The sequence below is a fragment of the Larimichthys crocea genome, chromosome XX, assembly GCF_000972845.2.
Source record: "Larimichthys crocea isolate SSNF chromosome XX, L_crocea_2.0, whole genome shotgun sequence".
In the NCBI taxonomy this organism is placed as follows: Eukaryota; Metazoa; Chordata; class Actinopteri; family Sciaenidae; genus Larimichthys; species Larimichthys crocea.
This window is the reverse complement of record NC_040030.1, coordinates 286,615-358,047: the sequence shown is the minus strand read 5'-3', so window position 1 is coordinate 358,047 and position 71,433 is coordinate 286,615. Positions and strand designations below refer to the sequence as shown.

The window sequence follows — 71,433 nt, the reverse complement described above, 5'->3', positions numbered from 1 at the left end:
TGCTGCAGTTAGCATTTAGCTCAAAGCAGAGCTGCTAGAATGGCTGTAGATTTTTGTCTTGTTGGTATGGATTGGTAATAGTGTTAAAATATATCAACTAATACTCTTAGGTATATTAAAACGTCTTAGGTTCCCTATATTATTAGGTTTCCTATGTATAGGGTCCTTGGTACTGCTAATTAGAGATTTACGTACATTCATGCTTTCCCACCTCCCTGTAGCCACCCTGAAATCCAGTAGGAGCCACTTGTGAAATAAATAAATATAAATAAAGGTTGTGATCCCTAACTGGCTTCCCACCAGATGTATCAGGTGGATGCATTTAAAGTTGAGGATGCGTTTAAACTTGAGGGGTTTTTTTGTTATTAAGAACTGGACACAAGTTTTCTTTTACTACACCCAAAGAATAACCCTGAAAGATGAATGCGTCACTCTTTTATGTTTTACTTTTGTAACCTCTGCCCACTTTCTTGACCTGTTTCCCATCTCTCTTCTGTGCGTGTCTGCATTTAGGCCACAGATGGGACACCTGGAGCCCTGTTGTCTACACTATTAGGGACAAGGGTGAGAAAACGAGAAAATTAAAGTAGATGGGGAGAGAGAGCTGATAAGCTAAGTGAAATTTTGTAGAGAAAAGCTAGAGACCAGATCACAGTGACACTGGATGGACAGAGAATATGAATAAAAAACAGAGATAAAGAGACAGCTGGAGATGGTCTGGACTGAAGCATGGTCTTTGGATTTGGGGTGCCAGGCTCCAGCAGCTGATTATACTTTCACTTACCGTCTCAAGCAGGAGGATGTGAGGCTTAAGTCTTTATAAAGGACTTTATTGTCTAGACACGGGCAGCAGGAGCTCCATGCAGGGGTTTAAAAAAGGCGACTCAAGAGGAAGAGGAGGAAATTATCCACGGGTACAAATGACCATATAAAAACATGTGAAATGTGAAAAAACGCTGCTAAAAGAAACATGTAACGTGTTTTACAACGCAACGTAAGTTTAAGTTTTACAAACTGTATTAAACTTGTATTGGATGGCATAGGGAATTGTTGGGTATTTAAATTACCTCACAGCACCTACTAATAGACAGACTACTACTGACTTTCATTCACATAAGTGTGCCAAATTTAGGTAAATGATCTTCACGGCTGGATCTTATTACAAACACCTAGCAGGATTAAAATGGGCCATATGGAAGCCATTTACCTAATAGCTATACATGCCACGTATCTAATCAACTAACGCACTGTCTTTAAATAGTGTCTGCTCTAATAAAGTAAACTCTTGACTGAACACTTGTAGAAGAAACTACTGGTTCCAGCACATGTGGTGCACATCAGTCAGGATTAGTGGTGTTGTTACAGGCCTGCAAAAGTCCTGTTGATGTTGTAAAAAAAAATGCAGAGTACACACCCAAAGACAGTGATGACTATGAAACTTTGCACCTGATTTATTATCCACAGTGTCAGTACATTCATGTATCACGAAGGACATTTTAGAGGATGTAGCGTGGGGTTGTAGTGGAAAGTACTTTCAAGGAAGGATATTTTCTTTTATCTCCAGCTGTGATGACAGTTATCTGTCTTCATAGTATTTTACTGTACACAGTGCTTGGAAGGGATGAGAGAAAGACTAGAAATTTCATTATATCAAATCTACAAAGAGTAAAACTTGAGGTTTTTTTAATATTTCTCCTTTGGCTTTCAGACTTTATTTTCTTGGAACATGTGAACCGATAATGAATAGCAGACTTTTTTCTGATGATGAAGGCACAATTTGGTCCAATTTAGTGGACATACTAAATAATTCAACACTATATGCACAATAGCTTGTTTTAGGGTTGCAGTTAAATCTCCAAATAACTTTTTGAGTGCACCAACACATCTAGGACAGCAGTATCATGTCTTATTCCTATCTGTTAATGTACTCTTACAAATTAAAACATGACTAAAGCCAAAAATAATAAAATACCATAGAAGGATTTCTTCAACCTCTTTACTCCTAAACTGAATGGTACCCTTTTGAGAGATGGTGCAGATTTTATTGTTTTATTTCCCTCTGGCAGTCCATGAAACATATGTTTCTCAGACCCCGACGAAAACTTTGGACGAAAGGTTGTAGAAAAATGAATTTTTTTAAATCACTTTTGACCAGATCTGGTGGGGGTGAGAGCCTGTCAAGCCAGCTATGCAGACTAAAATATATCTCAGTGAAAACACTACATTAGGACAATCCTCTCTTATGGAAACTTTATCTGTTTGCATTGAAGCTCCACAGGGAAGCTTTACTGAAAAAATAAAATAAAATACTTTGAAATCGTCATGGGATATTTGTGGTTTCTGTCTGAGACAGTTGGAAGGATAGATTTACACAGAAAATATCTTAAAGCTGTGGTTTTGAGCAAAACCCTGCAACCCCTGCATCCCTCCAGGACCAGCATTTTTTTTGCCTGACTCTGCAGTTACACTTAAACATAGAACAGAACAAAGATGACGGGTTCTCTATGTCATTACTGTAAATTAATGACCTGAGAGACACAAAGTGAAATCTGGGGAATAACAAGATAAATACCACAATGTATGTCTCCTTAAAAACAGTTGGGCTATGTATGTAAACAGTATATCTGAGACAACAGAAGGCAACAGGCATTGGAGAGGGCGAATAAATAAATGGATCTTCCATAAACTTTTTTTCCTAAATCACAGGAAGACATTATGACTTCATCCCAAAGATTTAGGCCAGAAAGGAAAATGGTTGCTGCCCCAAAAAAACCTGACACACTCGACAGAGTGCGTAATAATCTGCAACTCATCATGCCTTGTCGTAATGCTCAGGTGAAATCTGATACAACACATCTTAACTGCCAGATATACTGTATTGTCTCAGTGGACTAACAGTACAGTTCTTTTGCTTCATTAAAACCAGACTTTAAGAGAGAAGTTTCTAATGTTTATTATTTGTGTTTTGAACCATTATAGAGCGATATAATTCTCAGTATTCCAGGGTTGGAGATGCAGGGATTATCTGAGAGTACCCAATGTTGGTTACTTTATTTACACAATTGCTTATAGGTACTGGTACAGTTTTAAAATAAGGCATACTTTATAATGTGTAACTAATGGTTTTATAACACCGGCCAAATAAAAGTTGCCTCTATTTGGAGATAATTACAGATTTATAATGGCTTGATATAGAGATTTATGATTAATAAACCATTAGTTACAAATTATAAACCCTGTATAAAAGGATCGTGGTTTAAGAGTGGTACAGAAATCAACAGAAATATTTTATTTCAACTATATTTAACTTACATTTATGCTGAGTCAAATAAGATGGCTTTTTCAATTTGTTTCTGTACATGCTAGAAATTAATTACAGCAGACTTAAAAAGCGATATCATACAAATATGTTGGAAATATAGTTTATTCAACTGTGTTTGGTTTCCTCACAGTAAATCCAAGTTCAAATCCAGTTACTGAGTCAAAGGCCACAAGAGAAATCATGATGAAATGAAAAATTACCTAAACAAAATGGGATATTCTAATAACATGACTTCAATAAACGTGACACTGCTGCCAAGTTGACTTATTGGTAAGAAGCATTTATCAAACATGGTAAACAACAACGTAACAATGAAAGCACCTTAACTGCAAAAGCTGTAGTTTATTATCAAAGAATGGTACCATTGGTTGCATGCAAGTAATGCAAAATGTATACAAATCAGCAATGCGCATGACAGTGGACAGCTAGGAATTAGAATAAAGAAACAATTTGACTCGAGATTTCAAGAAAACGTCATACTATCATCTCAAAATTTAATTGAGCAAAGTAATAACAAGGATAATGCCAATGTCTTTTAATCAAGTTCCACTTTTTTTTTAACACCAAGTACTTCAAAAACACCTAAGTCCTACTTAAATTGGGCTTGAAGTTATTCCTTTAAGAAACTGGTATGTCATTTCCAAATGGACATGGTTTTTTCTTGTCAATCAGTGGGACTTGGCACAATCTGAATGTGCAGGCTTTCAAACCAGAGGCAGACATGAGTACATAACAATGGCATTTCCTTTGAAACACTTTGATTCATTCAAGATGTTGAAAATGTGACTGCTATTTTACATTTGTTCATCATTTCTCACATTAGGCATTATACACTGAAATCTGAGTCTGCAGTCCTTAGTAGCTGGTCCTTTGCACAGCAATGGATTAATTATTGTACCCACATCATATTATACATGCTAAACATTGGAACATACAAGACAGACAACAAAATGACGTTACAACTGAATTGAGACATTGGAGCCATTGTTTACTCCATTCTGTCTGTATTCAATGTAATCAAATGCAAGTTTGGAATGTTTAAAGTGTGTGTTTTACTACAAATTATTTTTTATTTGTAGAACTTTTGGTCACTTACTTTACACATTTTTTTTGGTTATTTTTTTATTTTTTATTTTTTGCCTTTATTATTTCAACAATAAGAATATCCATTCATATCCTGAGCCAAATGTGTGATGGCTGATGGCTGATGAATTTAATCTGATTGCACGTTTTGTTTTTAAAAAGATCTGCAAATTTTGATAGCTTGTCTTTCCATCTATTGTATCTAAAATTTGCCCAGTTCTTGATTTACTCAAGCTACATACTATTTAAATTGATAAAGAAGCCTTTACAGTACCCCAGGTTTGCATAGTACATATGTGCAAAGACATGTGAGTACTATAAAAGAAGGGATACTATAGCATTTAAATCCAGAAGGCTTTGGACTGAGCTGTGCCAGAGTAGTAGATAAGGGGGTCATGGAAAGGTCATAGATATGAGGAGGGCCCTTATTCAAACATGATATCTGAAGCTACGCGCAGGCAGTTTCTGTAGTCAGGGGGCATGTTGCTATACGTGACGTTGTTGGCATCGAGACGCAGATGCTTCAGGTGGGAATAGCTGACCGGTCCAATGAACTTGCAGAAACTTGCCAGATTGATCTCTGCAGAGAATGAAAAATTGAGAGAATGTTATGGAAGATGGTAGAAAAACAATAACAAAAGTTATTAGAAACCTTTCAACCCCCTAATACTAGGGGCCAAAGGTACCCTACTCGTTTTATAGTGTGCATGTGCATGGCAATGCATCTGCAAAGGCAGTGAAAAAAACATGGAGGCAAACAATGCATGATTTGAAACATTCAAAAGTAGGCTTTGTATGTGACTTTTGTTAGATCTAAAGAATATACACAATGGGCTTTGGTGAGACATACTAAACATAATTTAAAGTCCATAGGGTACCTTAAGGAAAACAGTCAAATTTAGAATTGAACAATGCTTTTAAAAGAGTATCCAGTAGTTGACACTCACTGTTGATCTCATTGGCCTGCAGGTAGAGTTGCTCCAGCTGCTCGTTGATCTCAGGGACGGACTGTAGTTTGTTGAAAGACAGGTCCAGCTCCACCAGTGATGTCACATTGAACACTCCAGCAGGGAGTCCAGAGTCTACCAGCTTGTTGTGGGAGATCCTCAGGTACTGCAGTGCGGGCAGCTTGTTCAGGTATCCTGCTCCGACACTGTCAATGTCGTTGTAGTCAGCATAGAGGATTTCCAGTGAACTGGGGACTCCAGCTGGCAGCTTCTTCAGCTTGTTGTGGCTCACATCCAAGGACAGCAGCTTCTTTGGCCCTTTGAATGCCCCTGCGATAGATTCGGAGGTTAGCTGATTGAACTGAAGGTTGACGGAGGTCAAATTCTCCTTGTCGTTCAAGAGTCCAGAGGGGAACTTGGACAATTTGTTGTGCATGATCTTCAGCTCATCAAGGGACTTTGAAGGAGGGATGACTGGCTCTGTCAGGTTGTTGTAGCTGAAGAATAGCTTCTCCAGGGCTGTGAGTTTGTCGATTGTGCCCTTTGCTATCTTACCACTGGTAATCTGGTTGTTGTCAAGTACCAGCCAGCGAAGTACATCAGTAACATTATCAAACACTCCTGCCTTGATCTCTTCTATCTGGTTGTTCTGGAGGTACAGGTACTTGATCCCTGATGGGACAACGGGAACAAACTTGAGGTTGCGGCTGTCACAATACATGGCGCTGGGGAAGTTGACTGGGCACTCGCATTCTTGATTACAGTGGGGCCCTGAGGGTCCTAGCGCATTAGAAGGCTGGTAGTCATAGTAATCATACTGGCACAGGGCTATGTTGATCAATACAGCCAACAGGGGTATACGGAGAGGAAACATGGCTTCTGGAGATCCAACAAATAGAAGGGAGGGGGATACAAGGTATAAAATAGAAAGGTTAGAGGGATACAAAGTAATAATCATAAACAGAAATGAGACATCAATTGATTTGTTTTAAGTTTGTGTCATAGTTAGAATGATTGGCAAAATTACATTTAGATCATTTCATCTCATATTCAGATCATTCATGCATCAGGGATTTATTATTGAAGTCAAGGAAATTGAATGACAAAAGTACTATAAAACAAAACTAGAACTCTTAAAGAATTATGCTAAAAAGATACCAATCTTGCACCCTTAAAACATACACTGTATCACCACACCCACTCCCCAGAGTGTTATGTAATCAGTCGGTGTTCATGTAAACCGTCCTAGATTCCTTGATTCAATTATCTTTGTCGAGCCACATCATTACAGCTGCAGCTTGAACCAAACTGCCTGGCTCTCAGCACCACTTCATTTATCAACCAGGATTCATTTCTATACAAATCAGTAGTAGGAGCAGTAATGCAACACAGATGTTCCAGTGGTACGCGATATATGTGCATACATAAATGTTCTTCAGCCTATGTTTTGTGAAACACTAAGAAAAGTGATTTTGATCCTAGGTGTTGCAAACTTATGCAAAGACAAGGAACTACAAGCAGACTAGTTTGGGATCATGCCTGTGCAAAATCAACCCTGCAGACAATGCAAAACCAGAATGATTCTTTCCAGACCCATGAAAAATGCGGACAGAAACTGGATCCAAGTGCAACAGACTGTGTCTAAAGTCAATGAAAGCTATGAAACAGTCTTAAAGGGAACACTGCAGAACTATATAAAAATGTATGATGTAGGCCCTTTCGCCGTTTCTCTAAAACAATTTGCAAATCTTAAAACTTCTATCACTTATTTTTTTGTTCCATGCACTGAATCTTAATTTCTCCCTTGCAGCACTAGCCACTGCCCAAAAGCCTAGCAGTGACAGCTGATAATCCCATCCGGAAAACAGAAATAAAATGGAATAATCAAACAGGAAATCACAAATCCATGCCTCCATATGCAAGCTTACCTGTGGTTCTCTCTCTTCGTGTGCGTGGGGTGGAGGGCCAGTAGGTAAGAACAGTGTGGTGTTCAAAAACTGGAAGTCTCTGGAGAAAAATACAGAGGGAAAGAAGGAGAGAGGGGGAGGAGAGAGAGAGAGAAGGGTAGATGGAGAAACAGAGAGAGAAAAAAGGAGCAGGGAGGGGGGGGAGGCTTCTTCAGCACACTGGAGTCAGGACGTCATATAAATTGAAGGTGTCACGTCTGGGGGAGCATCATCCAAAAATTGCTGTTAACTAACCAAAAGCAGGTGCAACGTGGAAGAGAAATATTACACCACAAAAAAAAGCTAAAAAAGTGTTTGTTGTAAATACTACCTCCACCTTTCCTACCATTTATAAGTTTTATCAAACCAACAACTTCTAGCGCATTAGCTTATGATTGTTCTCCAAACAACCACCCTAAAGTGTGTACAAGCAAAAACTCAAGTGGAAGTTGGGTAGGCTGTTCAGGCTAATCAAAAGAACAGAAGAAGTTAAGTATGGAAAAAAGTGAAAAGGATCTTTGGCAGCCCTTTAACCCAGACGCTGGTTTTGAAGAGGAATAAATTCAGCTGTACCTCTTGAAATGGAAAATCTGACAAAAAGGTTATGAGACGGCCAGAGAAGACTTGCGTAACACTTGACGCAAACTACTCTGTTTTTGACCAAAGGCATGGCTGTACACTGTATGTTAAATCAGATTCAGTTGTTCCCATATGTCTTTGCTATGAATTATTCTACATTGCATTCTTGTACCCCTCTCCACAAGCCCTTCAAGCCCTCTGTACAAATAGAGAGACAAATAAACAAAATGGAACAGGGGGGTGTTTTGGTTATCTGATAGGTGCAGTTGAAGAAGGGGGCTGGGGGGGAGATAAATGGCCAAATGTTTCTCCCATTTGTTGGTGGACATCCATTACAACATCACAGCATGCCGGGAATTGACGCCTGGATTTAATTGGTCGCCGTGCAGTCTGTTACTCTACTCAAGTATCATTCTTACAGACAATCTTGGATGCATTTCTCGTTTGTGGAAAACTAAATCTGATTTCCCAAGATATGTAAGAAAGTATGTGAGTCATCCAACTTCTTTTTTAGAATTGTTATCCCTTATGTGCAGCCCAGATTTATTTCTTTTGCTCTTGTGTAAGTTCAAAATGCTAGTTAATCTTGTTGTAGTGGGTGATATCCTAACACAGCACTGCAAGAGATTTTGTGAGTCATTTTATTTTCATGGCCTCCCATGTTTACTTTAATACATAGATAGAGTGTAGCCAAATGGGAGAGGAATGAGTCATTAAGTGAAGGTTAGGGTTGTCTTTAAGGTACACAAAGCACCTCAAAACCTCCATAATGAGAAAGCAAGAGGTAACAGTCAGACAGTCATCTAAGCAAACTTGTAGCATCTTAGATTTTTGTGATGAGAAGGCATTTCCTCCATCTGCAGCATTCAATGAAAGCCTGTTTTTAATTTATTCTACCTGAGTCATCTCTCTCTGTTTCTGAAGAATAGACTCCTCTAGAGCTGACCTCCTTTCCTTGCTCACTCGTGTGTCACAACTGACATTCAGTGATAGATGACTTTAGTGTCGGAGTAGATGTCCTAAAGGCCATGTGAGCAAGTCATCAGCATTGTTGGGTCAATAGTTTAGAGTGCCCTAAAGGTCAGTTAACACATGTACCAAAAAACTTGAAACCCACTTTGTACTGAGTTCACTCATTCTATCATATAACTAAATATGTCCTGGTGTAGTTTGAACAAAAACAAATTAAAGTGTATTGATATTGGATATATTTTAACCAGCATGCATAAATCATAGTCCTGAAAGTTTCTTCCAGTGGTGATCCTTGAGTACAATGGTCCTTCTGATTATCAGTTTGAGTTAGCCAGATTTTGCACAATCTGTGACAAAAATGTTAAGAATAGTAATAAGAGTAAGTTGCTTTATATAAGTCATTTAATAATTATAAGCGTATTTCTAAGTTGTTACTTCTGAGTAAGATCGATAAACAGTTCTCATGTCAAAATGTCATTCTATCCAAACGTCAGTTTGGTTTCGGAAAAAAACATAACACTACTACTGCGATATCATGAGCAGATTGGAGAAGAGTTGTGTAGCTCTATTTATTAACTTGTCCAAAACATTTGATACTGTTGACCATCTTAATCTAAAACAAAGGTTGACTAGTATTGGTATAAATGGCCAGGCAGTATGATGACACTTTACTGGTGTACCCCAAGGTTGTGTCTTAGGTCTGCTGTTATTTTATATCTATATTAATATAGTAGGTGGAAATTTCTATGCTGATGACACAGTGATATATTGTACTGGTCCCTCCATTATAGAGACTGTGGCCAAATCTCAGGCTGTTCTTAATATTACTCACTTATTGATTCAGCTTTCACAATTAAAGCTCGATATTTGGCTTGATGACTGCCTTTCTTTTAAACCCCAGGTTGATTATCGCCTTAAATAAGCAGAGACTGAACTTGGGGTTTTATTTCAGAAACAAGTCCTGTTTCATCTGTGAAGCCAGAAAAAGATCTCTACTATGTTTTAGTAATTCTTGATTACTGTGATCTGTTGTACATATACATGTACAATGCATCAGCACATTGTTTCCACATAATGCAAAACATAGTGTACTTTGTTACAAGTTGTGAAGCTCTCACCCATCATTGCATGTTTTACTCCAGGGCTAGTTGGTGATCTCTGACCTTTGTTGTTATCTGTAACCTTTTTGTTGCTAGACAGTCTGGACCCAAGACTGATGGTGTGTTTGAACAGAAGACCAAATGGTGGTGTTCATTACTTCTGTTATTTAAACTTGCAATGCATTTAGTCCAGCTCTAGATATGCTCTAGATGGCTACATTTTTGGAGATTCAAACCTTGAGTAATACGCAGTAATGCAGGGCCAAGTTAAATGTGTGGCTAGTTTTTCATCATAGTTAATGAGCCACACCTGGTGCTATGTAAGCTCATACAGCATATGTGGCTCATTAAGGTTCTTTGAAACAGTCTTTTCTCACTTCTCCAAGTTGGAAGTCCTCATGCTCATGTCCAAATCCTCATGCACTGCAGGACAGAGTAAATAAATCTCTGGAACATGGTACCTTTTGTGTACCATTCACCCTACATTTCACCCTGACCAACCAGTCAGAGTTAAAACTGCAGCAGCTCCAGTAAATTTAAGGCAACTAATTCCAAAATTGTGCACACAAATTGCTTATTTAAAACCTGCGTTCATAGATTATTTGGAACAGGGCAACAGATGTAAACACTATACTGCCGTTATCACCTTATAAAGTTGTTGTGGCACACAGTTGCCAGTTTACACATTCGGGAGACGCAGGGCGACATTAGTATGAATTTGGAGTTCTGGCCACATGGTAAATATTAACTCTCCTATCAAGCACTTTAACTGCTGAATGCTCCACAATGTTCACCAGCCAGTTACTAAACTCTGTTTGTTGTTTTGTGCTAGGCAGGTTTTTACTTATAAACCTTTTAACGACTGCTGGAAAAGGTTTATTAAAATGATCAGACTGAACCAAGATAGTAAAGCTGTGGGCTATAAAAACCAAAACAATGACATTAAAAGTGCTAAAATGTGCCATAGAGCTTATGGGAACTGCTGAATTGGGTGATAATTCATACATTACACATTTGCTATAAAACAAGTGATTAGTTTAATTTATGTGCACAAATGATAAAAGAATAACCCCTGATATACCAGAAGTCCCTGTACATTAAAAAGAGCAAATAATTAATAAACCATTCAGATACTAAATCAAAACATCTTTCCACTGTTCACGTTTGTGCCCTTCATCAGAAAACTGCCAAAAATATTTATTTCTTTGAGGTTGGTGAGGTTTTACCTCTGTTACTGGCAGTGTTTTTGTGTGAACCATAAGCTGTTCCAGACTGTTTGTAGAGTGGAGGCTGGAAAACAGACATTTTGTCATTGTGCTTAGTCACTCTGCTTCTTCTCCTTGAATTTGTTGATGTCTGCCTTATGCTCTCACATCCTTTCCATTAGGCCAGATGGCAGACTTTGGCTTTTAATACTGTTTTCCTAATACTGTGTTTGTACTCAACTGTAACTTGTTTAATTTCCATGTAGTTATGCCAAGTAATGAATTATAGTAGATGGATAATGGATATAATGGATAGTTCACACAATGTCTTTGGATTGCTTCGTTCTTATACGCAGTATATATAGAATGGACAGAAAACAGTATATAGAGCAACAAAGACAGATGACTGACCTACCATTTTCTTTCTTTTCTTTTTTGTTCAAAGGTCAATGTGAATGTAAATCAGTCTGCAGGCCCTCCTTCATTCTTTCTTTTGATTTTAGTGTGTTTATCCTCGCAAATAGTTGTTGCAGTAACATGTAAAAGAAGCCCTAAACCTCCAGAAGCAAGATTGTAATGTTACTGACCTGATTTAAAGCAACAAATTACTGTGAGTACGAAAAGGCCAGTGCTGCTGAGATTGAAAATCAACACTTCAGTCTGCAGCTCTGTGTGGCCTTTGACTGCTTTCTGTCTTGGTTTGCTGGTCTAACAAAACAATACAGTTCGTGGGGTGTCTTCCTGGTGGCCTAGAGTTTTAGATGCTGACCATGCAATTCAACAGTATCAGTTTATAAAAGATTTGCATGGTCACGAGCTAAAACACAAAACACAGACGGCTTTTCTCATGTGGTGTCCTGTTTTAAGGTTCAGTGACCTGTAGAGAGTTTTTATTACTTCCCCAGTATAAAAGGCCAACTCCTGACCATAATTTACATAAATCAGCACAGCAGGAAATGCATGAAAGTTATCAGTGGTGCTTTTACATCTCAAGTTTGAGTCTATTCATGTTTTAAGGATATTGTTTAATTTGAACTGAATTTAATACAAAAGGTGCAGTAACATATTTTCTTTCAAAGTCTGAGACTGTGGGCGTCAGACAATGCTTGGAAAAAGTCTCCCACTCACCATCAGTGTACTTCCTTAGTTTTGCTTAGTTCCTGGATGCCTGTAACCTGCCTGTGTCACATGACTGTTTAGGTGTTTGGGGAAGACGCCGTTTAGACGTCTGGGAAGACGTCACTGGAAACAGTAATTGGAAAGTTTTAAAAAGGTTCTGAACCATCTGTCCTGATCTATCTTGGATGAACTTCAACCAATCAGATCAAAGAACACATAACATAGTCAAACTCTTACCAAAGTCAGACGGAAGAAGCGCAAAAAAACATCTTTTCCATCAAAAACCCACACCTGCAGCTTAGGCTGTCTAGCCAGATGTTCCTCATAGGACACTGATTGGCTACGATTTTGTTATTTGTTCCCATGTACACTAGGGTTGGTCAATTGAATTAATATATTGGCTATAGCAGATTGGCTGAGTCCATCGTCCGTTGCTTTTTCTGCGTTTTTTTTTGTCATGTTATTTAGCGAGTTTAATGGCTAGCCTCCGAAGAACATGTGAGAGCTGCTGCGTAGTGACAGACAGTTCAGGACGGTGAGTGAGAGGAAAAATGGTGTAGATCCAGAATATTTTCCCATTTAACTCAGTGGATTATGGGTTTATTTTGACCAAAACAGAGCTGGTGATTGTTGGAACAGTGGAAAGACTAACCAAGAAGTTTTGCATCATTGTGTATTTTTATCAGAATGAGTTAACAAGGAAATTGGGCTAGACTTAGTTAATATAACAAAAAAAAGAAGTTTAATGATGAAAATATGGTAAAATTATGTTTTTAAATTATATTTTGTAATTTTAGCTTGTTTAGTCATTTAAATGTAGCAAACTTGCTGCTCGCAGAAGTCTCAGATTGGGGGGCAACACCTAGCACCAGATGTTGGCAACATATTGCCCAACACTAGTAACACTCAACAGTTGAACCAATGTATCCTTTGACATAACTTCAGACTAGACTTAATATACAATATTAAAGGTATGTCCTAAGAAATGTATTAGTTTCTGCCTTTTTGTAATATCCATCCAAATATCTTCTTAATGGTCCAGTGTGTATGATTTAGTGGAACCTAGTGGTGAAGTTGCAGATTTCAGCCAAATGAGTTCTTTCCCACACCTCACCCTGTCCTTCTAAGCATATAAGAAAAACTCACATTTAACGCAAAAGTCACTATCTAGATCAGGGTTTGGTTTGTCTGTTCTGGGCTACTGTAGAAAAATGGCGGTTCAACATGGTGGACTCTATGGAAGAGGACCCGCTCTTGCTGTAGATATAAAGGGAACATTTTAAGGCAACAAAAACACAACACTTCTTATTTTGAGGTGATTATACACTAATGAAAACGTACTAATGACTAATGATTAATGGATTCCATTCCTGCAAATAAATTCTCTTAACCCTGGACCTTTAAGTATATCACACACAGATTTGGGCTATTCTATGTGATCCCCTCTGCATGTCTAACTAATGATATTTTTTCACTTCTATCCACTAAACCTCTTCTGAAACTGTTCAGAAGCCTGCCTCCCATTTTGAAAACCACTGCCATAGACAAAACCCTCAGTTTAGAGAAAAGAGAGTCCTTTGCACTGGTTTACACACAATCCACATTGTACCCTTCATCTGCAACTTGCCCAGAATCTTTTGTTTTCATTGAGGGTTGGTTGTGGTCCTGGCAGTGTTTTTTGTAAACCAAAGCGGAGCTGTTCCAAACTGATCCTATTGTGGCGGCTGGGAAACACACATTTTGGCGTTTTGCTTAGTCAGCTTGCTTCCTCCCCTCAATTGTGTTTTCACTGTTTTTCTCACAATTTATTCGTCCTATCACAGTCATTTTGTTGAGGTCCTCGTAATAATTCCAAGTGATGGATGACATCCTCGAGTTAAAAAAAAGAGTCAAAGGTTTACGGTTAGAAACTGATTATTGTCATTCAGAGCTGCACAGATAAAGAATTATGTTCACAACAAAGCAATTTCGTTCCATGCCCCAATATATCTGTAACTGCAGATGTCTTTATACTCTTGTGTTGACATATGGTATCGATCTGTGCAAGGTCTACTACATCTTGAATATCTTTTCTAAAGATTGAAGCAATTAATTGTAATCAAAAAGTCAGACGTAATGTAAGTACTATAATGAGATAGCTGCAGTAAGCTATACCCCGTCCCCGAGCAACAGCTGACAACCAGTCTTAGCTTAGCAATAACAGCAAGAGCTGCCAGGTTGTTAAGCTTTAGATTTCCTCGTGCATGGACTCAAATGATACTGAAAGTGTCTTTTTTTTTATGCCTTCCCAAAGCCAGGATACTTGGCTGTAAGATTCTAGCACAACCACTGCGTGGGCTTACGTTAGCAGTTCTGTCTTGCTCTTTACTCTACAGCAACATCATACGGCCAGATAAAAGCTACCATTGACCGCTATCATTTGAGGCAACTATTATTGAGAGACCTGCTTTTGTCGTCTTCTGTCCTCATCAGTATTAGCCCATGGTATCTCATTAGGGCATGCAGGTTATCATAGATAGTTGTTAGAATTGTCCTTTATCTTCACACATTGTGATGATTTTAACTTGATGGTTTAATGTTTGCAGCATGCATGATTTGCAGGACTGGATACACACAGGTGAAACATACAAGATGAAAACTGGCACACGTGCAAGTGCAATGCAAACTATCTTCTTTGGATAGTTCTTCCATGTCAACACCGCAGACACAGTCACAGATATGTACATAAATAAAGAGCACGTGAGCAAATAAAAGAAATTTACAACTAAGACACACGCATGCACATGCTCCGACAGAGGTACACAGATGGAAATCCAAGTGAGCATATTAGCAAACAGGGATATTCTTGGACTTCTTGGCACAGACACACAGAGGCTTCTAATAAAATCTCAGACAGCATCCAGACACCACCTTCTGTTCCTACCATGTGGCCATGTGGTAAGCACTGCTTAAAACTGAGATGCATCCCCAGGCAGGGCCAAGTGATTCTCTCACCTTGTCTCTCATGGGCTTCACATGTGTGGCAAGAGTAGAAGATGCGCTCTGTTCCGATGTTTATCACCTACCTGTATCACACAAACTAGCTTTTCTTACAATCCCTTTAGGGAATTAAGGGATATAGAGTAATCTACACAAGCTAAAGAGTATTGTTTTCATATAAAGTGTGTCCGTAATTACACGTTACATTAACACATTGCTGTTGTGTTGATAGGAGGCTTTGAACGGGGAATTTAGTATTGCATAGTTTAGGTCTTCAGACGAGGCTACACTCGATTAAGTTTGGATTTGCAGATTGAGCTAACCTGCACAAATCTCTGACACATCTGCTTTTCAGCAGGATCTCACCAGTCTTTTGCTTTTCGACATGGTGAAGCAGCTCAGGTTACTTTGGTTGCATAAGCGCCACAAGGCAGGCACTTACACCTACATACACACTCGCGTGTGCATGTGAAAACACACCAAGGGATGAGTGTATGTGCAAATATGCTCTGAATTAAGTCAATGGAAACATTTGCAGATTCTCTCAAGGTTCTTGTCAAGGTTTTTACAAATGAACTGAAACCTTGCAGACACTCAAACATCGCAGTCCACATGCACGAACACATAAATACTGGCAACGGACCTAAAGCAATAAGTGCTTACGGTCTCGAGGATAGACGTCTGTTCAGGAGATTAAGTTGCACCGTGCTTATGCATGTGTGGAGAGGCAAATAATAGAATATGCTGTACTAATAACCGCCACATGGGGGCAACAGATTGAAGAACATTCATGTTGCTGTATTAAACTAACTCTGAGGTGCTGGGATGAGCGCCAGCTCTCAAACACTGATGCTTTTCAGTCTGTCCTTGTGAAGACCCAAGTCATATCAGAGGGGGAGGATTTTGAGGCAGTCATGACTCTTAAATGTTTTTTTAACAGCTTTTTTGGGGATGTAGGTAGTTTGCATTATTTGTAGTTTAACTCTAACAAAGTTATAATTAATGGAGCCCGAAAAGTTTATTCTGTCAGTAAAGTTTATAAAACAAATGACAAGTCACTTAGACTTTTTACAGTCCTGCACATCTGTCTTCCTCCTAATATTTCCACATTTAGTTGGTGGCAGTATTGCACTATGATGATGATTATGATACTTTTGCTGTGAGGAAAATTTTAAATGTTGCAAGGGAAATATGACAGAAATTATTGAGCATATGATAGGACCAAATAAAAGTTAAAAGAAGGAGTTTGCTTGAAGATGAATACAACTTAACTCTTTTGTATTCACTTATTGTGTTTAATCAGATATTATGTTATTGACATTTGTCATCTCTGAAATAGAATATAAAGAAAATATAATGAAAGGTGCACAACATGAGAAAAACTCACGATTCTTATGACTCATTATATCATTAGACATTGTACAACCTGCTTCCAGAGGCAGGAGCCTTAACCACCACATGTCTCAAGGGAGTTGCATTTATTTTTTTCTTTAACCTAAATATTCCCATTACAGTCTCTTAAATGACTGAGGGATTATAAATCAATGGTGGCTCACAGGCCAGAAATGGTCCTCGTGCAAATATTATTTTTAACCTCAGTATACAAAACACATCAATTAGAGGCTGCACAGGAAGCAAATTAATTTTAAATAGATTTGATTTTTCTTTCTTTACACCCTCTACTGGGACTTGATTGTGTTGGCACAACGGCTCAGTGATTCTCATTGTCTCCCCTCGTAGGAGAAAGTACATTATCAGATCTTTTTTGCATGTTGGTGTGATTTCCTCAGGGAGCTCTGGTTTCCTCCCACAAACCATAGACACGGTGGACTGGAGACTCGAAGCTGAATGCCTTGTCTGTCCATTTGTATATATAGATGCATATGTGTCCTGTAAATGTATACAGTACATCCCGTGATGGACTGGACCCTGACTCTTGGCCAGTACATGCTGGGAATGGCTCCAGCCCCCTAAACCCTTCACAGGATTAAGTAATACAGAAAATAAATGGGGAAACTGCACTTGGAGCAAGTGATGTATGTTACCCACTGCTAACATAATTCATTCCTTATGAAAAATTGTTCTCAAAGCCTCAATGGGACTGAATGAATTGTTAAAAAAGAAAAAGTTTTCAGTGTAGTTTGCAAAGCTTGGATCTTTTACAGGATGCTGTCATTGATTTATTTCACAATGTTGTTTTAATTAAAGCCAAAAAAGTAGCTGAGACACACCTATTCCTGCAAGACTGACACTTGTCGCTCCTTGAAATTTATATCCTGAATGATTGAGCTTGATTAATAGCCCCCAGGTTATAATCTTTTGGGTCACGTTGGATGTAGAAGAAGAATCCGACCCATATTTGCTCTTTGACAGGAACACGGTCTCGATTGAGTGTTGTAACATCTGTAATGTGACTTATTGTTACCAGATGACAAGAAACCAGCGCTTTGTTAAAAGAAACCAGAAAATGTGTCTGAGGTGTATATTATTGAGGCCTTTTGTCAATGCCCATGAGGCTGAGATATGCTTCAAATTTGAAGAGTGTAATTTTATTTCAAAAAGCAGTCATGAGCTGGGCAGACACCTTATGAAATACCTGTTGAAATGTGCAAATAAATGTCCTTATTATAACTAAATATTCATATGCATGAATATCCCATAAACAATTCTGAACATTTCAAATCTTTGAGGCAACCAAGGCAACCAATTTCAAGTCTTTGGGTGTGTCTGTTGTGTAAGTGTCTCACCTGTTTCTCAGTATACTTTACCTGTGCCTCCTCTTGACCTTGTTCGCCAGGAAGTCGCTGCCCTCTTTGTATTCTTGCTGTGGTTATTGCGGCGCCATCCGGTGACAAGGAGTACAAAAACTCCATGCACATTATTGATAATAATGCAAGTGCTGGTCATTACATCCATCAAAAACAGCTACTTTTTCCATTAGTATTTTTATTTTGTTCAGGACACCTTAGCTGGAGCCCCTGCTCCGGGAAAAAAAAGAGGAACACCTTTTGTAGCCGATATATTAAGTCTGAGCTATAAGTGCTTGTGCCTTTTAAGCAATGAGAGTTTTTTTTATACAGCATTTATATACAGCATCTATACATACACATTCACACCAACATGGTTGCAGTGGACGTAGCAGTCCACACACACACCGTCCAATTTTTCTTAACTCTTAAAAAAAAAGGAAATAAATGGCAGAGAAACATGGAGAGAAATACATACACGCATTAACAAGAGATTCCAGAAAGCACCAGGTTCAAGTTGAACGGAAAAAAAATAAGAGCATGCATATAAATCTTTGGGAATGGCTTCTGTTTAAAACATATATGGTTTATTCTACTTTCTTTTTTTTTTTTTAGAAGCTATTTTCACCTCACCTTTTTCTTTTTGTTTTTTTTGTTTTTTGCTTTGTTTTTTTAAATGGAACAACGGGAAGAGAGGAACAAGGGATGAAATGTGATGAAGAAAAAAAAAAAGTATAAAAAACACCCAGAACTAAAATCAACACTGAAGTAAGCACAAGAAATCACAATGTGATAGAAGTCACGGTTGCTTTTTATCTCTACTTGAATTGAGTACAATACAAATAGAAACTCGGAGTTCTTCCAAGGAGTGCAGCGTGGTAATATTACACTCTGAATGCTATTCCTAGTACACAGGTAATATCTAGTACATTCTAGTATACCAGTTGTTAAAGGTATTGTAAAACACAAGTTAACCCCTTGCTGCCTGCTCTACAGGCAAGCTCTCTTATAATTATACAATGGTTTGAGAAAGTTTGTCAAACTGGGACTTTGTAACATTTTCCACTGAGTGAGATTTCAAATATTTTTGGTTAGGGATAGCCTCTGAATTTCAATTTGTGCACTGAATGAATTGCACATATTGTGCACAATAATATGTTAATGCTTGTTTTTAACTGCTTCTGTGAATGATGTGCTGTGTTTTCCGTAAGCTGTGTATTCTACTGTTGCACCGACTTTTATAGCTAGGTAATGAATATGATATGTTGTGTTTGAGGTCCATGTCCACCAAAGCTTTGATTAATGGATGGATTAATGACATCATTTGTGGAGATGGGGAGGCAGTGTTGGTAGGGGGTCAGTGTTGTGGGGCTGTGGTCAAACACACACGCTTACAAAACTTTCACACACTCATTTACAAACACACACTTTCTCGCAGAGGCGCGCGGGACGCTCTACTTCTTCCTGTAGTTGCCGAGCTGGATGGCGGAGCGGTCGAAGACGCAGCGGAAGGTGACTGGCTGAACTTCCCAGTAAGGCACAGGGTTGCTGAACAGGCTGATGCCAGAGTACATGGCCTTCTTGCTGTTGAGGCCAGGAGGACAGAAGTCCCCTGTTCCCACAGCGGCAATCTTGTTGGCATGGAGGTAGACCACCTAGAGAAGGGATTTAAATAATGAGTGGGATATGCATGGCAACAATTTAGTTTTTCCAGAATAAAACAGATAAAGAAGATAATAATAAGTCACCAAATGAATAATAACAGCTTTTTCTCTCTCTTCCTCTATTTAATTAAAAACAGTGGGGAAATGACTTCCTGCGTGATCATACTCCAAAATAACAGAGTCGATGCTGCCCGATGCTTGAGAACAAGCTTCAGATAAAAACAGACGGCCATAAAAAGCATATAGAGCGGCTAAAAACAATCGCGCAGCTATACATGCATTGTGTATCGAGCAGAGGAGCTCTCGTCATGCAGCGCTGAGCGGGTTGAGAAGGATCCTAGAAATAAGAACAAAAGGATGGAAGTGCCACAGACTCACTGGGACAGACAATGTAATGCTAATTACAGATTCCAAAGCCAGTGGATCCAAAAACACCAAACTATACAAAGTCGCAATGAGTTATAATTGCCGTCACATACAATAGAACATGTCCAGGACAAAAAGAGATAAAAACTAAGCACTCTATTAAAATAGACACACAACTGAGCAGCTGCAGGGACACAGTGCAGGCTTGACTTTCTGCTACTATAATTGTAATGTTTTATTTAATTTCTGTTTTCATAAAACATCCCAAAGTTAAAAGCATTATCTTTTATATTCAAATATTCCCATATTCACATTTAAACCCAATATCTTTTGCTATATCCTGTTACAATCACTGCAGTGTTTCAGTCTGTGCTGATAAACCTCACAATTTTGTGCACAGCAACAGCTTGGAGCTATTTTTCCAACACTGGGTCATTTCTTCCCATACTCTGGTTTGTTATGTCTGCCGACAACAACGGCATTTAAAATGTGGGTGCCCACAAAATCACAGCACAAAAAAGATGGTTGACAGGTGTGCAGTGCTGCGGTTCATTAGGAGGGAATATATCATCCCAAACCAGCTATAGGAAACTATAGCAGCAGTTACTCAGGCGTGAGAAGCCTAATAAAAAGATGAATGAAACGGAATTTAAAAGGGCCTGGAGTCAAAAGGGTTTACACTCAACCCCCCTACTGCTAAAATCTGTAACATTATAGCATGACAGACTACCAACACTTTACTTAGTAAACAAACTAAATGAATCCATGTGACTTTTGTTATGGAAGCCGTGGTTGACTTATAATCGGGCAGAATGAACCTAAACAGACTAAATGCATGTAAACTTTTTCCAGTATGGTTTAGATCAGAGAAAATGAGCTGTGTGTGATCACACTGTAAGAAAACGAGAACCATGACTATAATGCCCAAGCAGAGGTAATTAGCTGGAACTAAATGGTTGCAAAAACAATCTTCCTGTGATCATGTTGTGTACTCGAACCTGGATTAATAAGACTGAGATGTATAAGTACTGTGATTACGATGTTAATCAAACCAGTATGTACCTGGATGTACTTGTGGTCGGACAGGCCGGGAGGGACACTGGTCAGAGCGTTGTTGTCGAGGTGCAGCTCTCGCAGGTGGGGGACGTTAGCCAGTGTGCCATTTTCCACAGAGCTGATCTCATTGAAGCTCAGACCAAGCCTGCAAGGAAAAAATCAAGCAAGTAAGATGAGACATGGAAATGTTCAAACGTGTAGACGAACAAGAAACACGAGCGTACAAATTGCACGAGTGGAGAAACCATGGGAGTGACACGTTTGTCTCGAGCTGCCAAATAATAAAGTACAAAAAAAGGAGGGGCTGAACCTACACCTGTCATAGAGGCCATAACTTTCCCAGTCAATTTCTTAATTATGAGCAAATGGAATGAACGGAAAATAAAAACCATCCCTTGCTCATATCCTCGCCGACATACTCCACTCATGCTGCATCAAAGCCTTCTTTGTTCTAGTCTGGTATGCCATCTTCGGCACAATCCGAGCAGTGATCTTATAAACACGGTGTATCCAAATTTTTTACGGGCAAAACAGTTATTTTGATTATCCAAAAACTACTGTTTAGGTCTGAGGTTTCGATACGCAGTAGTAAATCACTTAAACGGTAACATCAGAGCGTTAGCTAGTGTTCCGAGCTGAAGTTGATGAAAACAGCATGAGAACACAATGAGAAAGGCATGTACTCGTGTTTCCAGGAGAGTTTTAAAGTTGCACTCCCAAATAAAAAGCTGAATTCATTGGCAATAAAATGCAACTTGCTTAATTGGTCTAGTGTGACCAGACTTTGGATAGATACAGCTGAGTAAGTAACAATATTTAAGTTGAAACAACGCAAGTTCCCTCTTAGAAATGAAAAGATGAATTCACTAGCAGTAAGACGCAACTTGATAAATACTCTTGGGAAGTTCTCACACAAGTCTGGTAAGACTAGTAGCTTATGGTAGTCAGTGTTATCAAACTTTAGATACATATAGCTGTCTAACTGAAATGATTCAAGTTGAAATAACACAAATTTATGGAAGGGGTTCAGGATTTTTCAGGACTATACTTGGTCTGGAGCTTACGCTGGCTCCTGCTAGCTCATGTCAACAAACTTTCAGTCAATTGGGTGGCTGTATAACTCTCTACTAGTGTAGTCTGGTACAGATAAATGGTTAACAGAAGTAAAACAAGACGTAAACAAACTGCTGTAGAACCTTAGGAAATGAAGGGACATCCAATAAGCCTACATAATTACATTGTAATTGGCATTTTTGGCCACGGTGCCCGCTGTTCAGCCATAATTACACAGTCTTGTTGCTCTAAATGTAAATGAGGTAAAACAGAAATGATAAGGTTTAACATGAAGCATAATTCTTATTACTTGGCCAGGTTCTTCAGGCCCTCGAGGCTGCCAGCCGTCATCTTGGTGATCTTGTTTCCGTCCAGGTGGAGCTCAGAGAGAGAGGTGGGCAGACCTGACAACCCACAAGACGATGATTACCATCATGAACAAAGTGATGACTTAAGTCTACCTTTAGAAGCGTGTATGACATTATGGAACCACTCTTACTTAGAAACAGATAGTTAGTAGCATTCAATTTCAGCTCAAAAAAGTGCAGATCAATTATCAAGGAGTGGCTCTTTCTAAGTCAAGGATCCTTATTCCAAGTATCACTTTTCTAAATAGACCAGATATGTTCGAGCATTGAAATGGTATGCAGTCACAGTTTGTTTCCTCACATTGAGCAGACTGTTTTGCAGCAGACTTTATTCCAATCGAGCATTCTTTTGACACAGGATGGTTGTTTTTGGCCAAACTCGTTTAGATAAAACTTGGATTAAAATTGGATTCCAAATTCCTTTAGATTTAGCTTTGTGATAATAGATATTAGGGCTTTACCTTTGGGGATTTCTGTAATGTTGGTGTCTGCAATGCGAATGTAAGAGACCCGTTTCAGGTCAGCGAAAGCACCGCCATCGATTCCTGCGCTCTTTAGAGGGTTGGAGCCGAGCTCTGAAAAAAATAAAATAAATAAAGAATAAGAAAACACTCTAGAGCACAGAAAGAAAGAAAAGAAAGAGAGAACAGCAGTCATGGATCACATCTATGACGCTAATTCCATTCCTGGTGTGTTACGGGAACACAGAACTCAGTCATGAGTAAACAAAGTCTTTGGCAAGAGAGTATCTTGTGTTTGCAAAAAAGAAAAAAAACTCTCTCCGGCCAGATTCAGTGATTTGTCATGGATCATAATGCTCATGTCATTGCATTTTAAGTGAGTGAATCCACACTGAGCTTTAGTTGAGCAAGAACGAAGTGGACTTTTTTTTGTGCAACAGGAAGTTGTCAAAGTAACGAGTGGTACAAAAGGAAGGGAAGGAGGATGAATGACAAATAATCTGTGGTACTTTTGTGAAAACACAAAGCAAACAAATGTTGTGTAATCACGCATTAACAGGGAACCACAGTTTCATCACTTCCAGACTGTGACATGTAACGCTTGTCACAACATTAAAAAGCCATGAAGCAAACTTCCCTTCTGAAAATCTACCCATGCAAGCACGTATTTGAATGACAAACTGGATTAAATGTCTTGTTTATATCCTTCACAGCTTATTACAGCTGTTGAAGTGCATCGGTGTGAACCGAGGCTGGTTTATTTTTGCAAACACACCTCGAGAAATTCTGTAGCAATCTCCGTAGCAAGCTGATCTACATTGAACAAAGATGAATATGATCTCTGCATGTTAACCTGAGCACTGAGAAATGCCGCAAGTATTGTATATAGTCTCATCTGTTATACTTGCCTACAACAAAACATTTTAAGCTTCTTTTATCTGATTTCTAGCAGGAGGATGCATCTTCAGGTATGAAATTTTAGATTTTTAGAGTCATGACCGTGGAAATATTCATTTTAAACCCTGCAATACAACAGACACACCTCACAAAGATGTGACCTACTGCTGAAAAATATGTGCCACCCACTCCCATACCTCCAAATCAATATCTAAATGAATCAGAAAGTGTTTTTGCTTTCATACCCATGACGATGACATGGGACATGCCCTGGAAGGAAGCCTTTTTGATCTTGGTGATCTCGTTCTCGTGAATGCGCAGCTCCTGCAGGCTCTTGGGCATGTTGGCAGGAATTTCCTTGAGCATGTTCTTAGACAGGTAGAGACGCTGCAGCTTGGTCAGAGGGCTGAGAGCCTTGGCGTGGATGATAGTGATTTTGTTGTTCACAAGGATCAGAGCCTGTAAGGAAGGAGATGAGACGCTAGTGCTAAATATTTACTTTATTTCTTTCTGCATGGGGTATTGGAGTTTTTACCACTGTCCCCACAGCACTAAGAGGTGGTGAACACACTGGAGCAGTTTTGTCTGTTCTTGTTTGATTCACATCAGTGTTTAAAGTTCTATTGTTATGGAATTTGAACTTTATTTGAAACTTTACACCTTAGTGGCTTTCAGTGTTTTTTCTTTCACTCACTGCTACAAATTCATCCTGGGACAGTAAAAAAAAAAGTATATTTCCAGATGAAATCCTACAAAAACAAGACATCTTGAGCTCAGTTATCCCTGATTCATTTTCGGAGGAGTTTCACTCCCGCTGTTCCCCCCCACTCATGTAAGCAGACACAAGGCAATGTGAGGTATGTGGTCCATTCCCTTAAGAGGTCAGTTACATTACAGTGGAAAAACAGCTCTGGCCGTCAGACGGCGGTATTTATTGCAAAGGTTTGAAGGCGTGAAGGTGTAAGGCCTGCGGGCGAATAGTTTCCATGCACCTGGTGAATGGGGGAGTTGTGGTGCTGCAAAGTTGATGGAGATGGGAAGAAAAGAATGCTATGGGATGATTATAAGGAGGATGAAGAGAGTTTTGGGTTGGGAGGTGAACCGTTTACAGTAAGAATGGACAATTACTTTAAGGAACATGTGGGTAATATCAGCAATGATCTCATGATTAATGAATTATTTAAAAACAAGATATTCCCCAATGGGGATCGTCAAGGGTTCGTGTTGTGAAGGATTGGAGTTGGTGTTATGGTTACATAAAAATACATTGCATAACTTTAGGAATAACACACAGGCATGGAGCTCTACGGATAGAAGTAAACAGCCTCTTACATGTAGTCCTTTGAGGTTCTTGAAGTCATTCTCCTTGATCTCAGTGATCTTGTTGTTCTGCAGATCCAGCAGGGTGGTGTCATCTGGGATATCCTTAGGAACTGCCTTCAGACCTAAAGGGGAATTTTTTGTGACACAATGTTTAATTAGGTGCGGGGTACGTGGGTTAGAAACGTACAAATGTAATAAATCCGTCAGGATGATGGATGGTGGAAAACTGAGTTTGAGGTGAGGCGGCGACAGCTGAGGTTAACCACACTCTGACCTCAACAGGAAATGGATACGAAATGGGTACCTACTCGTCTATATGACCACGGTCGGAGTAGGTTTATGTTTAAATCCTTGGAAATACATTATGCCATTAAGTTATTTTGCTTTAAGCGATGAACAAAGATTTGATGATTTCACTTGAGAAATCACCAAAACTGTTGTTTTTGTCCTGTCATTGGTTTTAAAGCAGCCAGGCCTCACTTGGAAAAAGGTGATGTCACATATCTCCATTTGCCCAGAGTTGAGCAACATCTAGATAAAAATCTTTTGAAAGGTGTTTGTTTATGCTACAAGCACTGTCTGTGAAATACGATCAAACTACGCACACAGGCATGATTGAGCGGATTTACTCTGTTTTTGAGACTATTACCTAATAGTAACAAGGGATGTTTTTTTCCCTAACCCAACTCGAGAACTGTTATGACCTCCGCACACACGCACAAAGAGACAGTGAATTAAACCTGGATGAGCAGGAAAGAATAACAGACAATAGTGGTTCCAGTATAGAGACATGCTAAAATAACAAAGTCTGCTCTGTCAACGTAGCATGCAGTCTCAATGACAGGGAAAGGATGGGTTTATGGTGACATTCCAGAGGGACCAAATAACTATCTGATGTGCTCCGAGGCACATATGGTGGAAATCGACCTTAAAACAAATTTCCTTTGGAGTAAGTAAGCGACTGCATACCTGGACACTGAGCTCACGCTAAAATCGTTTTGCTTGGACTTTATCATGGCACGTCATGGCTGATGTGACACAGAAAGAAATTTCTAGTGAAAGACTGTTTGGTTGAGTGGGTTGTTTAAAAAAAAAAAAAAAAAAATAGAAAAATGAGTGAAGACAGCTGGGAGTTCATGCTCTTCTGCATCCGTGGTAACACAGAAAATATATTCAGAATTGGCAGTTTACACCTTAGAGGAAGAGGCATAGAATAAACTGTTTAACAAAGAAGCTTACACTCTGTATCTCCAGTCCACGTACATATGTCTGGACACATTTTGACCTAAAAGCTTGTGACAAACTCTGTTCAGCTCACCCAAACATTACCTCCAGCTAGGTTTGCTTTTCTCTTAGCTTTTCCAACTCGGCAGTAGAAACCATCACAGCTGTTTGTGGTCACCGCCATCATTACGGCACCACATTGTATATCTCTATACTTGCACACTCACTACTTTTTTTTTTTTTTAATTGTTCTTCTATCTCAGCCTTTGCTGCTTTAGTTTTGGATATTCTTTTAATCTGTATCGTGCAAAACTACATAGCTGGAATGCCTTTAAAAAATACATATTTTAACCATTGTAAACTGTTTGTTCTTTGTTTTACTGTGTGTAAAATGGGTCTGTTAGCATCACTGGAAAGCTAGAGATATGAAGGTGTCCTATATCAATATGTAAAGTAATTATTTTAGCATTTTTAATAGATTTCTGCAGAGTAACACTGTTTAAAGTAGCCCAAAAAACAAAAATTCAACCAGATTATGTCTTTGTGCATCCAATTTGTGTCATTTTAACAACAGTTTACAATAAAATAAGTTTTCTTGTGACAAACACAGCAAGAAAAAAATGCTTCTTGAAACCAAAAACATGCAGAAAAAATAATTATAATAATTATACACCCAAGCTGAAATAAAACCACCAGGTCACAGTAGCGATCTCTTGATGCATTCAGTGACAAATGTACTACAACATTAAAGCTTTTCAGACAAATGCTAGCTCGTATGGAACAGAACGGGGAATAAAAATCAGTGTGATGATGATAACAACATGAACTGACTATGGTGTAAATTACTCGAATGCCGTATCTCAATCAGCATCTCACTTTGCAGCTGATCAGTAGGACTTACTGTAAAGTATCACTCCTACTCTCACAGTCCGTATTAATCACTCCGTTTTAAGCCATAGTGATTGGGAAATGAAGCGTATGATTGCTTTGGACTGGACTGGACTCATGTTCAGCACTTCCAAGCATTGATGACAATGTTTATGTAAGGTCCTCTCTTTGTCTGGAGCTGTGGCCAGCTATGTTAAGTTGATCTGTCTGCATCAGTGAAGGCCTGATTGCCTCATGGGATTGAGCAAGTCTGGATTTTTTTTTGTTTTTTTTTTGTTTTCTGGTAAACTATTGGGAAGTGTGGATTTGTGCGATGTGCATGCTCGGCAACTACACACTTTACACAATCACTGCTTATAAAAACATAAATATTTAATAGAAGCTGCTGATTGTGCCATTAAATACATGTAACAAAGACAAAAAGGCTGTTGTGTCCCTGAATATTTTCCAACTCTGGTAGAAAGAGATTTTTCCCTTATCCATAATCACAACTCATCTGTACCTGAGGCTACATTTTCTCCCCTGAATGTTTTAGCTGTCATCCTTCCATCTTCAAACTCATCACATCAGCAAAAGCGAAAAGGGTGCCTTCGAATGGTGAGCACAAACTTCTGTCTTGCCCGGGCCTGTGTGTCCAAATATATACACATAACTTTTAATCCTGTGTGTGTCTGGATGTGTGAGTGTGTGTCCGCGCATGCCAACAAGTCTGGGGAACAGATGGAGGCTCGGAGCCAACAGTGCTGATGCAGGAGTTGAGAATCCAGCCATGGAGATGTGTCTCTGGGGGAAAGGGCTTCTGCAAAATGGGGCCCCGGTTGGAGGACTGATGTAATGGAACCGATCCTTTCCTGAACATCACTTTCTCCAACTGTCTGTCGCTCTGACAGCCCGTCTGTCGCTCTCACTGTGGAGCCACCTGCTTATCTGTCTGCATGCTCTGCTTCTACTTCACACTTTCTCTGATGTCCCTGGATCTCTAAACTCTCTATTCACTGTCTCAACCCTGACTGCTTCAGAGCTTTCTAATCCAAAATGGTTACGAGCCAGTTATGGCTGTCCACTCCTCCTTTTTGTTCGCCTATGTGACTCCCTCCCTTCTTCATCTGTTTCCCTGAAGCTTGTGCTTCTTCCTTTCCAAACAAAAGAACAGCCAAAAAACTATCAAACGTAATTGCACAGCACAGCACTTTAATGTAATATTCAAGATTGAATGAAGTCAGGGACTTTTTCGATGAGAACGTTTGAGAGATGACTCAAGCTCTTGTATATGCTATACATCAGATTAGACAAACACGGTGGATAAGATCCAAACAACAAAGATGACAAATGGGTAAATTGTTGTGACTGCGCTGAATTAAAAAGCCGACTAAGTGATTGTGGTCTTTTAACCTCGGTGAGTAAGCTTTACATTGAGAAACGAGTTTTCTAACATTTGAACTTGTTAAAAGCAGGATTCCTTCAGGACTTTCCTGTAGCCAGAGGCAAACCTTTAATCTCCGCTTTACCCAGAAAAGGGTAAATAATGTAATTGTTGCAGGAAGTGAAGCATGGCTCAAAGCATCTGTGAACATTTAAGGCATGAACATTGGTGTCATGTTCTCCGGAGGACTTCACAATAACGCGTAACCCACATATACCCCTCAAATGACCTTGTGGGTTTGGGTGGACAGCGGAGACGGAGCAGAGATCTTGTAAAGTCAGTGACTTTTTTCTGCTCTTAAAAACCAATAATGTCACTCTGCAGTAGTTTTACTGTACTTTAATTGTGCAGACACCCATCCGACCTCAGCATCTGATCCATCAAAGTGAGCTCATTTGTTTGGAATGTAGGCCAGCAACACCAAATGGAGGAGTGGATGAAGAAAATGGATGTGAACAAGAAGCTTGTCACATGTACACGGATTCATTTTATGGTCTACACCACCGGCGGCAGCAGATTTTTGAAGCTGTAATCTTAGCGTTGTAGTTTAGCTTGAAGCAATTTCTAATGAGTCTTTCCAGTTTCTCAAACACACAGATTTGTTGTTTTTCTCTGCGTTATATCACTATGAAATTGAATATGTTTGGGTTTTTGACCGGTGGTCGGACAGAACAAGCATTTGAAGACGAGAGAGAAACTCTTGGCCATTTTTCTCTATTTTCTGACACTCTACAGGCCAAAATATTGATTCATTAATCCAGAAAGATGATGAAATATGGAACAAGATACAGTATTTAGGAGAGTACAGTACAATTGTTATTCTTCCATTCATAAATACTGACTTGGACATTTGTAAAAACGCATGTGTTCTAGGTGATTTGCTACTATAATACCTTCATACTCATTTTTCATAAACACTGGGGCTTTATGTAGTACAGAGGATACTACCACCTGTTTCTTTGTGTGCTGAAAACAATACAACTATGGGATTCAACCTGGAAACACACAAAATAAACAGGGTTGAAGCAGTTTTTGCTTTTGTTTCCAGTACTTACACATCTCCCCTAGAGCTGGTGTGTTTCATTAATGGTGGATGCTGCACATTATATGTTTAATTATAGGGTTTAATAGGCTAAAATGGCACATGTTGTGTAAGAGTGTCTTACCGAGGTCAGAGCACTGGATAACGCGCAGGTGGCACTGGCATCTGAAGGGGCACTTGGGTCCTTCGGGAACAGGAGCAAAGGCTGTCTCTGTAATTTCATCACCTGATCCCGGGTCATCCTCCATCATGAAGTCTAGAAAGCCGGACTGGCGGAAGGGCAGAGCCCAACAGGCAGTGACCAGGAGCAGGGAGAGACAGGCTGACCTCATGGTGCTGCTAGCAGGGAGCCTGGAGGATGAGAGGACACATTTCAAAGGTTTGGGTGGATACACTTTCAAAATACTCAGTCTATGATTAGTTTTCAAACTACCATACTCTGTTTAACTGGTTCTGACTGTCTGTTACACTCAGAAAGAAAGCGCAGTACGCAGAGAGAAGGGAGAAAACAGATTTTCACTGTGGCAGTGAATCAAAGGCAAAGAGAAGGACGCAGTTTGAGAACAAGAAAGTCCTGAGAGTCAAAGGGCAAAGGTCAGAGGTGGAGGGCTAGAGGGTTAAACACTTGGGTGTCACAATTTGGTGAGGTTCGTCAAATGAGCTGGTCACTTATAGGCAGAGGGTGAAAGGTGAGAGGGCAAAGGTTAGTGCTAACCTAAATGAGAAAATGACACAATATGACTTTGTCAGGAGGTACAGGCTGTTTATGTTACTAAGGAACAAAGACCTCTTGTAAAAAGTAATGACTCCCACACATACTGTTAATTTTAAACATTTGAACTGTCAGTATTTAAGTTTGTTTGGTCACGTTTGCATTATTACCTCTTGGAAGGATGTTTCAACCATTTAACATTACAGTTCGCCAACCATTTGTCCATTTCGACCATTTATCCATTCCAACCACCGCTTATCTGTTGCTACACCCATCAGCTGAGCTTCTCTGCAATCTTTCCACCTCCCCACCCTGCAGCTGAGAAAGAACCCCTGAACTATAAGATTACACAGTGTACTCGTGTTTCGCTGTTGGTTCATCGTTTACAGATTTCTTTTTGATTGAAATCATCTACACCATATAACATCGTGCCTGCAGGCACAAGACTGCCTGCTTTCTGCATAGGAAACATCTGCATTAGCTTTTACAGCAATTGATGCATCATGGGACATTTCATGGCTGCCACTATACATCAATGTACTTCCTTTTTTTCCTTTTGATTCAAAAGTATGAATCACATTTGTTTGCCATTAATGTACTCATATCATCAGTGTGCGTCAGAGATACACCGAAGGAGCAAGTATCTACTGTACTAGTGGATTCACTGGGAGATTCCTGCTGCCTTATGCAGTCATCTATTTCTAAACACAACCGCAACCCAGTTGACACATAGACACTCTCTCTCGAACTCAGTGTGGAGATCCAACTCCCTGACCTTTTACACAGCAGCATACACGCACACAAATGCACGCAGCGTCTCAAAGACCCAGCAATCTGCTTGTCATGCGTATAGCCAAGAGTTGCTCCTTCCCCATCGGTGCCACAATAATTGAAGGGCGGATTTGAGCCGCAAGCTGCTAACAAATGATTTGGGTGCAGCCGGTCTGTAGTGGACCTTGACCTGAACATCATGACCACGATAATGAAAGTGACCCAAAACCATCAGTTGGCCCGAAGCTGACTTGATTCCAGACTGGTCTATGATGCTTTTGTGCTGTATTTGTGTTATTCGAGCGTATATCTGCATGTTTTCTTTGGTGTGAATGAAGCAAGTTTGCGTTTTTAGGTGTTAAAACAAGTTGTCTTCGACAGTGTGTGAGAATGAGTGAGAAAGATGTGCTGATGCCGTGTGAATCCAGGTTACGTCAGGTCACAGCACAGCTCAGAGGGACTCTCAACACAAGCAGTAATTACAGTCCCTGTCCACAAAACAGCCGCCACTTTGACACACTGTACAGCTTCAGTCCAGTGGTTACAGTGCTTGCATACAGTATGACCAAGCTTGAAATCACTTCCATGCAGGAGGGGATTGTGTTAGACGGGATAGCTCTGCCTCTTAATGTTTCTTGTTCACTCGTGTTCTGTTGCCACGAAGTGGAAAAAAAAAAAAACATGAAAAAGACTCAAAAGGGTGATTTCATCAGGTCCGTGCTGAAAGCTTGGAATTGTATCAACGAAATATTTAAATATCACAATGTTTTCCATGCAAGATGTTTGCCATTTTGTGACACTTGGAAACATGGAGCATGTACTGCAGCAGGAGGTGCTGAAACAAAGAGGTCTGGGCTGAACATGCAGTAAATTTCAGAGGACATGATGTTCCAGTCTTCTCAACAGACTGAGTAATCTTGGCTCTGTCAAGCTCTCTTATCTGTGTGCAGCTCAACCCAGCAAAAACCTTGTCTGCCACAGACTTGGCTGCAGCATTCCACCGTCATTTTGGATTTAAGGTATAAAGCGCTCCTGGGTCAAGTTGTTTGTAGATGACTTTGATGGTTTGTTTTATCTGGATTTGATGCCAGATGTGTTCATACATTATTTGCAAAATACTGGAAAGTATCTGAGAGTCAGTTTATCGCTTTTTCATAGAGGTAGTAGTGTCGTGAACTCCTCACATCTGGCACTTCTTGCAGGCTGGGGGAGAATTATCTGCAAACCAGTGCACCAGCTATGTTTAAAGCAACAGTAATGCACACAAAATAACAGAGGTTTCACTGCCGATTACCGAACCTTATCTCCCTGCGTTGACCCATGGCCACAAGCACATAAACATATATACATGCACATGTGCAGCGGTGCAAGATTTCAGATGGCCCTCCATGTGCCTGGCCCATCAATCCATCAACCTTTGTCCATAAATGTTCCAGCAGCTTTTAATGTGGTCCAGACAGAAAGAAAGAAGAGTGATCTCAAACGAAGCTCTACGAGCATTTAATGGCTTCAGCATTAGCGAAGAATTACTGCTCCTTTGTGAGTCATAATCGGGCAGAGGAGTTGTTGATGACGGGACTAAAACAAGATTTTTTAAAACAAAACCAGGAAAATGGAATATGGGAGATTTTCAGGGATTATTGTTTGAGACATTAACTAACAATTTGTGACCAAAGCTGCAGAATAAAATACTATGCATGGTATTAATATATTAAATTAAGGGGATCTGGGTTTGGAGATGAGGGGCTGTACATTGTGGATTGCTATGTGTCAACATTAGAGTGGTGAAATAATGGAGATGTGGTCAACCAAGATCTGTCTGCGAACATGAAGGTCACTGAAACACAGAGTTGAAAACTTTTCACAGCTTCTCCAGCTGGGATGAAGCTCTGAAGACGATGCATGAGACAACCTGCTGTGCCCCAGGCGTTGTTTTTTTTCATTACCGGTCTGCTCAGATGTGTCCGCAGGCCATGCAGGATGGCCAACTCTAAGAAGGTACCCCCACCTGCCATACAGACTCACAAATTCACAACTGAAGAATCTGCTGAGCACACATGACACCGGCTTCCTGTGCATGTTTGCATGCTAAACCCGGAGGGCCTGTTAACAGAGCAGGCTGGAACATGACTTGACCATGAAAAACTCTACATCATCAGCATGAGCATTTTCAATCCCCTTGAAGAAGATGAAACTTGCTTGTTATGGGTTAAAAGATATTCCTCTTACTTCACAGAGGAACTGCACAGAGCTGGAAGTCTTTATAACACTGATGTTATCAAATGCTTCATTTAATGTCCTGCAGCTTGGAAAATAATAGAGATGAAATGTTTATATCTTTGCAGTTGTTTTTAGTTTGTGTCTCCACTTGTTTCTAATATGTTTTACAGATGGACCATGTTCAGCCAATAAATTCTAATTCTCTTGTTTTAAAACAAGGGTTTTAATATTTGGGTATGGGCTAAATTAATGATCAAATTGGTATTATTTGCATTGTAAACTACTTTTTCGAGCTCTCTTTACAATGTGTCAGTTTGGCGTGGCTTCATTTGGGGAACACGGCCAGCATTACGTCATAGCACCACTGTATGCCAGCTTACAAGATGAAAAATGGGGGAGGCTTTTATTCACAAGAGGTGGACTGACACTAATTGGTGAAAATGTGCCAGAAAATACGAAAAACGATTTTCCTGTAAGAAAAGACTTCCACTGTAAAAACCAGGTCATCCTGAGGTATAAAGAAAGTGAACTTCACACAGACAGTGATAAAGAAATATTCATTCCACAGTGTGTAGGAGAAGAATTTATCTGTTCTTACTTTTGACCTAATTCTGAAAAAGCAGTGTTGGGCTCTGTGGTGACTTTCGTGGAGCCAGATTTGAGTGGGAATGTTCATGTGTGTGATAGGAAGGAGGACCATGAAAGACCATGTTAATCTGCAAGTCATTCTCAATCATTCAAGGCCTCCCGAAGAGTTTGAAAATGCTTCGGATGGTGAACAGATGCCCTGTTGAAGCACTGCACGTGGAACCGTGGTGGCTATAGACAAAGATGTATCACCAAGTGAAAAAGCGTGAGCAGCTGTGAGAAAGTTTAATCTGTATTTTCAAAAGATTTACAATCGACCACATCCTAGAAAAGGACATGTGGTAAATGGTATGTAACCATCTCTATCTTCCTCTCTGATGTCTCTAAAACCTGCGATTCATCATCCCGTGTCTGACCCAAGAAAATAAAAAAAAGGGGTGGGGGGTTGACATTTCCTGTGGCGGCGGCATCCTTGTCAATTCTCCGGTGTCCCTCTCTTTTGTCTCATCTCTCTCTTCCCTCCCTTCACTCTTCCCCAAGTCTGGCCCCAGCATTACTAATGATTCCCAGACAGGAAGCAGAGCTCGCATGAGGGAGTAAAGTAATTTTCCCTCCTTTGCTTTGTCACTTTCTCCTCTTTGTCACTGGTTTTCATTGAAACGTTCAAGCTGAGAAAAATCAATTAAACGCCCGTACGGCGATTACCATATCAAGCAAACTCAGCTGATCTTTCACTCAAACTTCTGAAGCATGAAAGGAAACTGACTTGAATATTAACACCACGGTGATTTTAGCAAATCGTATTGCAATAAAGAGAAACTATAAAACTTACACCATTGTCCCACCCCTGTCTACTACCTCTCCCCTCCCTTCTAACTCTCCACAGGCCTGTGTCTGCCTCTGCAGAGCGTCTGTCAGCAGTGAATCACTGGAAGGTATTTACAAGGCCACAGGACGTTTGAAACACGTGTGGCCCTTTTAACCCATCAGCAAATGAATGCGAGCTCCCCTCCCACGTGGTTACATAAACACATAAGCTCAGACGAGCGAGCATGATCGATAACGTCAAAAAAAAAAAAAAAAAAGTGAGCGGCTTCTTCCTCTGGCAGTGGTGTGAGGAGTCGGTGGTCGTCAACAAATTTCTGATATATCGGGGGATTTTGTGAGTGAGAACATGTGTATCTGAAAATATGCAGAGACACGGCCAACAAACAATTTCAGAGCCAAAGTGTTCTTGTAATAGGAGTTTGGCCAAATCAGTCTTTGCTTCCATGCATGGAAGGTTTCTGGCTTTAAGAATGCCACAAGACGCTGTTTTGATAACTGCAATCAATGACATTTCTTGATGCAGAAAAAGAAAAAAGTGTCGAAGCCATTGCTATTACTGAACGATCATATAAGGGTCTCTAAAGCAAACCATAGCATGAGAAAGCCAGCGAGTGGTTAAACCACATTTCAGCTGTTCCATGAGAAGAGCTGTCGGCCTGCCATCAACCTCAGTCCCATTATCAACAGTCTGCGCTTGCACAGACGTGGACGAACTGCCCAACCTTTTCTCCCTTTCTTCTCTTTCCATCTCCTCCCTCCTTTTTGTGCTCTTTCCTTCCTTCCCCGAGCTCCTCTCCCATAGCTTATGGTATTTTCTTTCTCTGTCTGACCCTTAAAACTTTGGCTAGAAAGACTGACATGTGGAACTTTCTGGTATTCCAGTGAGCAAAAGAAGGAGGAAAGAGGACGGAGGGAGTGTGTGTGTAGGGGCGGGGGGGCCTTCATGGCTGATGTCCATTCAATTCCATTGTTCTTCTGCTCTTTTTGACCCGGAGAGTTGAAGTCCAGATGGAAAAAATGCATCCCTGAAGTGCAAATCTGGGCCTTGTCTCCTCAGAACCTTCTGCTCACTCACTGCTGGTTCAAACATCTGCTCAACTCAAAAATATGAACTGGTGAAGCACTTTTATTGCTCCGAGTGTATTTTAGTATACTGCCACGTTTAGCCTGCATTCTAATCTAAGTCCCACTTCTCATTCTGTTTTGTTTGTCTCAGTTTTTCCCTTGTTCAGTTTCACCCCGGTCCTTTTCAATGCGATTCAGCAGCAGCTGAGCCTTATTAGGTTTTTTTCCCTGCTGGCAAAAAGGATGTAATGAGTTAGCTGAGAGTTGTGTGGTGGCTTGCCGGGAAGCCTTCAGACCTCTCTTTGATAGAGGAAGCTGTACCATTACGGGATTAATGGCACCGTGCGTTGCCAGGTACAGCTTTTTTTTTTTTTTTCATCCGCTCTTCAAAGCCTCTCGCTTTAAGTTGCCCCTAGCAATTTGGGTCCTGTTCTGCTCCTGTGAAAACACAGCAGCAAACGCCACAGTGGGGAGAGGAGGATCGTTTTGAGAAGAAACAGGGCCACAGAGTCAGACAGATAAGAGATTGGGGTTAAAACGGTCTGGTTGCAGTCTCAAATGAACTGCTGAAATGGAAAGTGTGAGAAGAGGCAGAAACAGCTTTTCCAAATCAAAGTCTTGAAAAGCAATAATGGGCTGAATCAACACAAAGAAATCCTCTTTGTTGTCTCGGTTTTTTTATTTCCCCCCTCATTTGTTTGTAGACAGCCCAAACACCACAGGGAAGGAGAAAGAGAAAGAACGAAAGCTAAACAAAGAGAGAAAGGAACAAATTATTGCAACAAATGGTGATCTTTTCCACTGACGTCACCAAGCGATGACAACAATAAGCAAACAACTTATTTGAGAATCTAAATGTTCTGCCTTCCCCCCCTCACTCAACCACTTCATATGTTACCATGACAAATCTGATTTACTGATGCATAAAACTAACACACTCACAAAACTAGCTCGTGGATTGCACTTCCATATGGGTTACATCCAGACAAATCAACAAAATAAGTGACCAAACACTGCGAGCTGAAACTGTACACTGAGAAACTGCTGAAAAAAACGTCACATGGCATTCAGTGGTGGATACTTTGGAGCTTAACGAAGGGCCAGATGAATATGTTTTGTTGGCAGAGGAGTGAGGTACCAGCATCAACTGCACTACCACACCCCCCTTTGCTTGCCGCTGCTCTTTTCACTGTATGTAGATCGGGCTGGAAATGATTACGGTCTGTCATCACAAAGCCAAGACAGCTGTGGGAACAAGACCTGGCAACATATGTGGACTATATACATATATATACCCAAGATGCAAGAATGTATGTAGAAGTGAATAAAACATCTCAAAGAGAAAAGATGCACACATCCTTAAAAAGATAAAAGCACTAATCTTTTATAAAATAACATCATCAGCAAATAATGTGACTCTTAAATCATGAGAAAGACTTTGTCGCCAAAGCATGCCATCCTCTCGAGACTCTCTCTTTTTAAAAATGTGTGAAATCTAACCCCTCATTCCTAACCCTCTCCCATTCTCATCCACGCTTTTTCTCGTCTTTCAGAGTTAAAGGAGTAACCTACCTGTTCTCAGTAGAAGCAGGGCAAAGAGAGTGGAGGTGAGCTTGACTCCCAAAAATCCAGTCGAGTGGGGGGGATGAGACTGTGAAGTGGCTGCGAGGGCCTATGGGGTAATTGGACTCGGAGCGCGTGTAGCCAAGATCAAGCAGGTGTGCTCTGTCACAACAAGGGGAGGAGAGAGAGAAGGGCGAGAGAGGAAGAGAGACAGATGGGGAGAGAGATAGAAGGAGGGAGGGGTCCGACCGCTGAGCTCCTCTCAGGACCGAAACAATTGGTGGAGAACTTGCTCCGCTCTCACTGTGCGCTCCAAAAACAGCTGGAAATGGAGAGGGGAGGAAGAAAAAAAGAAAAAGGGAGAGAGAGAGAGCAGGGAAAGGGAGAGGGAGCGAAGAAAGAAAAGAAGAAAGGAGGGAAGGAGAAGAAGAGAAAGAGGCAGAGAGTTGGAGTTTAAGGCAATAAGCAGTGATTCGGCTGGCAGCCACACTCCCTGTGACATCTGGTAATGATAGGTCCTCAGTGTGCTTTGCAGAGAACTCTGCACACAAACTCTTTCTCCCTCTTTCACACTCTCGCCGTCATTCATCCTCATTCAGCCTCTATGACTACCTCCAGGAAAAAACAAAAACACCACACACACACATACACACTCACACACACACACACACACACACTTGTGTCTAATCTATTCAGATGGGCCCCCAGTAAACCTCCTTCTGTTTTAACCCCATTCCCTAAATCTTGATTAGGTTTGTTTGGGTTGTCTTAATGGACTTTTAGGTCCATTGGCCAAATACAGAGGAGTAGGCACTTTAAGGGGACGATGTGGGAGGTAGAAATCTCCAATTCTTTGTCGTTATGGTCCTTTTTTTCAACCCTGTCTCCAGAAAACAGCGTTGAATCTTCCAAATCCCAGAATATGCTAAATTTTTCACATCATATACAGATGCTGACGTTACCTTATGGCTAAATATTCAAGCTCTTGCCGAAACAGTTCAACTAGTGATGTGTTTTATGACTAGACAGTATAAAGAATGGACGTAGTATCTATGATGTCACCCACAGGTCTCTGATGAGCCATTGTGGAGTTCAGAGTGTGGTGGCTGGTGGTTGCTGCGGTGGAGTCGAAGCAAGCTGAATGATGCACCTTCCTGTCAATCACAAGTGGCCAAGCCATTAATTATGCATAACTTTATATAATTTGAATCATGAGAGAGGCATGAATTACTGTACCCAGTTCAATGGGAATCCATCCGATAGTTGTCAAGCCTTTTAACATCGAACCACACATGTGAAAAGTCAAAGTTAGAAGGATACACCCTCTGGGAACCATGAACGTCTGTACTAAGTCATCCACAAGATAATGAGATATTTCACTGGATATGTGAAAAACCTGACCTGCTGGTGGCATTGATCATCAATCATAAGGTGGAGAATCAACCAATATAGATGTAATTCATAGGAGTTGTATGTTTGAAATATACTATATCTTATTTTCCTGCTCTGAAATTGAGCAATGTTTCTTAAAATCTAGGCGTTGTGCTCGCTGGATCAAACCTGCCAAAGCTGGATCTAATCAGAGTGTGGGTTTTTAACCCCCAAGTGAAGCAGACCTCATCTTATTATCATGAGGGGAAGGCGTTGGGGCGGATATTTGTTTATAAAGACTATGTCATGCTGTTGCAGGAAGGTTACTAGTTTAACTTCTGCACAGCCAATATCTCCATCGGCCATGTGTTCAGTTGGCAAGCAAACCTCAGCCTCTATCTCCTTCCTTGTTGTAATTCACTCAGGGTTAGAAAAGGGAACTATTGAACTTTCAATGGAAAAGATGACACATGGATCGGTAATCTCTATTCTTGTGTAAATCCGCGCTTAGTTCCGCTTTGATACTTCTAATGAAGTCTTAAATTTCCATACAGGCATCACACAGTGCATTTCCAAGCTGAGATGACACATTTGAATGACGTCTTTCTCAAGCATATTTGTAGCAAAAGATCATTTTGAAACGTCTTTTGATAATTCATTTTATTTTAAGAGTTGATACTTGTATTTGCACAACATTATACTGTAAGTTGGTGTACAGGGATGTTCACCATGACCCAGTCAGTCCTTCCTGCCAACTCTTCAGCGAACTTTCCCCCAGACAGAGATTAAGTGAAGTTTCACGCAACCCACATTGTGATGAAAAAGTAAAAACAGTAATGTCGTGGTAGGTGGTGTCTTTGGCAACTTATGAGAAAAGATCTTTGAATATATGTGGAAATGTCGATGCAACCCAAGTAAGTCCACCTTGCCGACTCTTTGGCAAACTTCCCCCAGAAGAAACCATTCATCTCTGGCAGCAAGAGCTGGTTAAGTTGGGTTGTTTACTGATAGTGATTGATGTGATGTGATGTGATGTGATGTGATGTGATTTACAGTGGAGACAGGATGGGAACCCGTGAAAATAGAGATATATCTAATGATGTATATTTCCATTTCTGGTTTTTGATGACAAAATGGGGACTAGAGGGTTAATCAAACACATGCAGCTCTTGAAACTGCTGCATCTTTTCAGATAACTCTTTTCTTCTCAGGCCTTTATTAAACTCTTGATTTTAATCAAAAGGACAATCGCTGGATGAGTTTTAGCAAGGAAGACTACCTCCCTCAGCTGCTTTCTTTCCTTGTCTTCTTGAAGTATTTTGCTCTTTCTCTTCAAGACTAAAAAGGATCAGATAGCAGAAGAGCAGGTTTCATCCTGTCTGGCTTTTCCTCTCTCATCTTGACTGTTTCCCAGCAGAAGGCAAAGGGCAGACCACACACATAGTGGCCACAAGTGTGTTGAAATGGTCCATCATGGTCTCTTTTGGTTGGATAAACGCTATGTTTTTTCAGGTTTTTGTACAAAATAATGCCATTTGTCACCTGGGGTTCAAGTAATCCTTAACAGGCTTAGAGAAACTGAAATTGAGTCCACAGACAGAAAGAAGCAGAGAGAGAAAAAAAGACTAGCATGGAAAGAGGTCATAGGCCAGGAGGATTCCAGCATTATGCGAAGAACTGGATGAAGCCTGGTGTCCAACACAAATGATGAGATCATACCTGGCGCATTTTCCAATAATGAGTTTGAGAGAGGAGAAAAAACCCGTCTGCATCCTTCAGTTTTAGGGATATGATGGAAAGCAGACCCCTTGCAATGGAGCGAGGAGGCGGTTTTGCCGTGACACGTGGCTTTTGTGAAAACGTAGGCGTGTTGTGGAGATCTAACCTGTGACCTACTGGTTGCAGAAGAGTCTTTGGGAGAAACTGACGCCTTACCTCCCTCAGGCAGACGAGTAAAATCAAAAGAGTATCCATTTACAAAGACTTTAATTACAGCCACCATGCCACCTTTGTTCTGAAGCGTTAATACCCCACTGCAGAAGGGTATGATGGGATCAAGACACAGATCAGGCTTAGTGATATCAAAATAAGAGAAATGAATCAAAGAGTGGGAGATCTCAGGACATTGGATTTCAGATATAGCCTAAAGTTTTGTTATATGTGTGCCTAGAAGAGAGAATGAAAAAGTGATGGAAGATGAGCCGGAGTTTACAGATATTATTACCTGTGCTTAGAAGAAAAAAGCCTCCAGACAGAGGTCAAAGAGTTTGTATCAAGTCGTGACCCCAGCATCTCTTTGTTTGAATGTAAGCCACATGGATTTGCCAAAAGCTAAAGGGCAGTACAGTCATCGAGATTGATAGCTGTGATCCTCTGGGCAGAAAACAGTCTTTCATCATTGACTTGTTGAAGCTACCTGGTGTGTGCATTTCATATCAGGGTGATAATGTTTGAAATATGATCATTTCCAGATCATAGATTTATTTGACACCACAGACATAACTGCTGATAAGTGACATACGGAGACACATGGGGACTTCTATAGGTTTGTTTGCCTGTGCTGACATGCAGCTCATTGCCCCATCACTCATCGCAGAAACATACACGTACACACACAATTTTCTGAAAAGACTTAGAGGCTGTATCTACACTCTGCTTCACCTCTATATAGCCTCTATTACTTGGCCCTCTGCCCACCATTTATACACCATATATTTGTCCTTTTCACACAAATCAGCCTATACTACATTGAAAACACCATTTACTATTGTAGTACAAATGATTGGGAAGAAATAAAACCATTTAAGGGTCATTAAAAGTGAAATGAAGTATGAAAATGTTAATGACAGAGCGTTTATATTGATGTAAAAAAAGCTATTAAAGGATATATGTTTATGTCTGGACAAGTTTGATCGATGGAAGTTAAACAAAGGGTGTGGTTTGGATAAAAGATGTAGCCTTAGGGGATGTCTAGCCTACATGAACTTGTTTAAACACCTTGCCCTCTCTTTGCATTTCAATTATATGCATGTAACAGATATAAAGCTGAAAACTGCTGCTGCTTTTTCCCCTGTCATGAAATGGGTAACCCATCAAAGGTGCTTTGATGGCAGGTATTAGGAAAAGGGAATGTTACTTTGTGGTGCTTCTAATATTACACCAGCTGCTTGTGGACATTTCCACCAAAAGCCCCGTTTCTGCATAGCTGTGTGATTAATATATTGCAACAATACAGCTGTGTAACCCGCATAGTCACCAACTCTGGGAAAAAAAATCCTTGTCATGTTCTCATATACCGAGAATGACCCGGCATGTCGTTTGTGGTCAGCTAGACAGCTAACTCTACTTCACCATAACGAGCTAAAATGATGTTTCATTTAGAGAGTCAGCGCAAGGGGAACCTTGATGTGGCTTGATTTACCAGTGAAGGGGGATGTGATGGACTCTGAATTGCTGCATGTGTGAAACCATAAAGCCAGATGGCACATAATGGAGTCCCCAGTTACAAAGTATGGTTCAATGAGTTGCATTTTTGAGAAAAATGCCACAGAATTAACATTTTTAATGCTTTTTTATGAATCCTTAGCAGTTGTAAAGATTTTAAATAAACGTAAAATACCTCCGGTACCTGTTTCCTGCATTATAATTTTATAGTAAACCTGAACATTGGTAACATTCCTCTACAAAGAGAGTTTTGTTTGTCTGTCAGATGCAAGACTGTACACACAAATCCCATCTAGACTTTAAGTATTATACCAGCAGTGAGCTGGAGGAGCTCTGTCATTCCCATCGCTGACTGACTGGAGTGTCTCCACCATGATGGACAAAACAGACCCAGCACACACACATACACACACACAAACACACACACAAACACACACACACAAATGCAGATTGGAGGCACCAATGATGGCAGTGACAGGCTGACAATTGGGTTCTGGGCCAACGCTACTGTGGGAAATGACCTTATTTGGACCAATCAACTTGAGGCTGTGTGTTGATAGTTCAATTCATGTGATAATCACGCTGTGAGGAATCCCGTCAGTTTGGTTCACCATTTACAGCCTTTCCTTTAAGTCACGAGGGGCCACACACACACACTCAAAAACACAAGTTTGGCCAGTCAACTGCCAGCTTTAATGGGTATTTTTCATGTTTGAGGTGAGATGAGTGCCATGCTACCAGTCTGATAAACCATTACTGCAAAATAAAAAGCAGTCACTCTGTCATTAGTGGCCTAGTGATTTTTTTTTTTTTTAAGTTTACCGAAGGCCATGCTGTTCCCATTAGCAGAGATTAATCATCCAATATTTGACCCTTTGTATCCAATTCTGCAGAAAAATGAAAGCTGAAAACACGGGAGATTCGGTAAAAATGTTACTTTGGAGGACATGAGTATGAGTTTGGATCTGACTCTTTGTTTCATGTAATTTTTCGGGGGATTTTACTTCAAATGAATCCCACTGCATGTGCGATATATGGCACCCATACTGAATAGCGTCTCTGTAAACTCAAGGAAACGATCACCTATTGTCATAATAATGTATACCCACACAAAGGTCTTTTCAGGGAGACGACTCTGGCATTCACTATTCCTTCTCACTCACCCCTTGGCCCCACAGGCGACGGAAACACTCGCTCAAGTGGTGTTTTGGTCTAAACGTGGCCATTCAAGGCCGGCAGGACTTTTTGTCTCCATGGTGACAGACTCCAGGTCGGCGGAAAGCGAAGTGAAAGAGGGGAGAATACTTCACAACAGGCCAAGTTTACATCTCTGCCCTGTAATAAAGGAGTTGGATATGGTGAAATAGGCAAATACAGCTGCATGGCTGGTGAACAGCATGGCATTAAAACATTGATTAATTATGATTGCATGGTTTTAAAAAAGAGAGGAAAGATATATGTTATTATAGACTAAGAATTTACTAACCTACTCTGTGAAATAAAGGAGAAAATAAGAACAAATATGAGTTAACATGCAGTGCTGTCTGCCCAGTGCAGCCTTCACATAATACAAAACATTCATGTAGTCTCATTAGAAAAACCTACTCAAACACAGCTGCCTGGCAGCTGAATATTATGGCATTAGGGCACTGATTTAATGTGATTGCATGGTTTTAAATGTGGAAGTGGGATTAGGTTCGCGAACAGCAAGAGCAGTTTTGCAATGTGAAGTGGAATATTCTAAAAATCAGACTAAATCAGACATTTAAAGGGTGTCTACAGAGCAGATTAATCAAGGAACCTTGCAAACAAATACATTTTTTTTATCATCATGTGGATCTTTAATGATATTTGACAAAATATCACTGCTTTATTCAGGTTATATTCTTTTCGCACCCTACTTTTGTGGCAATCAAAACCTTTCTGCATTTTTTTTGCTGCAGGTTACAGTCTGTATTGTCGAAATATGCTTTAAGGCTGGGCTGGTATTCTAACCCACACGTCCAGTCTTATCAACATGCTTTCTTCTTTTGCCGTAATTAACCAAATGACTATGAATCAAAAGGAAGTAGATGAAGTTCATTGTTCATTAAATCCACATTTCGGGAAGTGTTTGCATCTGTTTGAAGTGTGTGCAGTGTTGGTTCATATTTCTGTATGTAAATCTTTTCAAATCTTTCCATCAAGATGATTTAAATTATAGTAGACAGCGATACTGGTTTTATTCAAAACAAAAGACATTTTGTAATCTGAGTCATTTTTACAGGCAATCTGCCTGTGAAAATATGGACCTAGAATAACCCCTAGTATCTCGGTATTTTTTATTTTCTGAATATTCAAAGCATTACGTGCTACAAAGTTTTGACCGTTGACAGTCACTGAAGATGAGAGCCAGTAAAACTGCCCGAGTATAGCTGTGATGAGCATGAATGCACATGACAGCAGGACATATAATTGCAGTATATGCTCGCAAATGCACTGTTGCAACTTCATAACAGGGCTGTCCAGTGTGTTTGGAGGTCAGCAGGAATATAAGTTTATGAGAAGAAAATAGACACATCACAAGAAAATTAATAACAAAAACCCCACAATTTCTTTTCCAGTTTTTTGAGGGAGCTATTCCACAAAGAGGGAATAGATTTTCTGATGATATTTTTACACTACAAGACGATTACATCGAAGAGACACACTTAAAAAAAAAAGGCAGTAAATTGACACCAAAATACAGTGAGACTATTTGTGGGGAGGTCAAAGTGACCAACTGTTTTTCTTATTTAATAACATCATTAACTTTAATTTTAAACCAATGTGGTTTGTGTTACCAGACTCTTATTGTAATCTTGACCAGAGCTGCTTTATTCCCTTATAAGTTTAGCAGCCAGTTAGTTTTTATATGATGAACACAAACATTTGGTGTGCAGTCAAATAATCCTTTCATTTTGTTGAAACTTCATTTTCTCACGTCTTCATTCAATGAAGCCCTGCACCATAAGTTACTGTAAGTGTTCACCAGGCTTTTCGAGAGACTTTATTAATTTCTTGTATGGGTCTGGATATGTTTGGTGGGCATTTTTCCTTTTCTTTTCCATTTCAGTCTGTTTCTGATTTACTGGGCCGAGGTGAGCAGCCAAGCAGCTCCCTTGTCTGCCAACAAAGCGAGTGCAACCCTCCCGGAGCCGCTCGGGTTGAAACAGCAAGTATGATACGTTAGCTGCCAAGTTTTTTAAATGAAAAGAGCTTTGAGATCTACATATCTACATTTTCCCCTCAATCTTGTAATTGGATGTCATGGAAACAAAACAAAGTGCAGCGTTAACACTGTGGTGCCTTTATAGTTAATTATGATGACCCCTAAAAAACTCTGTACCTGCCAAATCCTACATGCTAGTCCGTCTATATGATGCTTTTATAGGACGTCAGTGCCAGCACCATTACGGAAAACCTATAGGTGTCTAAGCCTGTTAGTCTTCAGAAAAGTTTTATATTGTATATTCATGAGGCACAACAGCACTCAACTCATTCTTTACAGCAGTCTGGTGGAAATTAATCACAGAGTTGTGCCTGGAGTATCAACTATTAACTCCTACAACTCCAGCAAAGGTCAAATTGCTTAAATCCTCCAGAAATTCATATGATATCGATATTGTTAAGTGACCGTTCTGTCCACATTTGTAAATATCTATCTGCTCTGAAGAAGCTGTTTTCCTCTCTGACATTTAACGTTTAGTACGTGTGCATTTCCACTTCAAGGAGTGTCAGCAGGTCTGTAAAGTGGACATGATCGCTAATAGTCCAGACCTAAATTATGGGAACCCATTGAGAGACTGAATTAACCCATCTTGACAAGACCACATACAGTTTAGGACCGAGCCAGCATTTTGTGAGGGTTGGGGAATCGACGTAGAAATTCTGTCACATATCAGAAATATAAATGGCAATGCACATTGCACACAGAATGTGAGCACAAGATACTAACACGATGCACAAAGCACTGTGAATAATGCCCTATGGGTGCACATGGAGAAGAATCAAAGGCTTTTTGCTGCAGCAACATAAGCAGGAGCCAAAAAATCAGAAGCTCATATGGTGAATATGAGCATGAAGGCCTTTAAACAAGAGGCCAAAAATGTGCAGCAGGATGGTATGATGTGGTTGCGGTTAGTTTGCTGTCAGTTGACATATTGTAGTGTGATATGTGAATTGGAGGATGCTGCCAAAATGAATTCATTCATGGCCATTTATAAAATTTGGATTATAAGACTCTCCTATTCAAGTACAGATCAAAAACCTGTTTGTTTATAAAAAGGACAGACGTAAAACATCTAGATCTGTTCATGGAGATAGTTGTGGACTTTCATCCAAGTCAGATTAAAAAGGGAGTGTTCCCCTTTTTCTGCACCATCTATTTAGATTGTTCCATCAGTACAGGTAAACATTTCAGTTCATATCAACAGCTATCATGTGATGGGTCCAGCAAAAAAAAAAAAAAAAGATTGATATGATTTCAAGGAATGTTGATGCAGTAAATCCTTGAATGGCATTTATTATTCAAAGCTTGGCTTGGATCAAGGTTATACGTCAAAAGACGGAAAGTCTGAGATGAAAAGAAATTTACAGATTGATTTACGATTCGGGCCCCCCAGGTGTGTCTTGTTAAATGAAAGCTATCCTCGGTGGCACATGAGAAGGCATGAAATAGGAAAACGCCAATTTGTATCTCACCAAAAAAACCTCCTTTAGTCCTGATGTAACTTTCTCTCTCCCATGACACGTTTTCACTTGTAAATATGTGATACTTTGTGTGCTTTTATTCATACTAGATGAAGATTTAGACTCTTTGGAATATGGTGAGAATATAAGTGCACTTTCGTGGAAAGATTCAGGCCGCCTGTAAAACGGGTGATGGCTTAACCAGGCGGTCCAAAGCTCTCGGGTGTCATTTGGCTGGGCAGAAAGTGTCTGACTGGGAAAGACATTACCAGCCAAACCTCTACCATGGCATCATGAACTGAGCATGGCAGAGACATTCGTCCCCAAACAAGGACTGGTTTGTGTCTGATTGCCACTATGTACGTCTGACTGCACCAGAGAGAGTGTTTATGGACGTAAAGAGCGCTAATGTGGTGATGATATTACGGAGAGAGAATATGTTAAAAAACGGTAAGTGGGAAGCCAGTGAAGTCACCAAGTTTTAAACATCCCCTCTGCTAATAACCCAGAATACGAAATTACAGTAAAATGTAATGAGTTGGTGTCCATTTGGAGGAAACACAGCTGCTATACAACTAGATAAACAGGTGTGGATGTTACACACACACACACATGGACGGACGGTTAAGCAATATTTAATTCTCCATTCCAATGGAAATAAGTCCTGTCCGGCCAGTACAGATGTTTGTGTGACGCTCCAGCCAGTTGTTTCTTAAAACGTCAAATATTTTCAATATTTTTCAGCACTGTACAAATACAGCATCGCATAAAATACGTCTAACAGCACATGGCCCGAGAGTGCAGGAACATGGATTATAAACAAGCTGTCAACAGGACAAGACAAAAAAAATGTTTCTGAATCTTAACAACAGCACATGTAACTGCTATCTATTTATTATCCATTTGGAAACAAGGATCTACCAGACCCAGCGTGAGGCTGGTGGAGGAAAACGTGCTTTGTGCGAATAAAATGGCTGTAAACAAAGAATTATAACAATAATGGAAAATAAAACAGTATTCCCCTCAAGTCAACAACCCAGTTTACTCCCACGCAATTTCCATGACATGCACCGAAGGCTGGAGAACATACAAGAACATTGTATTGATCATTTTGCAGCTTGTTTTTTAACAGGCGTCAACTCAAATGGCTACAAAATTTAAAGAAATAGGGAAACACGCTCATTTACTTTCTTACTATAAATTAGACGGAAGATAGATAGACACCATTCTCATGTCTGCACAGTAAATACCTTTTAACTTAGCTTAGTGTTGGAAGCAGGAGGAAACAGCAAGCCTGGCTCCGTCCAAAGGTAACAAAATCGATCTACTAAAACCCCTTAAAGCTCAGTCATCAATGTTTTACTGTATATTTAGTTGAATTCCTGCAAAAACTGTAGAAAAGAGACATGTCGCTGTGTTGTGGGAGGTTGACAGCGGGACTGTTTCTTGCACACATCTTATCTCTTCCAGCATGATTGCATTTTATAGCACAATTAGAGAGCCACAGTTGTAATTACTAAGCCATAATGAGCTTTTAGCTTATTCACATTTACTGTTTAGGGTTTGGGGTTTTTTTCCACACTCCTCTCGCGCCTCCTCTTCTTTCCTAGAAGTCTCTACGGTGAATATCAGAAATCACACCCACAGCAGCCAGAATTTCCAGGTAGGTTTTAAAAAATCAGCCATGCATTCAGGATTTTTATGGATGCATTCAGTTTATTTTGCCTCAACTTTGCCATTCCAGTGGGATCCTTGAATTTGGGTTTCTGTGTGTGTGCCATGGCCGAGAGTTCCTGCCTGGTTATTGCAAGTAAAACCACTACAGGCCCTATTGAGTTTATCACCAACTTGGCAAAGTGTTTGCTACGTTTGGCTAAAATCTGAGCAGATCCACTGGAAAGTTCTTACTAAACATCTTGAGCCATTATACAACAACATGGAAAGTTGATCTATTCATAGACCTGAACAATTGACTCCTGCACTTGGAGCAAAGGGTAGTTGCAAGGAGTAAACAAACTAATAAATTTAGCTGATATCATCAAAATATGGCTACAGTTGCAGTTTTTACTATTTTCTAACTGTTGCTTTCAGTCGTCAGTGTCACAAAACTTTACTCAAACATTTCCCTGCCTCTTGTTCAGACATGTCCATACCAAAACACTTAGATGTGGTATCTGGCTTACATAGTCTCTCATAAGCCATCATAGTGTCCACACCCTGCCCTGGCAGAAGCAGCATGTCTCAGGGCTTTTGGTGAATAGAAGGTCAACCATCTTTCTTCACTGAGAATTCAAGCCAGATGAGTTTTAAGTACCAGAGCTGATCGGAGACTGAACATCGAGTGCCGGGTAACTCTCCTCACTAGACAAAACACTTCCTTTGTGTACATTGGTGGCCTGTTTCCAGCCAGACTGACACTAAGACAGACAGACGGCACTGTTTGTATCCTGAGAAAGGTTCTCCCGTTTCATCCACATTTATCATTTTGCGTGCCAGAAGAGTAGCAGTCCAACTTCCCTTTTTAGCTTTCAGGTTTATTTCTTCAGAGTGTGTGGCAGGAACCTGCATGCTTGTTACAGGACAGTATGTGACTCAAGGGAAGAAAATGAACAAAAACACATACGCACGAGATAGTTGTTTTTGTTATTCGCTACTCGTGAATAAGATGAACTGTCCATGGTTTATCCGTCACAGCTCAAGAGACAGAATAAAATAAAGTTTGTGTATTTTGGTTGAAGAGAAAAGATTCTTCATTTTCTAGTGTTTTTCATCGATGTGGTATGCTTACTTTTCACTCCCGATTCCTGTCAGTGACATCACTGCATAACTATGAAGCCATATCCTATCTCAGTCATTGCTATGCATACGCACTTGAATTCCACAACTCGTAGGGGGGAGAAATGGGATTTGTGGGAACCCTCTTGATATCGATCGTGATTGCATTTCAGGTGGTAGAAACTGTTTGTACAGCGACGCAAGGGAACACTCCCACCATGATGGAAAGAGCTTTCAAGTGCTTGTAATGTGTAAGACACATGTTAAGGTCAACGTCAAAACAGTGATGGATACCGTGCAGAGGAGACCTGCTTTTTAAGGAAAGGGATCAGCAGAACAAGGCAAAACAGGAGGGGGAAAAGGAATAAGCAGACGGGGAGAGTGTTGGTGGAGCCAATTAGGTGTTGGCCACATCTGTTCCCTCCCAGACTCTTGATAATTTATCTGTGGTCAATGGCAGACCAGCTTTGCATGGAACGGATGAGATGTGGTCAGACTTTTCTCCAATGTTCTCATGAAGCTTTCCAAAATGCTGTTAACAATCCAAAACTTAAAAAAAAAAGGCCATGTGTAGTCCAGTGTAAGATTAAATGAAATATTCTTGGAGCGGCCATCTCTGACCAACTCACTTGTGCTCTAGCAGCCAGCTAATGGCAGGGAATCAGAGGGTGGATAGCCAATGACTAAGGCTGAGATTTTACTTATTGGTGTTGAGCATTTTCACATCCAGAACTTCTGCCTGACTGGTTGAATCTGGATATTCTAACTTTTAAAAGACCAGCAGGCCAGAGGATCATTCAGTTGCTTTTGGATCAGCCTAGGTTTACTCTAGTGTCTGCCCCCATTCTTTCCACATACTTCACATATTCACATCCAAGTTTGTGTTGCTTTGCAGTGTCTATCCTCTTTATAGTCTACTACAGATGGGAAAGATGACCGCACAAAAACAGAGGTGTGGTCACAATGTTTCCACCTTAAAACTGTATCGTAACCCTGACAGGATTAACTGGAAGTTCAACATGGATGTGTTTATACATCCTCTAGCAGGCTGTAAATCAGATACACCAATTCATTATCAGACGCAATGACCAGTGAGAGTTTGAGCTAATGGATGAAGGATGGCTAATAGCTGAGTCAACATCATGTTTGGATTGAAATAAAAAAAAACGTATTTAGGAAAGTACAAGAGGTGGTTCAACAAAAACAGATGTGAAAGTGAGAAGACTGAGAATAATATAAACACATACGCACTGCAGAACCTTTGAGATTTATCAGTCAGCATTTCTCCTCAGCTCTACACTGAGCATTTTCACCTCATTCACGAGGAGTCCAGCATTGCATCAAGCATTTAGCAACATGCTTTACTTCAGTGAAAGTACTAATACCACACTGTAGAAATACTGCAAGTAAAACTGTTACTAAGTATAATCTAGAAAATGTAATTAAGTTATTAAATAAAAGTAAACTATGATATAATTTGATTATTGTGACTCATGCAATAAAATAAAAAGCAGGATTTTGTTATTGTAGTTGGTTGAGGTACAGTTCATTTTGAACTTTTTTGTATTATTGTTACAGATGGACTTTAACTTTAACCTTACAAGGCAGCTGGACTCGAGATCACGCATCTTTCCAGTCTTCAAGGTATGTGTTTATGCCCGAAGCATAGTGGTAACGAAGCAATCAGCATTATAGGAGCTAGCAGCAGCTACAGCATGAGCAGCATGAGCTACAGCATGAGCTACAGGTTGTAAATACTGTATGTATATGTCATGTTCATTGATCTGATTGGTTGACGTTTGCTCATGATAGGCAGATGGTGTCTTCCCTTTTCCAATGACAGATCCCCAGATGGTTCTGTGTAGGATTAAATAGTATCAAAAAGAATATTCTCAAGTTAAGCGCGGTACATGACTAAATGTGGTTTACAAGTGGTGGGATGCAACTGACATACACCATAAAAAACTTTATACGGTGTTATAAGGTGTATGTCAATTTCCTGTTTACAACTTGGCCCAAGGAAACCAATGATTACTGCTTTAAAAGACAGATGTGTTGTGGACACATATAACACATATAAGTTTTTCATAAAAATCTGTTTTCACAGATGTGAATATGGAAAAACAGACACTACAAATGTTTGGACCTGAACCACAGTCACAGTCAAGAAAACTAAATGATCCTCTGGCGTGAGATGTAAGACATCCAGGTCACCTACTGGGGTGTTTCCCCATAATCCTTCTGTAACATTCCTTCTTTGAGACACTTTGAAGATCCTGGAAGAGAGAAAAAAAAATGCTCAGATGTTGGACTTGGCTATAGCATTTTCACACAAAACATGGATGAAATATCTGATTTAAATAACATTCAGTATCTGTGAACTGCTGTAAAGGGGTCTGGCAACAGGTCACCGTTTTCACAATACCTGGCACAATCAGCTGTCCATAAATCCTTTTTGAAACGGCACACTAGTTTTGTTAGTTTTCATGGTAAGCTGACTGTTGCACTTTGTAAATGCATTTGGAAACTCTCGGTTCATAAATTCGGCATTTCACTTTGAATGAAAAAAAGGTTAGCTGAAGAGAAATTACATGAAGAGAAATGACAGATGCCGAAATGTGTCCTCACCCCAACCCGCAGACTCTTGTTTTCTAACTTGTTTTTAGAGTTTTCTTTTTTTTTTCTTCTATAAACATTTGATTCTGAAACGATGCTAACAGGCACCCTGTAATCAATTCAAGGACAGGATTATGATAAAAAAAACCTTCTACTCAATAACAATGACTTGTGAGGGGATGACTGTTTCAATGGGACGTCACTCACTAGTCTGGCCTTACAGAGTTTACAAAACTTAGATGTCACAAATTTAACACATCTGTTTTCTGTCTCCCTTCTCCTTCTTTCTGGAAACTTTTCCCCCCTGATGAAGAGTTAAGTGTATTATGTTATTGCCAATAGTTGCTTCAGCCTCTGCTGATGCAGCAAGAGTTGTGAGTCTTTGAAAATGGGATCAAAGTCAACAGTCACCTCGGGTGACTGTGCGCATTTGGGGTCAAGTAAAAATTTACAAACAGGAAACTGGAAGTAATAATCATTAATTATCCAGTGATGGTTCCAGTGTTTATTCCAATGCAACCTAAAATTAGATTTTCCAGAATTTAAGATGTGAAATATTAAAATTACAAATTTATAATTACAAGCAATGTACTATAGACTGTTTTAAGGCAACGAGGACAGGGACTTCCAAACTGAAATATCACAACATCGACTGGATGGAATCAGACATTCATGACTCCAGAGGATGAAGCAAATGAATTTTTCGCCTTGCAACACCATAACAACACCATTACACTTTTGGGTTTTAGTGAAAGTACATTGGATGAACTGCCATGAAATGTACGTCTGTTTTTAAAATACATGTACTCCCTTCATTAGGTTAAATTTTTTGTTGGATTTACCAAATACCTGCAAAACTAATTACATTAAATTACTACGATTTGATAAATACCTTGCACACTTAAATATTCTGCATAATCTGACCTTTTGCACACTCCTTGATGAATACATCAGAACCGTACAGCTACTTATATTTTAACATCATATTGTTTAGATATTTATATCCTCTTGTATTTTCTATATATATATTTTAACTTAATACATCAAACACCAAGCCAATTTCCTTCGATGTTAAACCTACTTGGCAATGCCAACCCTGATTTCTAATTTTTGGTCTTGTTAACTTAAATCAGATAATGAGTTACATGAAGGTATTCATGCAGAAAATATTCATATCTTGTCCTCCAGTCACTGTTTTGACTTTGGTATCTGATAATTGAGTGATTAACTTAACAATCCTGTCTTTGTTCATGCAAATTTGTCAAGCTCACTGAAGTTGTTGATGGAAATAAATTACCTGTGACAATCTTTTGGACCATCTCCCAGCTGTAAGAGCGCACTGTGTTCATATACACACCAGCGAGCTTTGCGTGGTATCTTCTTGTGCCTCGACTTGCCTCCTCCTCATTCAAACATGCCGTCAGCCATGCCCCGCGTTCACCTTCCTCAGCCTGCATCACATCCCCTCCTGCTCACATTTAAGCTGTGTAACACCCCTCAGTGAAAGAAATCACCTCTAATTTGCCAGTGCTACTAATTCACTTTATGGCCGTCGAATTAGAGGCACCACGGGAAGTGGAACCAGCTCTCGTGTTAGATGTTTCAGTTCTAGCAATGACAGAATATGATTTGTGGTGTCAGGTGATTTGTTGACTGCTGTATGAAGCCCTTGTAATGTATTTGGGTCATGTAACATGGTGCTGCAGAGGCTGAGGTCCAGAAAAATGTTAGCACGGATAGTTCTTAGTAGTTCTTTCCCTACATCCCCCTTAATGAGTCAACTGGCTTTGTCCGCCTCACTTTCTGCTCATTGACATTCAAAACAGACATCAGTAAAAATGGGAACGGGGGAATCTTAGGTAATGTCTGCTGTTTAGCATGGAAAACACTGTGTTCAAGTCCTCATCCCAAGTGAAAAATCCTCCTTAATTATTTACTCCTTGTGCTCTTACTGTCTCTATATGTTTCACTATTTTAGTCTCTTTGAACAATGTTGTTATTAGCGACCTGGTTTGCCTCATACCAACCTGTCTAGACTTTGATTAAGGGTGTTACCATAGTAATAGCCAACACAGGAAGCATAAGAAACGGGAAGTGCTTCCTGCAGTGACCTGGTTTATAGCTCGAGTGTCCCGTGCCTGGGGCCAAACAGTGAGCTGAATGAGCCCACCTGAACTGCCAACTGCTCACAGAGTGAAAATGATCACTGACTGATTGAGATGCCACTGATAGAGTGTAGTGATATTTTATTAGATTATTAAAACGACTCCTCCCTAAACAGAAGTTACTAAAAGTTGGACCATTAATGAACCCTATAAAATGTATTACAAGCACCAAGTGGAATGCCTTAAAAACCCATCTGTGGTTTTTACTTGTTTTTATCCATGTATGGTGGACACCTGAAAGCTTAAGGGGTTTTCAGTTTCACTGGCCTGCCAGTGTAAAGCCAGGAATTTTCAGGCAGTCAATAGAGAAGATTAACCTATGACAAACAGTTCAGGCGATTAAATGAAAGCAGAAGAAAATGTTCAGACTAGACAGATATTTTTAGGAGGATCTCTACAGAGATGGATGAACCGATCTGTGCTTTGTTTCAAATCTTGACACCAACTCTCGAAAAACAAGAGATACACACATTTAAAAGCACAAGCAATTTAATTAATATATAGGCTTTTTATTTAATCACAGCTTATTGAAAACAGAAACAGAAAAGAAAAAGTTCAGGCCTTAATAAAGCAATAAAGGAGTGAGTTATAAGATCACAATTTTCAGACAAGCTCTCTTTGAAGATTAATAAACAACCACTGGTCGTTACAAATGGAAAGAAACCCCACAACTTTAAATTAATGACTGAAGCTTTTCAAAGAAGGAAAATTACACATAAATTCAAATAGATAAATGGATTTCCAAGTCAAATGTGGTGATTTCACTAGGTATTTAGTTCAGTTAAAATCTTCATGGCCATTTCTTCCAGTACACATCCTAGCCTGGGATGACCATATATTTGTGTGTAATTAAGTTCATTCATTTAGCATCACTATGAGATTTATCTAATCATATGGTAATTATTGTAATCTGTGAATAATAAGAACAGGAAGAAATTTGACGAAATAAGATATATATAAGACAGTATCATCTGCGTAATGATGTATCTGACAAGTCTTGCATGGAAGAGACCATTTGTATACTGTAAACTGTGAACAGCACAAGAATCAAAATGGGTTCAGCTAACAAGCAGGAATTTAGATTGTAGACAATAAACAGGTTGGCCTTGAAACAGTCCAGGCATTTCTTCAATTCTTCAGAGACAAACAGACAATTATCTTTCTAAACACAGAGATTTTTGGTTTACAAATAAATGAGGGGCAAAAGTTTATTATTTAATTAAACAATTCAATCAGTAGAATGAGCAGAAAGAGACAGACAGGCTCCAAAACCAAACTGATGTATAGTGGCTCCCAGAGGAGACCCCCTTAGCTAATTATTGACTAATGATTTTTAGGATTTTGGAAAGCAGAACTCGGAAAAGTCATCACATTTCAGATTTGCAGTCGAAAACGCTAGGGAAATAAAGATAGATATGAAAGATATAAATGGAAAAAGAACCAGTACAAATGTACAAAGATGCACTTCCTACTAATTAATGCAGACAGACAAAGAAGAAAGGATCCAAGTTGCCTTCATCCTGAACAGAGAACAGAGACCCCGGGTTGGCTCCATGCGCATACAGTAATTGTTATTTGCTGGAAATCCCTGTGCAAACAGTCTCAAACAAATGTCCAGCCGCAGGAAGATCTGTTGAAAGCTAAACAGATATTGACTTAATGGTAAACAATCATCAGATTTAATACTTGAGGGAAGTTGAGAGTTGGCAGCTTTGTTTTATGTAAATGTAACTGCCACATAGTATTTAGCCAGGTCTGGGATCTGTGAGCAAGTCTGAGAAATCAAACTGACTTGGCAAGGTTTGAATTTTTTCACTAAATAAAAACAAGTAATCAAGCCGTCATATTTCATTTCTTCCTTTAACTTGAAGTAATCTTCCGTTGGGATGCTTTGACTGTGTGAGATGCTTTGTGTGTCTCAGTGTGCAAGGTTCTCTGTTACTGGAAATTACTCGAAGCCTGTCTCTTGTGACTGGCAGGTAGGTTAGGTTGAGGTTTACCTCTAATATTTAAATAAATGAGGAAAAAGAAGGAACAGACTGAATTAATTCCATAATTCCACTGATACTGGCAAGAAAAATTTGAAATGTGTCATCTCTACAGTCCTCCTCACCCCAACCCGCAGACTCTTTGCATTCTACAAGTAGCCAGCTGATAAAAACGTAGACATAGATTTCTTTTCAACTCTTCTGATTCATGATCTGATATCTGATTTATGTCCTTTGTATGGCCGATTCAAGTGTGTTCAAGGATTGTAACAAGAAGCTACAGAGACTTTGGAGCAAGATGTGCAAGCCTTTTGCTGCAAAAGAGGAACGCTCATAGGCCCCCTTGTGGAGCCCCTGAATAACAGAGTGTATGTGTGCACACTGTGTGCATGCCTGTAATGGAAGTGGAGAAGCTCCTCTGGATATCTTCAGTGTGTTTTTGTAGATTTGTATATGCAAAACGGTACCATTTGACGATACACAGCACGCAATTTCTGCATAATTTGCTTGTGCGTGACCTGGTGCAAAGTCTGTGCTGTATGCTTTTGCATGTGTGGTGTTGTCAGTGCAGGTCCAGACCAGGAGCACATGATGGGCTGTATGTGTGTGTGTGTCTAGAGGTCCCTCTGGCTCCCATGGTTTCTCTCTCTATCCCCTCCTCCCTCTCATTCTCCCCTCCCTCTTTCCCTTCTGTCCTTGCCTGTTTCACCCCCTTCTCTCGGGCTCAACTCAAGCGCCACCTCCCTCTCACACATGCAATAGCACTCTGCTCTGAGGCACCCATTTTTTAACCCTTCACAAGGACTCCTATATCCTCGGGAGATTAAGGTTTCCATAGGAGAGTGAGGTCATTGTGGTCAATCCTAGGTTTAAGGTTAGATTTAAGATTACTTTGATTTAAGGTTGAAGGTTAAGTTGGTAGAGATAGCTGGGTTTAGGGTTTGGGCTGGGCTGAATGTAGTCAAGTTTTCACGGTACAGTACAGTAATATAAACAGATGTGTGTGTGTGTGTGTGAGAAAGAGACACAGATGGGAAAGCATACATACACACAAGAAAATTGCATCTGTATGTGTGTGCCACTCTCACAACTGTATTCAATTACTGTATGTGAAAGAGAACAGCCGCAAATTACATGCTGTCGATCACGACTGTCACTGAAACATATCCACTTCCCATTTATATGTTTTCTATAAAATTCTTGCTGCAGCTCGTGAAACTTTTAACATAAAAAGTTAAAAAATTTCACACAGTTGACTCTTTATTTACAAGCCTGCTTACGGGCCCCAAAAAGGTTATAGAGAAACTGTGACAAAATACACATATTTCCAGATATTTTTCATCTTCACAGGAAGGAGGCTTCCAAGATTCATAAAAATGAGAAGAGGAACGTCAGCTGAATAGTACCACAACTCTGTCTGCTCGTCTGTTCGTCTGGCTGGCTCACACTTAGGGTGTGGTTTAATATCCTGTTCTCTCTGTTCTTTTCTGTCTTCCTATTCTCCCTTCGCGTGGTCTGATTCCTGTAAGGGTTTACTGAATGTGGTCGGCATTAGAACAAAAGAATCACAAAGTCACTTCATATACTCCATGCCAACTCCTGCCAAGAGGAAGAGTGATGGTTGATTAATGGCGTTGTGGTTTTGGATCGAGGACTATATCTGATCCGTCTGGTGTCTGAGGGAGAAAGAATCAGAAAAGGCAAAGTTTCTTTTATTTATTTCAACACAACACAGGTTACTAACAGAAGAAAACTCTCCTGAGAGAGTTTGGCAGTAAGCAAGCACCCTCACTACTACTAATCCTGCAAACCTCCTGTTGGGATAAGCTTGAATATCAGACTGCATCCAGCACAGGATACAGAGGTACACAAATAAATTCACCATCTGCCAAACTACTTAAATGAGCACATGGGTTCAGAGTGTGTCAAGGGAGCACTTCACATAATCATTACGTATGCAACCCCCACGCACATGCACATGCACATGCACACGCACACCAGACAACTGTGGAAACCAACGTGCACACAGGTAGTAGGTATGCACACACGCACGAATGGACGCACAATTCAATCTTTTTGCGATTGGAGTCGAAAGAAGAAAATGTGCAAGTGGGAGAGAAAAAAATGAGAAAATGAGAAAAGAGGGAGACACAGAAAGAGAAAAGGGAGACACAAAGAAGGGGAGGAGGGTTTCCAGTGGATCCAGGTAGACATATGGTGTTGTGATACGGGGTCAGGGTCCTGCTGGACCGTAGGGAGGTGCTGGTGAGCTCCCTGCCCAGCCGAATCTCTTCCCTTCTGGACACGCGCTGAGCCAGTGGAGCCTGGATCCATCCTTCGAGCCCTCCTCCCTCCCTCCCTCCCTTCCTCCCCCTTCACTCTCTCTTCTTCACTCACCCTCCTCCTCCCTCCTCCCAGTCCTCCCTCTCGTCCCCCTCCTCCTGCTCTTCTTTCCCAGGCCCTATGGGTGCAGTGCCACGTTGCTGAGTGAACTTATTAGAGAGAGGGAAAAAAGAGAGAAAGCACCTCCACGTGGGCTAATGCATTTTCTCCACTTTAGCCTGCTTTTCTCTTATAGGAAAAATCTGCTTCTTCACTCATCGTTTCTTACGTACATGTATATATATATTTTTTCCAGCCTCGTGGTCAAGTCAAACACTCACATTATTGCAAAAGAAGCTTAAAAAACATTCTCACTTCTCTGCGAAAAAAAATCTTATGACTCACGCCTGTGTGTGCAGAAGTGTGTGTGGTGCTTGCATTGAGTTTCCAGTCTGGTGTGAGCTTTAAATATACATTTTTTTCTCCCACAAGATAAACTTCCTGAAGCATATGTATTTTGATTGCCACAATTTCTTATTTGGCAACTGGAAACTAGTCAAAATCAAGCTCCTGATATTTTCTGTATCTCATTTTGCACGTACAGAGGTGGCTCTCATCAAAACTATTCAGCTATACATTATTGCCATCTAGTGGATATTTTGTGAGCAACAGCATTTATGGTTCATAACTGACTCCTCTATATTGGCTTGTTTACAGAGACCTAAATGCATGGGAGCTTTGTAAGAAACGGGTATATGCTGCTCCAGCGAATAAACACACATTAGTCTTGGCTATAAAATCTTGGCACGTGTCATTTTTATTGTGTATTCATGAAATAGGCAATCACATAATTTGATATGCTTCGTTGTTACTTTATACCTCTGTATCATGGAAGCTAAACAGAATTTAACCTTGCAGATTAGATTTATAAAAAGCTTGAAAAACTGATTTAACAACATACATTTTATGTAGATTTTAGTCTTATGTGTATCATCATCATTTGTTTGTCGTTTATCATTTTCATCGCCATTGCACAGATCCTCAAACGTTAATGACATTCTTGTTTCCTGACTGATTTGTTTGTGGAAAAAAGTTCTACAGTGGAACATTTAGTCCATTTATGAGCATGGGAAAACCTGACTTTAAGCTGTCGCATCTCTCTGCTGCTAGTTAATTATTTCCACAGATTTTTCCTCCTCTTTCACTAAGTACCAACCCGGTATGATGGAACAAACAAAACCCAAATGAAACACAACTTGAAGCAACAACAAACGTGTGTTTCATTTGAACTTGCTTGAAAGAATTGTGGGATTTGTTGGACAAATGATTTGAAGCAAAATATTTATTGCCCTTCGTGTTCAAAGCAATAGAAAAAATAAAATAACCAACACTTCTTTGACTGAAACCTCTTTCTGAACCACAGACGGCCGAGTCTCTCTCTTGATTTCTGACAGCGTTTTACAGATTTAACTTCACATGGAAATGATTTATTATCTGACACATTACACATCTATGTGTGCTAACTCACTGGTAGGAAGGAGAAGGTTGCAACACACCTTTAACTTTTTAATGCATCAAAGTTTGAGGTTGTAAATAAAAGGAACAAAGTTCGAAGTGATGCAGGTCCTGTCAATACGTTTACTGGGAAGATAATATTAACAAACTTTCTTGTATTTTTCATTTTAAATGTGATATTTTGGCTTGGGTGTATTCGCACGTTCACTTGTAGCCTTATCTTGTCTGTATCCTGTATATTGATATATGCAACCAAACCATGCAGCAAAGTCATGGCACAAACTGAAGTCTGCCCAACAAAATCCACACTGAGCAGTTTGTACATGAATGATTGGATAACTTTATTTGATCCACATCAGGTTTACAATATTTACACCGTTAACTAAACTTCAAGTCAGGAGCAATTTGTAATCAGTGACGTCACAGAAGAATTAATATGTATTCAATGTAGATTCCTTAAATAGCCGCCAAAAAGCCCCAACATCCAAAAGTCCACATTCAAAAAAAGCAATACAGAAAAAAAAGAAGCTTACCATCAGTCTACTTCTTTCCCACTTTACTTTCAATATAAAATGAATGGACTCTTTTAAAGTTTCCAACCAGCTGACCTTGTTTGCACATATTTGGATAAGTTATGAGGAACTTCTCTTCATTCACATCAAGTTTACAATATTTACAACATTAACTAAAAGTCAAACCACATAGAATATATTATTTATATAACTACAGGTAATATTTCAGATTGATTTTTACAGAAGAAGTTATTTGTTGTCACTGCGGTATCGAAAGGATGTTTTGAAAAAATCTGCAGAGACAGCAACCTGAATCCATTTGTAATTCATGCAATGGTGCAAAACATTTTTTTAACCAAATCACATCAACCTTTTCACATTATCCATGTCTGACAAAAGTGAATGGAAACTAAATGCTGCCTGGAAGTTATTCTAAATTGTTCTGCGTTGGAAAATACTCATGGGAAAAACTCTGATAACTTGGTTAGACTTGTTGCATGAACAATAATCCATTGTTCTCCAACCTTTAAGACACGTTGGGGAAAAACAGTCTGTGGGAAGAGAGTTAATGTCATAAAAGTAGCCAAAGAGTGAGGCTTGAGTGGGTTACAAACAATAAACTTAATTTTACACACAAATATATATATCTTTTTTTTACAGTTTGACCATTTGTTTTTAGCATAGCAACTGCAATCACCACATGTCTTGGATAAGGCTCACAAAGTAAGGGAGTAAGTACCATTAAAATGCATTTATTTTTATTTGTGTGCATAAATAGTCCCAGCAGTATGTCGGAGTATGTTTTTCTCAGTAGAAGTGCACCACCTGGAATCCCCGTAAGCATCTGAAAGCCTGTGCATCCAACTTCCCCATATCAATTAAATTGTATTCCAACTGGACTCGTACGAGCCCGCTGAGACTCAGACTTTTATCACCCCAGCAAAAAGCGTCACGTGGCACCGACTGAATCTTGTTGTGCGCGAGTGCTACTGAGTGCAGAGTCTGTGGCAGCTGTCTGGGCACCTGGTGCAAGGTGTTGTGGCACAGATCTAACTGGTGCAGGACGGGCAATGTCTTAAATGCCCCCGGTGCTACTTTGAAGATTTTATTCTTTGCCAAACCCAGGTGTTCCAGGTTTTTCAAGCCGCTAAGAGCTGCTTTCTTTATGGAAGAAATGAGGTTTCCCTCCAGATTTAGAGTTTTAAGTGAGCGAGGAAGGTGTCGTGGCACTTGTTTTAGTCTGTTCCCCTCTAAATTGAGACTTTCCAAGTGAGTTGCATTGAGAAGGGACTCTTTGAGAAGTCCTTTGTTTGTCATTCTGTTCGCACTCAGATCCAACACCACCAGAGCTGATCTCCCATTGAAGACTCCACTGCGGAACTGCTCAATGAGGTTCCCTTTGAGGTAGAGCTCCTTGACAGACAGTGGTAAACTCAGGGGGACTGATGTCAACTGGTTATAATCCAAGTTCAGAGTGCGCAGGTTGGACAAAGGAGAGAGCACTGCATTAGGAACAGGGTCTGATCCATTCCCCAGGCTGTTGTTGCTAAGGCTCAAAACCAATAGGCCGGGGCAGCTGGCCCAGGCTGCCTCAGACATCACACTCAGCTGGTTATTGTCTAAACGCAGCACCTCGAGAGAAAATGGAAGATCAGTTGGCACGCTTTGTAGGAGGTTTCTATCCAGGTAGAGGCGCTTCAGCGCTGGGATCCCCTCAAAGGCCCCCTCTATGGCGCCATCTGTGAGCCGATTGTTGCTCAACACAAGGAACTCCATAGAGACGTATTCATTAAGCAGGTCCAGCTGGATGCTGTCGATCTGGTTATTCATGAGGAGGATGTAGCGGGCATTATAGGGGATACCATAAGGAATCTTATCCACCCCTTTGTCTGAGCACTGGACCACTCTGAAACACAGAAATACAGAATAAGAATAAGCAGTGAGCTTTGTTTCTGTACACAATCCTCCAAACACACACATGAAATGAACTGTTTGGAAAATCCAGTTAGCTTAGCTTAGCATAAAGACTGGAAACATGGGGAAAAGCTAGCCTGGTGCTGTATAAAGGTAACAAAATCCCACCAACCAGCACCTCTAAAGCTCACTAATCAACATGCTAGGCCTGTATCTGGCCACTGGCAACCTCACGGTAACAACAAGGCTCTAGGAAGACAATGCATCCAGCCAAGAAACAGTCTGAAGCCTCATAAAACCACAAGTCCTTCTTATAATACAGTCTGAAGCCTCATAAAACCACAAGTCCTTCTTATAATAATAAACAAACTGAACATTTTAACATGTAAATTTGGGACCTTCAGCATTGCTGGTACACAGATGTTGTCACCTTTGTAAAGAACCAGGCCAGCTGTTCCATTGTTTGAATTGTAAAAATAAAATAAAAATCTAATCGGTTAATTTCAGAACTAGAAAACATGACTTAATGATGGAGCTTGAAGAAATCTAATAAATAGAAATGTATCGAAATATATCATGTGTGCATAAGTCTGATTTTTTTTTTATACATCATCCTTAACATCATACCTTCCATAGCAGGCACACTCTGGTGGACAGTAGTTATCCAAAAAGTAAGGAAAAAATGTTGGCGTGACGACCTTCTTCTTCTCTCGTGGTTTTTGGGTTTTATTGTCCTTTTTCCGTTTCTTTTCCTTGGACTTCTTCATTGTCTTATTTTTACTACTGCTGTTGCTTTTCGTTGGCCTCGTTGAAGGTGTTTTGGCAGACGGTTTGGTCAGTTGTGGTCGAGGAGGAGCTGGTTTATTTAGCTTCACTGTAAGTTTGGTATCATTTTCCGTCCGTTGAACTGTTTTCGGTTTGCCTGTGGCCTCTGCCATGTTTGGTTTATGTGTAAGCTCAACCGGTTCAGCAGTGGGGTTATTTTCATTTGATTTTGATGTAGAATTTGGCTCTTTACTTCCTACATCTTGCGTTATAAACTCTGCTTCTGTGGGTTTTGGCGTTGCTGCTTGAACCTTGGGGACAAATTCATCCTGTGTAGTGTTTGTTTCTCCTGTGGTTTGTAGCTCCTTCTGTGCAGGTTTAAACAATATATTTTTGACAATCACATCCTCTAATGTTGGGTCCGACCTCCCTTCCAGTTCATTCTGCTTGAGATGATGTCCAGGACTGTGTAACACCTCAGTGAGGACATCCTCAAATAGTAAGGAAGACCTCACCTCATCAGGAGTCACTGTTGAGACTGAGACGTGATTGATTGCTGCAGGATTAGGAAACTCGACAGACCGAGGGAGGAACTGAAGACTAACTTTGGCGTGATGGGTGGGAGATTGAGAGGAGAATGAAGGAACATGTGTGGGTGTAAGCAGAGGTGATGAAGGGACATTATGATGAACAGGAGGAGGAGATCTAGGAGGATTTTGAGAGTGAGTGATAACCTGAATTGTTTCAGGAACCTCAACTTCTTTCACGAGTTGACTAGAAGAAGTGCTTAAAGGAGGTGCGAGATTACTAACTCCTATGTGATCTGCCTTTTCTCTTTCTACTAATTCATTATGGTTTGCATTTTTTATGTTCTCCCTCTCCTCATTTCCTCCTTTGTCTTCCACATTTTCTCCTCTAATCTCCCCTGGGAGACTAATCCCTGCAACCAGCATGCTCTCTCTTTCCTCTTCTATTCCCTGCCTCACTTTATCCATTCGATCTCTCTCCTTAAATTTCTCAAGCATCTCGTCATCCTCTCCCGTCTCTCGCGTCCATGTGTTACGACTACGGAGTGTGTTTGTCGTCTCCAAAGATTTCGTGTTATCTGTCAGGATTTCTTTTACCATCTCGCCCTCCTTGCTTGTCTCCGTATCTCCTCTCCCTGTATCTAAATCTTTCATGTCAGTTTCAGAGAATTCCTCTCTTTTTCTTTCCTCCCCTAAACTTTTAGAAAATGTCCCAATGGTCAGCCTTTCCTCCTTTCCTTCTTCATATCCTTTATTGATGTCTAAGATTTCCCCTATATTCCTAGTGAAACCTTCTATGTTTTTTCCCTCTGTCCTCTTCTTTTCGGTGTTTGTTTCTGAAGTCAGTCCTTCACTTGTCTGTTCCGCCTCTGTTTTCCTTCTCTCAGTGGATTTGGCAAGCTTTTCATTCTCCTCCGCTGAGATAAAAACATCTCTCAGCTGCTCACCCCTCAGCTCAGACAGGGGGTCTCCATCCAGCTCGGCTATCTGTGTGACTGTCAGTCCTACGGTACAAAACAGAGCAACCACTTACAGTTCAATAATCACATTTTTTCTTTTTCATTTTTTTACTCTCAAAGTCGAAACTAAAATCATGTCGGTCAACAGTAACACATTAGCATTACAACGATTGGCATTCCCTTTGAACAACTCATGAAATAATTAACATGGAAGTGTTTATGACTGAAGTACATTTTGTTAGATGAAATGTTAAGTAGGCCTGATGTTGGACTTACTGGGTTGCAATACATATGAATATCCAGAAACTGTGAGAAACACGAGCAGCAGTGTGAACACCTCCATTTTATCTGAAAGAAAACAAAATCAGGAGAGGATTCAAGACAAATGAAGTAATTAAGTATGATTTTTAAATTTACTGACATGTTTAAGAAGTCGACTACAGAAGATGATTTGGCTGCCCAGCTCTAAAACATGGTTAAATCCAGTTCATCAGCTCTGTCCCTCACCTGGTGTTTAGTGTTTCCATGTCCTGCTGTTGCTTAGATTTTATTGTTTGCCTGTAGGACATTTTGCAAACTTACTCCGTGAAAGTTGTAATACCAGATAAACTTATTATCTGTGTTTGATATTGTACTATTTTTGCAGCACCACCACTACCAAATACGTCTATTTGGAGTTCTGTAATTTGACTTTTATAATAGCTTATTCATAGTTGGACCTCTCTGGTGTCTAATTGACTCCAAACACAACTAATGCCAAGTTACTTTTTGGCAAAGAAAAAGCATATAAACTGTAACAACACGTGAAATACATCCTTATTTGGTGTCATAACATTGATTTATAGTTATTTTTTTTCATCTTCAATAAATGTGAACGCTCAGTTTGTATCAGCATTTTCAGACATATTTGGATTTAACATTGTGTGAACAGAAAATTATTTTATATTTAAATATACAGCAGTTGGTCTGAGTTAAAACATATGAGAGATAATACAACAAAGCCATTGTCCAATCAGGTTGCTGCTTACCTGATGTGTGCATAGCCTCCTTTATATGTCAAAGTTGAGTTCCTGCATTTGTGTCCTGTACACCTGCCTCTCTGTACGGGCCGACAGAGTCCAGAAGAAATGGGACAACCTTTGAACCGCACAAACACAACCACCACCACCACCGGCAATTTAATGATCCATTTCAGTGGCCCCTCTCTGTACGGAGAGTTTTCACACACACACTCTGGGCGAGCCATAGGTAATGACTCCTCAAATGCCTTTATCTGAAAGAATTCTCACACTTACCCTCAACGTCAGAGGAATCTGAAGGATCAATAGCGGGAAAGGGGGGCGACTTTTAGGGATGAGGGGTCAGAGGTGACGGTGGGTTTTTACAGTGGCTACTGTTTGCTCCTCCGCCGTGGGGAGACATTAGCATCCCAGTGGTTATATGGGAGTGACAAGTAGGGCCTGGAAACTGCTTGGCCTTTGACCCAAATGCTAATAATCTGCCGGACTTCAGGAAGTCTGGGGACTGTGGATGCTAATGAGTGACTTTACAGAAATGTGTTTCTTGTAGTTAAGGTCTGGTTTTTCTTTGTTTTTTGAACAAGCTTCATCACATGAATGTCAAAAAACATTTTGTCTTGATCTAGGTTTTAAAGTCACTTTAACTCGGTCACAGATTTGAGTTAGTATAATCTTTAGATGTGAGTCTGAGGATTTAGGTTATGATCATTTATGCCTTGAAAATCAGTTGTAAGACATGAAAATAAACTATTCGTAGCCCTGGTCTCACTGGACAAATGATCACAGTGGCGAAGATAAAACTTAAATGAGGGTATGTAGCATGAGTTTTGATTGTAATATACATTAATTGTTGTATTATGTAGTTTATTAAATGTCAAAAAATACCCATGACCTTAGAGGTGACATTGTGTTTTGTCCGACAAACAGTCCACAACGCAAAAATATCCAGTTTACAGTGATGTAAAGCAAAGAAAAGCAGTGAATTGTCATATTTGAGAAGCCAAAACCAAATAATAAACAAATAATACATGACTCATCATTAACACATCCCTTATTTCAGCTCTAGTTCGGATCCAACACTTAGTTTCATCATCATTCATCAGATGATTTATCACTCACTACTTTTAATCAGTTTCCCTTCAGTCATGTATTCCTACAAAATGCAGTCACCCATGGAAAAGCACAGTGTGGGACACTGCAGATGTTTTCTTTCCTTCACAGCTGCACAATCTATATTTATACAGGAAGAACACGGTTGTCTCGTTCCAGCAATCAGACACCCTTTTGACATCCCACTGAGTCTGAGAACATCAAGTTCTTCTTGTTTTTTTTATTGTTTTCATCACATTGTGTATCACGTCAGCTCACATTCCTCCCAGACTTAACACAAGGTCTAATTTTGGCATTGTGCATGGATAAAGCATACCTGTGTCAGAAACAAAAGATATATACAAGGGCTTGCATGCACACAAGACAAACACATTTCTTACAAAGCCTTGTCCACAGAGTTTTATGGTCTCTTTGATTCGGTTTTATATCTTTTCATCGCCTCATTTATTGTGTTGTGTTATTAGATTGTTGCTCAAGCATTTATGAGAACAGAACTTTGATTCTTTACTGAGTTATCTGGATAACTTTACTGCGTAAAATTACTTTTTACGAATTTGGATCATAAACTGATGCCAAAACAGCTGATCTGTTCATCCAAATAACTCGAAACAGCTGTCCTTCCACACATAAATTAAACGCTGGCATCTAGTGTACAAGACAGAAACTGAACTGTCATACCTGTTACGGACCACAGAGAGGCAGCATATAACCACACATAACTCGCACGAGTTGCCCCCGAGAGAGGCTCGTATTGCATAACATTGCATGGGAAAAATACAGCAGATGGGTTTTTAATGTTTTGTCTGTGTCAGTGCCTGAATCATTTTTGTTCTTCTGGATCATAAAAAGGAAGAAATAACATCATCCATATGAATACTCAAATGGCAGGAAAGGGAGGCTGTAAGGAAGACCTGGAGGACTCTGTTAACACCTTGAGCTGTGGCATCTCATTTCCTGTCGAAGGTGACGTAATGTATAGGAGAGGGGGTGTGAAAAGCAGCAATAATGAAAGAAACCGAGAGGTGGGGGTGGTTTCTTATTAGACCCGCACCTGTTTTAGGGTAAAAATACCTCTCTTCTTTTTTCAGGCCTGCTGTAGTCATTTAGAAATGCTATTTTTCTCCACCTTTATCACAAATAATGACACACACCTCCTGCTTTAGAGCTGTTGTAATTAAACGTTGTTGTTTTTTTATCATCCTCTCCCATCAGCTCCTCTCAGAAAAAAAACAGCCATTTATCTATCTCAAGCTCTGTCTATCTCATCCACAGCTTCAGAAATCCCTTTTACAGACAAATCTCGTGATATAAAATCTGTCTGTCTGGACTTCTGCCTTCTAGCAAAATCACTTCTACAGTTGAATGATTGCTCCCCGGTGCATCCAAATGCCCCGACAGCTGCCCAGCAGCACCACCAGTTACCCTTACCCTTCTAGTCTTGGCAAAGCCCCAAATGTTGGGAAAATCATTTTAAATTATCAAAGTTTCACAACTAGGCCATGGATTTGAATAATATAGGGTCTCTAGTGGCATTTACAGATGTGGATAAAAGCTAGGATCTGGGTTTAGGATCATTTTTTGCTATAAAAGTTCATTTTAAATTCTGTTTTTTTGTGGTTTGGTTATTAAAAATGAACATTCGTAGAGTGTTCCCTGGCCTCAAAAGTGAAATTGAGGTATGTGTCATGAGGTGGTCACCAAAAAACTGAAGTCTGGGCCCCGGTAGTGGCCTCACAGTCCAGTGTGGAATTTGCATGAGGTTTTGGTCTGAATGTGTGTATATGTGTGTGTGTGTCTCAGTATGAATGCGTAAATGTGTGATTTTAGATATGTGGTGTGAGTACGGGACACACCATAGAGCGTCTGGTGTGTATCGATGTAGGTTATGGTAATTGGACAGATAATTGATGACAACATTAACACCGCTTGCCCTGAGGTTTTTTCCTGTTTTTTAAGAGCACACAGTCTAATTTACAGTAAACACACCAAACATCAATATTATGTGACTAGAGGGCATAAATCCAAGAGGGTAGGATGACAGAGAGAGAGAAAAAAAATGTAAAATGAGGTAGTGGGAAAAAAACAGGGCGAGCTTGAGTGACAACACGGCTGTGTAAAAATAAACCCTCCCCCAAACTATCCCATCTGCTCGGAGTCTGACTGGTGGCGGTAGAGGCAGCGGCAGTAGGGGGTTTAACAAGGGTAAAGGGCAAAGGTCACAGACTGTGATCAATTTGTTGGCTAAGAGCGTCAGATTTGTGTGCAGTGCGTGACTCCTTGGACAACAGCACACAATGGAAATGGACTTTGCTTTCCTATAGGAGTGTATTCCTTCTGTCCATGTGTGCTCCTCACCATATGAACATATTGTACAGTCCAGCAGGTTGAACCAATACATACAGGTCAGAGTGTTTACACTGTAAACACAACCAGCACCACTATGTATTTCAAACTGAGCCAAGAATAAACGCTTTGTGCTGATGTAACTAAGTACATTTACTCAAGTAATGTACTGAAGTACAAATAGGAGACACTTGTACCTGTGTGTTTTTCTCGTCAAGCTACTTAAATATAATGCTTTGTTATGGAATAAATGCCTCAACAGTTCATATGAGCGCAGCTAAAATGACAAATCAAACTACTTTGATGATCTTTAAGTTATCATTTCATTGTTTCAGCCTGTTAAATGTGAGAATTTGCAGCTTTTTCTTAATATTTTTTTATTTATTTTCAATAATTTTAAATGAGTTTTTTTAGATTCTTCTTCATTGAGTACCTTTGATACTTTAATTACATTTTTTTTCATTACTTAAGTTTGTTTTCAGTGCAGGATTTTATACAGTGTCGTGTTGATGCTTTTTTTTTTTTACTGACAGGCTAGTGTTGCATATTTTTGTGTTATGATATGTGTATAATAGGATGTTTGCACCCGTGAATTGATCAAAACATTCATTGTGAATAAAAACAATGAGGGGAGCAGAACAGTGTGCGGTTTGTGCCACATTTTCTGCTGCTAATGTGATTTCTTCAATAGTTTTCACCTTACGTAGTGATAACAGTTTAATCAGGCATGCGAGGATCGAGTAAACATTAACAAACATCGACCGTTCCAGTTCAGAGGTATTTGGCAGCAGAATGGAAGTTACTATTTTTGTATGATTTTCGTTAATGAACATTCAAAATGTTCTTTCGGAAATGCCAGACTGTGCTCTCTTGACCGAACCGGAGTGTCCTCATGTCAAGACGAGCCAAAGGGAGAAGAAAAGAGAAATGTAAGTCAGGTAATTTGCGTTGAGTATAAGTGAGACAGGAAGTGCCTGGCTTTATTCTTTCTTTTGCATACTTTTCTTTCCACATCCAGATATTTTCCCTGCATTTACTCCAGATGTGCTGGGAGTCACCGTGGCCCTGCGAGTGTCTGTAACGCCTTTGTTGTTTTAACCCTCTGCCTGGAATAGCTCCACCAAATCGAACAGGTCAGTCAGCTCCTTAAAAAACAGCACACGGTGCAGTCAGGACGGGCTGATCAAAACAAGGTCAGGTCAGAAAATTGCATACACTAAAAGTAAACTGTGGAAACAGGTCAGAACATAAAGGGGGTTATTATTTTTTGCATAAGAAACCAAATGAAACTAGTTTTATCTTCCTGTCTGTTTGAGGAGGACTCATCTGTAAAATGGATTCCCTCTTTGAAGAATACACCTCAGGAGGCCAATTGATCGCTCACACACACACACACACTCGCATGTACAAGCCATTGCATCCTCACAATTGACGTTTCCCATGGAGAAGACAACTGATGCATTCGTTTTTTTCTTTCTCTACGTGGAGAAAAGGACCGTAAAAGCAACAATTTGAGGCAGCTTTGACATTTGGTCGCTGAAGCAGGAGCAACACTGAGGCGCTGTAGTGGAGCGGCTCCTTTTGTCCCTTTAAATTACTCCATTGTTCCTCCTGAGTGACTCATATGTTCTTGAAATCACCATTTAGAGCACAATGATGATATCGCTCACTTTGGGTGTGTGTGTGTGTGTGTGTGCATGGACGATTATTGGCACTACCAGCAAAGAAAAGCCAATGCCACACGACGCATGAGTCAGTCCAGTCGATCAACTGGTCTGCACTACATCCTCTCACCACCACGGTGTGAGAGAGGGGCAACAAGTGTGAAATATGTGGGTGGAGAAATGTACAGGATGTATATAAGGGG

The 71,433-nt window shown here is 40.1% G+C and overlaps 3 protein-coding genes across 4 annotated transcripts; all 3 read right to left on the bottom strand.

The window, feature by feature from the left end:
• Positions 1–3,408: 3,408 nt before the first annotated feature.
• lum (lumican) lies at positions 3,409–7,435 on the bottom strand. The gene is made up of 3 exons (XM_010730631.3): positions 7,281–7,435; positions 5,353–6,231; positions 3,409–4,985 (listed from the first exon to the last, which is right to left on the bottom strand). The coding sequence occupies exons 2-3, from the start codon at positions 6,224–6,226 to the stop codon at positions 4,831–4,833; spliced, it is 1,029 nt and encodes a 342-aa protein (XP_010728933.2). The 5' UTR covers positions 6,227–6,231; positions 7,281–7,435; the 3' UTR covers positions 3,409–4,830.
• Positions 7,436–18,178: 10,743 nt separating this feature from the next.
• Positions 18,179–37,899, bottom strand: dcn (decorin). 2 transcript variants are annotated; one of them, XM_010730633.3, is made up of 8 exons: positions 37,521–37,899; positions 29,889–30,115; positions 25,197–25,309; positions 24,110–24,323; positions 22,968–23,081; positions 22,449–22,542; positions 21,092–21,230; positions 19,454–19,654 (listed from the first exon to the last, which is right to left on the bottom strand). In XM_010730633.3, exons 2-8 carry the CDS (start codon positions 30,094–30,096, stop codon positions 19,454–19,456), a joined length of 1,083 nt encoding a protein of 360 aa, XP_010728935.1. In that variant the 5' UTR covers positions 30,097–30,115; positions 37,521–37,899. The 2 variants fall into 2 exon arrangements, with proteins under 2 accessions (XP_027128059.1, XP_010728935.1); XM_027272258.1 differs by lacking the exon at positions 37,521–37,899 and having other exon boundaries at positions 18,179–19,654; positions 29,889–30,096.
• A 22,882-nt stretch (positions 37,900–60,781) lies between these two features.
• wu:fc23c09 (uncharacterized) lies at positions 60,782–66,714 on the bottom strand. The gene is made up of 4 exons (XM_010730650.3): positions 66,123–66,714; positions 65,371–65,442; positions 63,471–65,139; positions 60,782–62,835 (listed from the first exon to the last, which is right to left on the bottom strand). The coding sequence occupies exons 1-4, from the start codon at positions 66,133–66,135 to the stop codon at positions 61,737–61,739; spliced, it is 2,853 nt and encodes a 950-aa protein (XP_010728952.3). The 5' UTR covers positions 66,136–66,714; the 3' UTR covers positions 60,782–61,736.
• Positions 66,715–71,433: the final 4,719 nt, after the last annotated feature.

What these genes read in the sequence shown, in the direction of transcription:
- lum (XM_010730631.3), bottom strand. Translation starts at nt 6,226, where the DNA reads ATGTTTCCTCTCCGTATACCCCTGTTGGCTGTATTGATCAACATAGCC. An exon ending in GCAGGCCAATGAGATCAACA is followed by an intron (nt 4,986 to 5,352) that starts GTGAGTGTCAAC and finishes CATTCTCTGCAG; the next exon opens with AGATCAATCTGGCAAGTTTC.
- dcn (XM_010730633.3), bottom strand. Translation starts at nt 30,096, where the DNA reads ATGAGGTCAGCCTGTCTCTCCCTGCTCCTGGTCACTGCCTGTTGGGCT. An exon ending in AGAACCTCAAAGGACTACAT is followed by an intron (nt 24,324 to 25,196) that starts GTAAGAGGCTGT and finishes CCTTCCTTACAG; the next exon opens with GCTCTGATCCTTGTGAACAA. An exon ending in CCGACCACAAGTACATCCAG is followed by an intron (nt 19,655 to 21,091) that starts GTACATACTGGT and finishes TCCCTTCTCTAG; the next exon opens with GTGGTCTACCTCCATGCCAA.
- wu:fc23c09 (XM_010730650.3), bottom strand. An exon ending in TTCATATGTATTGCAACCCA is followed by an intron (nt 65,140 to 65,370) that starts GTAAGTCCAACA and finishes TTTGTACCGTAG; the next exon opens with GACTGACAGTCACACAGATA. An exon ending in GAGTGTGCCTGCTATGGAAG is followed by an intron (nt 62,836 to 63,470) that starts GTATGATGTTAA and finishes TCTGTGTTTCAG; the next exon opens with AGTGGTCCAGTGCTCAGACA.